The following is a 72,089-nucleotide window of genomic DNA, read 5'->3' as shown; positions in this document are numbered from 1 at the left end:
CAATTTTAGGATTGATAAAAAGTTTGTAATAATATGGAATGTGTTCATAGTATGATAATCAAAAAGCAAGATGCAAAATTGCTATAATTTAATCTCAACTATACTTTTAAAAGTAATGCCTAGAAAAAATAATGCAAAGAAATATACTAAATTGTCAATGTATGTGTTAACCTTTATAACACACATTGGGAAGGTAAACTTATGGATTATTACTTTTCTTTTTTTCTATTCATATTTTTCTGGCTTCCTAGCTGCTCTATAATATTAATTTTAATGGGAAGAAGTATTTGATTATTTTTACAATGTACTCCTAGATGCTTCTGTCACGCTTGGAGACTGTCACTGAATGAATAAACAAATGCACCTGTTGTAGGACCCTCAAATGTGGCTACGAAGTGTGAAGCCTATCTTTGGTCTCATGCATCATTCCTCCCCAAGGATATTTATACGTTAACTATTAATGTATTTCATCACTAGATCAAAACTTTAGGCTAAAGATGAAAAAATCAAGGTGAAATTTTAGGTGGCCAATTTTGGGGAAAGGAGATTTAGAAAGAGGGGCCTTACAACCCCAACACCCTCATTTTTCTTTAGCAAAAGATTGTAGGGTCAGTGGCAGAGGTCCATGTCTTAAACCTATGGCAGAATCCCAAATATGCCTAAACGGTCATAATATCAAATGTTTCTATCACTTGTGCTGGTCAGCAATGTCTTCCAACCCTGGTTTTGCCTCTCAGTTCCTGTGAACACATCCCTTTTTATATTCTAGGCACGTGGCTCTGGTCAATTGGTTGTCCAGGGATCAATTTCTTCCAGCAAAAAGGAGATCGCTTTCTCTCCCAGCAAGGCATGAATTGCCCTCACTCTCAGACTTTGTTCCTCACCTCCTCAAATCAACTCTACCAGGATGGCACAGGCCAGGTGACTGACACGCCAACTAGATGAGTCCTCCCAGGCATGTCCTAGAGCCAGTTTCCCAGGATACAAGAGCTAGTGGTCAGGGCCATGCCATGCCTATGCTTTGGAAAGCCACTGGAAATGACTGGTGGATGAGTCATGTGGCTATGTCACTGTTTGCTTACAGGGACCAAAGCTACATCTGTCCCAAGCTTGTAGATTCATACAGAGGGGGAAAAAAACCCTCAGGAAAAAAACAGAGGCTCAGATTACTCCAAATTACTTGCAAAAGGTAGAGTGATAGATTGCCTGCAGGTGGAGGTGGGATAGCCTTTGAAATTCCATTGAAAGGCTGCAGGCACCTGTCCCTTGTCTTGGGTCGTTGGCAAAGAGATGTTTAGCTGTGAAAAGACTGAAGAAGAGATTTTGTCTTTCCATATGAGCAGAGAGCAGATGAGAGGCAGTTCTTGGACAGCCTTTGGAGTTGTTGGTGGGTGTGGCAGACAGAATATACGACTCGGTTTCAGAAAACCTGCATTCAAGTTCTGTGTCTGTCACCTAATGACTGTATGATCTCGGGGGAGTCTCTTAACTTCCCTGAGCATCAGTTTTATCATCTGTAAAATGGTGACAGTAGTTACAGGGTATTGAGATGAATAGTTGAGACAGCTTATGTGGACTTTGTATATATAACTGAATCACTATGCTGTACACCAGAAAATAACACAACATTGTGAACATTGTGAATCAACAATATTTCAATTTAAAAAAATCAGCTGGGGACCTTTTGAAAATTCCAGGGCCCAGACTGCACCCCAGACCAACTAAGTCGAAAAAATAAAATAAAAGCTAGTGCATTTTTCAGAAATTCTTTTCGCCTTCTTGCCAATCAATGCCAGCTGCTGGGGGTCTGGTTGGCACTGAGGTCAAGGAAGGGAGCACAAGTTCTTAGGGTCACAGGAGGAGAGAACCTGACAGGAAGAGCCGACTGAGGAAAGCCCTTGGCTCTGCATCGTCCAGCCCAGCCAGAGAACCAGGCGGAGGCAGCATGAGGGAGGCTCCAGCCTCATCACGTGTGGGCGCTCCCTGAAGTCACCCGGCACTGCTGACCCAAGACCATGTCACTCTAACAGCCATAACCTTACAATGACAATGCCCACTTACTGCCTGCTTCTCATGTAGCCAGTCACTGGCCAAATATGCTCCCTCACGAGGTCGTTGTGCAGATGCAATAAGACAACAACACTTCGTAGAGCGCACGGCATATAGTAAGTGCTCAACTAATGGTAGTTTCTGGCACTTTACATATATGGTCTCCTTTCATCTTTTCATCAATTATACGAAATGGATACTATGGTCTCTACCAATGAGGATACCGAGGCTAAGGGGAAAAAGGAACTCGGCCACAGCCAAAAAGCTGACAATCAGAGAAAATCAGAACTTCAACTAGATATATCTGAGTTCAAAGCCTGTGCTTTTAAACATTAGGATATACTGGCTCACTGGTCAGCTAGTGGAAGTCGTGACCCACTGAATAGTCTCAGCGTAGTGCTTCCAGAGTTCCCCCTTTCCCATGGGGCTGAGCCCTGACACCGAGCACAGAGGAGGGAGGCAGATGTGGGACTGCCCCAAAGGAGGCCTGCTTCCGTCCTCCTTCTGCGTTGCCCAGTGACTCTGAGACTGAAGACTGTGGCTCAGAAGGTGGGAACTGGACTACGTTTTTATAGGAGAGAATTTACAGGTTACCTGATAGCAAGGTCAGTGGACGAGTTTGTTTGTTTTAGTTTGATTTGGTTTGATTTTGCTTTGAGATGCTTTGCTCAAATGAAATTTTATAGCAAAGCCCAAAGTGTGAAGTCAATAAAAGTGGAACCACTTTGTTGAAGATGAGTGCGAGACCCAGAGCCTCACCTCCTCCAAGGAGCCCTGACATACGCACCTCTTAATTCAAGAAGGGTGGCCATGCAGCTGGGGACCAAAGGACCATGCCATCGGCAGGTGGACAGAGACACCACAGGGTAGTGGAAAGTGCATGGGGCTTTGAAGTTGGATAGCCCAGGGCTAATTTTACATCTCTGTTTGTTATGAAATGTGTGATTTGGGCACGGAAAATAACCTTTCTGAGCATGTTTCCCCCTATATAAAATGGAGTTCTGATCCCAATCTGAAAATGTTGTTGGGGGAAAAATGCAATAGCAGGTGAAAAAGTCCTCAGGCAGTAAAAGACACAGAGGAGAAGGGAAACAGCTCTTAGCCATTAGATCACCAATCTGGGGTTTTGTTTTGATTTGTTTTGTTTTCGTGGTTTGTTTTGTTTTGTTTTTGTGGAAGGAGGAAGAAATTCTTAAGGATTAAAATAAAGAAAGAAAATAGATCTTAAAAAATATCTATAGTCATAAAGGCTAAAACATACACATCCTTGCCTTCATTCAACATTTACCACGTGCTCAGAACTGTGTGGTACTGGATGGTACTAAGCAATATGCCTAGTGTCTGCCCTGGAGGAGCTTATAGTCTGGTGTGTGTACAACTACACACACACACACACACACACACACACACACACACACGCAGACACATCCAGGAAAATCTTCCAAACTCTTCCCAATGGGACAAATTATGCAGCAGTTTGGAGTCCTCGGCCTTGGGAATCCCTGTCCTGGTCCTTGTCACAGCAGGAAAAACAGCAAAGTTGTCTCATACGGGTCAGGCTTGCTGAAGTCTTAATAACTCAGGCTTGTATCTTTCCTGCCTCTGGTTTGACCCTGGGATTCATTACCAACCTATGCTTTGATTTTGCCCAGGTCTTAGCATAACAGGGTGACTTGAAAAGCCTTCCTTCTTTCCCACAAGGGCTCCTTCCACCCCAACCTACACCCCGGAAAGAAATATGAAGATCAATATGCAACAGTTTTAAAATGACACTTTCCTCAGAGCTCAGAGCTTCCTTAATGTGTTGAAATTTGTAATGAAGACAGGCCCAGAGGGAAACAAGTATTCCCATAGCTTCTGGATGCACTCGGCCAGGATTATTATCTCTTAGGTTTAATCACGGCAGTGAAGAAGGACCAGCCCAATCCAGGGAGCCCACAGTCTAACCACCTTGCCCCATCTGGCTGGAGGCAGGATGTGAGAAGCAGGAGGACCCGGGAAAACACCATGACCAAGAGTCAAAAGGTGAGTCATTGGTAAGGGAGAGGCAAGTGTGGGATCTTGGAAAAGTTACTTAATATCCCGAATTTAAGATGAGAAGCCAAATACAGGTGCATTAAATTATACCACAATATTTATCAAGCACCTATAAAGGGTGTATTAGTCCCTATTGCTACATAACAAATTACTCTAAAATTTATAACAAACATTTATATTCTCACATGGTTTCTGAGGATCAGGAATCTAGGAGCTGCTAAGCTGGGTGGGTCTGGCTCAGAGTCTCTCATGAAGTTGCAGTCAGGTTGTCTGCCAGAGCCTCAATCACCTGAAAACCTGATGGGGCCAAAGGACTCACTTCTCTGCTCATTGATGTGACCATTGTCTGGAGGTCTTAGTTTCTTACCATGAGACTGCCCACGGCATGGCTGCTGGCTTCCCTCAGAGTACGTCATCTGAAAGAGGAAGGAATAAAGTACCCAAGATGAAAGCCTCAATATCTTAAGGAATCTAATTTTAGAAGTGACATATCGTTAATCTACCATAGGCTGTCAGTCCCACACACCAACCCTGGTACATTGAGGAAGCAGACTCTACAAGGATTTGAATAGAGGAAGTGGAGGCCATTGGGAGGCCATCTTGGAGGCTGGCTACCACAAGGTGATACAGACTTCAACCCCTTTGTCCTGACACCTTAAACCAGACCACTACCTTCCCAACTTAGATGTTGTACAATTCAAAGACTTCTTTATGTATCTGAACAAACAAACTTTTCTATTATCTTTCGTCCAACAAGACAAGAAAGGTAAAATTTTAGGTGAAATATAGTGACAGTGCAATTATCCCTTTCATTTATTTAAAAAAAATTTTAAACAAGGTTATTGTGGTATAATTTCTGTACTGTAAACTACACATATTTCAGTTGTACAGTTTGGTGAATTTTGATAGATCCCATTTATGCACTGAGTGCTCACTTTGTGTTAGGCAATGTACAGACTTTACACAGATTACCACTGGGCTCCAAGCTACTTGATAGTAGGGGGTTTTGTGTTCCCAGGGACAAAGGAAAGGACTGGACTTTTCAGGTCCTTTCCAGACTAGAATAATTTTTCTTTTTCCCAAAGAACTCCTTTCAGTATTTATTTTACTGTAGGTCTGCGAGTGACTAATTCTTTTTTTTCTGTCTGAAAAGCCTTTATTTGGCCTTGACATTTGAAGGATATTTTAACTTGAAAAAAATTTTTAGAACTTTAACAAAGCTATTCCATTGTCTTCTGGCTACCATTATTTCTTAAGAAAAGTAAGTTTATTCCTTCTTTTTCTCTGCTTATTTTTAAGATTTTCTCTTTGTCCTGTCTTTGTTTTGTTTTTCAGAGTTTAATAACTAAAGCTAAATGTGGTTTTCTTCTGATTCTTTTCCTCTTGAAGTTTGCAGGAATTATTAAACCTGGAAAATTCCTGCCTATTATCTCTTCAGTGTTATTTCAGCTCATTCTCTCTCCTCTCCTTCTGGAACTCCATTTACACAATTTTTGACCTATTTACTGCCTCTGTATGTCTTTTCTATTGTCCGGTTTTTCTCTAGGTTTTGGTCATTTGATCCTCGTAATGTTTTATTGAATTCTGTATGAAAAATTGTCAAGACTCTGAATAATGTAATTTTCCTCCTGAAAAAGCTCACCCTTTCCTTTGCTAAGCAGATAGATTAGGGGTTCTCAACTTCCACTAATCAAATACTAAGCTGATTTGAAGAAGATTTGTAATTATGGCAAGGATCTATCCCTTCTGGTTTGTCTCCTCTTTCTGGAATTACCAGGAAGAGCCTGAGTGTTTACTGAAGATTTTTCTACCTGCTTGGTCCTGAATTCTAATCCTTTTTCTTTGTCATTATAATGCTAACAAAATTTCATTCTGTGTTTTAGAGCCACATTTATTAGTCTCCTGTCATAGGCCACTTCAGAATTTGGCATATATTGAGGGATGGGGAATCTGATGGAGTGTTGGGATCAGGTCTTCAGCCCTCTCTTTTCATTTTCCTTCTATCTTCGAGTATCTACTTTTTATCTTTCCCGCCCCATAAGACTATCAAAATCTCTATGATCTTTCTGCTTCGTAGTAGCTGCCTCCTGCCTGAGCCCTTTGCTTCAAATTCAAAATTGAAAAATGCCCTGAGATTAAAAAGTCACTTAAAACACCACCTCACCTTCTTGTGTCAGTCCCTCTTCCTTGAGACTTAGTCCTCTCAAGTCCTGGTCGCCTTGGCAGCTGTCACTGCCTTCTAACTTTTCTAGCCATTTTGCTGGCAACAACTGTATTATACTGGGAACTAGAAGTCTGTAGCATTACTTGAAATATGAAGAATGTTTTTGTTTCATTGGACCACGATTTTTTATTTTATTTGTGTGAAGGGTAAGAATGGGAAATGCACCTGCAGAGTCTGATCTGTAGATAATGAGGCTTGGGAGCACAGAGACAGCATAGCTGGAGCTGTGCGCTACACAGAGTTTCTTGGAAGAAGTGCGTGGGAAGGAGTGGAGGTGGAAGCAGAAGAAAATGGAGAGCTGGCAGTTGTTTCCTACTTGTCCCTGCTTGAGAAATAACCCAACATTTTAGGCTCTTGCTGCTTGCTCTAGAAAAATCAGAAAAGGCCACTCTGCTGACAACAGTGAGCTTATGGGTGACATCTAACAGAAGTGATAAAAGGTTGTTCTGAAATAAAAATAAATAGATAAATAAAACTAAGGACTCCACAGGGGAATGAAATAGGCTCCTTCTATTTGCCAGGACAAGTCCTTTTCCCCATCTTCCAGCCCTCCCACTGGGTTCTTCTTGGCTTCTCTGCATTTTCCCTGCACCACATAAAATCTTTCTATAGGAAATAACTTATACTGTGATAGGCAAGCTGTCACCACAATGTTCTACTCCTCTTTAGCAGGAATAAAGCCCCTTGGAACCTGAGAAAAAGCTAAACCCCCAAAGACTAGACCGCATGCTGTCTGTTCTCTGGCTTCTGAAGCTTTGTTCACGCCATTGCCTCTACAGTAATACTCCTTCCAGTCCTACCTTCACGATTGTGCCAACTAGTACTCCTCATTTTGCAATCAACAGAAAACTCGGAAATCGAAAACAAAGATCTAGCAGCTCCTGTAAATGAAAAGTCTAGTTGTAAAGAAGGCTTCAGGTGCCTCCTGATCCAAGGGTCCATGAGTCATCGGGGATCCAGCACCAGTTCCCTGCAGTTTGGTTTATTCTGCCCTCCTCAGTGCATTGACTTGATTTTCAGGTTAACTTCCTTTAAAAAAAAAAAAAGTTGCAGTAGTTCTGTGATTCATATCCTCATATCATACAATCTTGAGAAAGAGAGTTCTATGTCCCAATATTTCCAGCAAAAGGTCCTGAGATGTTACTCTGACTATATCACTTTAGGTCGTAGAGATAACCCTCACCAAGGATAGAGAAGACTCTGATTGGCTCGGCCTGGGTCACGGATTCCATATCTGGAGTTGAAGGAAGAGCTAGTTTCCTCAGAACTACATGGATCCCCAGTGGAAATTGAGAACTACCACAAAAAGAGAAGAGAAGAATGTGCTCTCGGGAGGAACGAATAGGAATTCATTATATTATGAAATCCTGGCATCCAAGAAATGAACCAAAATAAAGAAATACAAAACGGATAACCAAGGTAAAAGACCCAGTGACAAATATTTTAAACCCTTTAATTTAGATCTAACTAAACAACTTTAGAATTTGGGTTTTGATTTTGTCAAAAAGAAGAAAAAAATATTTAATCCTTAACAATATAAAAATAAAAATATGCTAACCCAAATCAGGAAATGGAGGAAGGAAAATGTGAGAAACAGGACATGTAAATTTTATCACATTTCAGAGGAAGGAATTAATCAGTCCTGTCTAAAATGGAGACATGCACTTTTGGAAAGCATAATTACTCCCGAAATTTCATACTTCATCTTCATGAACTTAAAGGCACCTTTTTTGAAATAATATACCTTATATTAAAGAAATATTAATTTGAATTCAGAGATTCCTTTCATTTCTTTTTCTTCAAGTTGGGTTCAAGGCAAATTGAATGGGTTTTGGTTTTTGAATTGTGCATAAGATCACATTTCCATAAAAATTATTTCCAACTATACAACTATCTCTTCTTTTTTATTCCCTAGCTAATACATTAATATGGTTTGGATATAAAGTTTTACAGTGAAAAGTCATGCTTTCACCCATATCGTCCACCTTCCCAAGTCCCAGCCCTCAATCTGTCTATTAGTCTAGAAGCCTGGAATTATGTCCACCAAATGTGTACAATGGTTATTTTGAGAGGTGGGACCTGAGATATTTTTAAACTTTCTTACTATTTTTCTATATTTCTTTTTTTTTTAAGCAGTGATCAGACATAATGTTTAAGTAATTATATTAAGAATGAAAATAATTCCTCTCCTTCAGCAGCCAATTAAATCTCATTCTTTGGTGAAGACTTTGCTTCTTGTTAGGACCAGACATTAACTTTCTCTTCTCCATCATCCGTATCCCTTACTCTGCACCACTCACACACCACACACATACTCCTTGAAATCAATGCTATTTGTGGACACGTAATGCATTCCTGCTGCAGAAGCTCCCTGGGAGTCCAACCTGTGGTTCCACAGCTAGCATTACAGGGACCAACCAGACTCAAGAAAAGGTGATACCTGTCATGAGTTCTGAATTTCAAATTATGCTCGATGCCCCAGAGACCTGTTTTTTGTTTTTTGTTTTTTGTTTTTTTGGCAAAATTTTTGGCAAAATTCTACTTCCTGTTTCTAAGAGAGCCTAGTCAAAGAGAGGACTTCAAACTTCCGGTGGTGCTTCCTTTAGCAGCTTACAAGTTCATGCAATAGAAATGTTGTTGCTTTGGAGCTGGGTTCAAGTCCAGATTCTGCCACTTAGGTAACTTGTTTAATCATTCTGAGCCTCCATTTCCTCATCCCAAGGGAAAGATGGTAATAATTATATATATGTACGTCATAGAATTAAATGAGATCCTACAAGGAGAGTTCACGGTACTCTTTCTGACAGAGTAAATACTACATAAATACTGGCCATCACTGTTACCTGTGAGCCATATCCCCAGAGGGCAGCTTTACCAAGTGGAGACACAGTTCTTACATCCTGCAGGGCAGCTTCTCCTGGAAGTGGCTACACATGTCCAAGGATCCAGACTCTGCTGCTTCTGTCTCTGCACCCCTCCTACCTCTATAGTCCTACAAAAACCACCAGAAACTACCCCATGCTCACTTTAGTTCACCAACCCATCCAAAGGCAGAATCACAAACATTTAAATAAATTTTGGACTACATTCAAACTTACTTTCATAAATTACTGGAACTTTCTATTTGGAACAACCTCAGAGATGATCTAGTCCAACCTATTGACTTACAGATAAAGAAACCAAAGCAAGAGAGTTTAAGAAACTTGCCTAAAGGCCCATGGCTCATTAAAGATGGAGCCATGACTGGAACCCAGGTCCCCACTTCCCACCTTTCCCTATTTATTGATCCCACTGCCATGTTATATTTGGCTGTCTCCCCCAGAAAGTATGAGCTCCAACTCAGAACACCTGCTTGTTTGTGAGGAAGCTGAAGTTTAAAGAAGTTAAGTCACTTCCCCAAGGTTACTCAGCTTGTAAATGAAGGTATGAGATTTGGAACTCAGATTGTTCCAGTTCCAAAGCCTTTACTTTTTACTCTGTTAGCCTGTTTTCCAGTCCCAGTGACTTAAAGATATCTCCTTCCAGAAGAAAGAATGGACATCAATGGTGGATGCGGGACAGTGGAGTAGAACGAGAAGTCAAGTGGGCTTTCACAGCCACCTGCTGTGTGAACTTGGACCAGTCATTTGACCTTGCCTTTCAGTCTGTCTTGTGCAGCAAGACTGTGACAGCACCTGGTGCAGCGCCTTGGCTATGATCCATACTGTCGCTGAAAATTGTTGAATATGTGAACTCTTTTCCCCCGGCACCATGCAGCCATGTTCTTTACTTTTTGTTTTCCCTCTCACAGGGAACCTCAGTGGAGAGTTCATTATGCATCCGGAATCCTGCATCTCCCCATTCAGGTGGGGCGTGTCCTCAGGTCAAACTTAAGAGATCGCCTCTGTTTTCACAGCTTCAGCAGGGATCACAGACTCTATCGAGTGTGAATACACTGTTTGTTTTCCTTCTTCTCTTTCTGTTTGCTTTTGGAAAAGTCCATTAGTGCTGAATGACATAATTAAATAGTCAAGGAGAGAACAGTTGGTGTGTTAATAACTCTTGGGTAAATATCATTTGTTATTGTCACCACTGAGGCTTTCAGAGAGATGGCACCATTCCTGGCCCTAGACTGCTGTCTTGTCAGCTTGCCTTCTTTCAGCAACCTGGAAAGACGGGTTTGGAGAGGGAAGGAGTCTGAAAGGGACTAGTGAGCAAGAGGAGGGAGAGGTATGGGAAAGAAACAGGCACTCTGAAAGAGATACAGAGGGTAAGAGACAGGAGGGTAGGCACACATACACACACACACGGTGAAGCCAAGGAGAGACATCAGATAGCTGATGATTCATGGGATCTTTGACCAGATTTGATCCTCTCTTGGGTTCCTTCCTTAGTACCAGGGACCTCTGCATTCGGTATGTTAGCAGCTCTGACTTGGTCCCTCTGGTTCCACAGCTGCTCTTCCTCTACCATCCAGGATATGCAGTTTTTTTTCCTACCAGATCCTGGCTGAGACCCAAAGAGGAGATGATGTTGGCTGGACTCGAAGAATCAGCATAAGAAGGTTACATGGCATCACCATGGAGGCCAGGAGAAAAAGGAGCTTCCTTGAGGATGTCTCCATGTTGGGGATGGAAGACTCCTGTGATTGTCAGGAACCCATGGCCAGGAAAGCTTACACTGGGATGAAAGGATTCGTGAACCAGAAAACTGGAATATTGGCTTCCTCTTTTAGTTAAGAGCCTGGGTGACCTTGGGTCTGTGGATCAAGCTCTCTGAGCTCTTAAAATGGCAGTTTGCTCCAAATGATCTTCCAGCTCTCTGGGGCTGTGATTTTAAGGCAGATCAACACCAAATCCTCTTTGAATCTTAGTCCCCTAGCTAGGGATGATCAGGTATGACTTTAACACAAGATGAAATGGCTTGAAGGCACCCCTGTTGGTTAGGTATCATGTGTTCCCAGACGAGACACCCTAAATACTTCCCCTGGATTTGTTGCAAATTTAAAAATAATTCCTTTACTTTGTTTAGTGCTTAATTCTTTTCATAGCACTTTCCAAGGGAGACAATAGAGCATTGTGATTAAGACCCCAAGTCTGGTCTCAGCCAGGCAGGCAGAGGCTCAAATCTCAGCTCTGTCACACACCAGCAGAGTGAGCTCAGGTAAGGTTCTTTACCTCTGTGAGCCTCAGTTTCCTCATCTGCAAGATGGAAATAACTGTAGAACCTAGCTCATCGGTGAGGATTTAAATGAATAAATAAAAGCAAAGTGTTTGGCACAGTGCCTGCCTGCATTAACCCTCCACAGATTATAGAATGATCAAATATTAAAATCTGACCACTCCATTCCCACAAGACCACTGGCAAGTAGGTATGTATCTCTATTTAAGAGGGGAAGAAACTAAGGAATGGAGAAGTTAAGTGATCTGCCCGCAGCCTCCAGTCAGTTAAAGTTGAAGCCCGGAGCAGAAAGAAAACAGCCTGTCCATCCCCCATATCATCACAAAGTCCCTGAACTGAGAGGCTAATCTTGGAGGGGGAGAAGGTGAAGGGAGAAGAGAAAAGGGCTGAGGAATTAATCTTGGGGAACACATGTAGGTAGAAGGACGGAAAGAGTAAGAACTGAAGAATGAGTACACAGGAAAGCAGGAGAAGAAAACTGTCACAGAAAACAAAGAAATGGATCTTTTCCAAAGTAGAATGGAAGGTCACCAGTGTCAAAAATCACAAAGTCAAAAGAAAGGCCTTGGAATTTGAAAATTAAAAAAAAAAACAAAACAAATCTTTCATTTATTTACCAAATCTTTTTGGAGTCAGTTATATATGTTAGCACATCCTACCTCTAGGAATATGTTGGTGAACATGGCGGGCAAGGTCCCTACTCTCCTGGGGCTTACATTCTAGCAGGGAAAATAAATACTATAAAAGTAACCTAATAAACTAAAATTACAATTTCAGGTAGTGCAAGTTCTGAAAAGAAGATCAAGTGAGGGTAATGTAACAGAAAGTGATGGGGAAGGCGGGTGAGCAGCGAAGCTCCCATGATTAGCAAAGGTGACTCTATGAACCTGCAAGACTAGAAGCCGCCAACCCCATAAAGACCAAAAGTGTACCTGAGGCAAAGGGAACAGAGGCAGGGAGGAGTCTGACTATGATCTTTGAGAGGGCATTTTCAGTGACTTGATATGAACAGAGGGCTAGATCATGATAGTTGACAGAAAAGAACTGAACTATAAAGAAATAAAGAGACTATGGGTAAACTACTCACTAAGGAACTGGTCTCGAAAAGAAGGAAGGGAATGGTATTGGTGGCATTTATGGCAGACAGTGGGCAATGCCAGTCACTCCTATTTGGGGATCTTTGACTTCCCTTCCCATTTCAGTGATTTCCCCTCAATGCCAATATTCTCAACCAGAAAGCCACATCCTTGGAACTTTTATATCAATGACTGTAGGGCATTTTGGGGGGTTGGAGATAAGAATACTCAAATCCTCACACTTCAAGGCTCTACTGACAGCATGGAACTTGTTTGTGCTCATAGATACTGTCACCCATTCAGGCAAACACAGAGATATTTGCTTGGAGTCCTTATTGTTTGTTGTTGTTGTTCTCAGGGTCACCTTTGGTTTCTAAGGCTCATTGGATCTCCTTTCACTGTTGGCTAGTTTTGCTCACTACCCTTTCCACTCTTACCCCGTCCTGCAGGTCAAATTCTAGAACAGTGCTGTCCAACAGAACTTTATTTGATTATGAAAGTGTTCTATATTTGCACTGTCCAGTACAGGAACCATTAGCCATAGGTGGCTATGCAACATTTAGAATGTGGGTAATACAATCAAGGAAGCACATTTTTCATTTATATAATTTTAACTAATTTAAACGTACATAACCACATGTGGTTAGTGCATATAGTTTTCGCCAGATTTTAACTCTTTGGTCTAGAGTTAAAATTCAGGAGGGTTCATTGTTCCCAAAGACGAGGCACTCTGCAAGTTCCTTGTGATGACTAAGAAATGCATCAATGCATATCAATAAGCCCAGGGTAATTCCCAGAGGGAATTTCTTCTCAATGAAAAAAAAAAAAAACTGGACCATATACAAAGTTGGCCAAGCTTGATGTGCATGAATATTATCAGCATACTAATTTGGCCCAAACATGAAAATACTGCTTCTTCTAAGTCAGAGAGATAATCTCTAAAGAGCATCATTTCCCTAAGTGTGTTGTAAGAGGTGCTGATTTCATGAAGCCTTCTTTGATGAAAAAGGTCCATTGTCAAACAGGCTTGGGAAATCGGGAACATTTCTTCCCTCTCGTATAGATTCACACAATGCACATCATCGTCATAAAAGCTCTGGGCAATCCTGTGATAAATAACTCTGTAACACATTGTTTGTCTCAGTATTATTTCTTCAATGTATTTAACCATGAAATTGGTGTGTGTGTGTGTGTGTGTGTGTGTGTGTGTGTGTGTAAAATATTAGCTTTCTGACATCCTAGAGAAATAGTAAGCTTAAGAGTGTGGACTTGGGGAGAGAGATCTGGGTGAACAAAGCCAGTTCTACCACTTCTCACTAGCTGTGTGACCTTGAGAAAGTCATGTAACCTTCCTGGTCTCCATGTCCTTCATTCGAAAATTGGAGCCAATATCTGTACACAGCAAATTTGCACAAGGATTAAATGTAATACTGTATGCAAAGAATATATTGCAGTTCCTGGGATTAAGCGGATCTTTCCAAAATGGTTAGCTATTATTATTTTCATAATTATTTATGAAGTTAAGTGACTGAAGGACTGAGACTTTCTGGGCACCAGGAGAAAGAAATATGCTATGAACTAGCTTGAAATGTTTTACATGTTGTATTGGAAACCGGAATGCACACATGAGCTCCTCTGCCTCCCTTTGCTTCTCTTTCACTAAGAATGTACACTTGGCACTGAATGCCTCTCTGCAATTCATTCTCAACAGCCAGAGAGGCTCTTTTAAACTAGAAGCTGGGCTCTGTCACTCCTCTGTGGCTCCCCATCTCACTCAGAAGAAAAACTAGACCCTTCATAATGGCCTCCAAGTTCTATGCGATCTGACCTGCCAGGGCCACTCTTACTTCATTTCCTACTATTGCTGTGTCTGCTCTGGCAAACAGACTTCCTGGCTCTTCCCTGGACGTGTCAGAACCTCAGGAACTTTGCGCTTACGGCCCCTCCAGTCGGGTATCATTCCCCCAGTCATCTGCATGGCTCCTTCCCTTACATCCTTCTTAATGCTGCCTAACCTTGCAATCCACCCCTGCATACTCTGGTACACTCTACTCCTCTTCCTTGCTCTGTATTTCTTTACTACACATCTGATATGCTACCTTTTATTTGTTTGTATTTTGCTTCTTGTCTGTTTCCATCCAACAGAACATAAACTTCACAAGAGCAGAATTTTTGTCTCTTTAAATCTCTGCCGTGACTCAGCACCTACAACAGTGTCTGGCACATAACAGATGCTCAATCGATGCTTACTGAGTAAATACATGTGGGAACCGCGTATGTTTGGTTGCTATAGGCTAAGCGCATTTCCACTGAGCCCAGTCTGGGGTGGCTTGTTGAAGCATGAAACACAGTTACCGGCTGCTCTCCGTGGTTTTTATTAGCGTTTTCTGGGACCCATCAAACAAACAAACAAAAAACCCCGTATTTTGAAAAATATAATTCTTTCATAAAACAAGTATACTTGGTTTGAATTTAACATAGTTTCAAGGGCAAGATTTCTGATTTTTAAAAAACAGCGGCAGGAGGGTTGTTCCCCACAAACTGTCAACCCAGAAGCCAGATGGGAAGACAAGCAAGAATTATGCAGATAGTTACAGAAAGATTTATCCCAGTTAAGCTCGGCTGGTGAAGGCTCATACATTTCCATGGTTCATGAGGCACAGGATCAATGAGTTTTTATTAAATGCTCTACCTCTTATTCCAGAAATGGAATCCCAAGAAGCAGGGCTGAGGTTTACTCAGCTCTGATATTGTGATTTCTGTGCTCTTTTGTTCACACAGTAAGTATCCATCCAATGGGCTCCTGTGGACTATCTGATACACCTGATACAGTCAGATAAGCTCCTCACGAATATGGTTCCACGTTGTGCACGTAGTACACACGGCACAGTTTTTTTTTTAACTGTAGAAGAATAATACAATTGCCTTTCCCTCTTACGATTTTAACTTGTCCTATATTTTATACATTTGAAAAACAACACACTTGCAAAACTAAAATCTAACATGCATGACTAACCTTATCAAAAGATCCCTCAATGTTTTTCAAAAAGAAAAAAAAAATACAAACCAACCCCCAAATACTAAACCTTAGAACTGGTTTACACTTAAACAGCAATTCACCTCATATCAACACATTCATAATCTTCATTGGTTAAACCAGGTTAAAGGTTCGTTACTGGCTCCTTACCCCAGGGCAGTCTCACAGTTCCTAAGAAGGTGGCAGAATTCTCACACAGCATACGCGGACTTGCAGACCCAAGCAGCCCGTTTCGGTTTCATTTCAGCACAGGTAGGAAGGTAAAGTAGAGAGTCTCTCAGTACAGTATTCATCTAATAGATAATTTGTCCTTGAAGTTCTGGCCATTGTGCTGTGAGTCCAGGGAAGAAACAATTCACGCCCCAATTATGGACGTGGCCTCCCAACCCGAGGAGTCTTCCAGAAGACATTAATTCACTAACTCAGCGTGTATTTACTGAGGGCCTGTCTCAAGCTGGGTACTGGGAAAACAATGTTGATAAGATATAGTCCCTTGTCTCAGAGTTTACAGTCTAGCAGGGTAAGAATTTGAAGAAGGACAAGCATGTTCAAAGGCAAACTCATCGCCTAGGTCTGCCCTGCTCGGAAAGCAAGTTCCAGAAGCTGTAGGTATGTCCCTGGGAGTCAGAGCTTAGTGCAAGTTTCATCAAGTCAAATATCTAGAAGCTTGGGATGCTCTGAGTCTGGTAAAGTCTTAGCAGTACATTTCCTGACTCAGGTTCCCATGAGAAAAAAAATAAATTAAAAAAAAACAAATAAGAGCCCATGCTTTAGAAGGGTTTCAGAAGACTATGTGTAGTGACCATAGGAGCATCCATCTCAGACGAGCTTCTCAAATGAGAAGCTGTGAGTCTCCCAAAGCAGGGGGCTTCACCTGATGCTGCCTTATCCTTGGGATTTTGCTCTCCCTCACAGCACTGCGGTGGGAAGGATTCTGTTCACACCCCAAGTTGGCATGACTCGATTCCTGTGAGTTCTCCAAGTCACGAACAGCACATAGAAAATGCATCAAACTCAAGCCAAGGCAATAGAGAGATATGCTGAGAACTTAATACACCAACCTATTTAAGCAGGAACCGGGTGCCAAGAAACCAGTCACATCCAACAAATAACACAATCTGCTAATTATCTGCAGAGTGTTCCAGTCGGTACGCCCCAGACTCACTACCTAGCAGGGACTGCTCTTCAATGGAAAGGTGCAGAAGGATCCAAGGCCAATGTGGAGGAACGTGAGAAACCTAGAGGTCTGAGGAAGGGCGAGCTCAGAGAAGGATCCAGGCAGCTTAGATGATGAACAGGCAAAGCCAGGGAGTGAATTAGCAGATGTCCCTAATAACTTCACACATTCAGACACACACAGACACACACACATTCACATGCTTACACTAATTCAAATCTCTAGAGTTTTAATTCATTGTGCGTGGTATAGTCAAATGCCGGGTAAAACTTCATCGTCCTTTATCCTTGCTTGGGGAGCAAGGTGTGTCTTTCATGCAGGAATGTCTCAGATCTGTGCTGTCCGGCGTCACTGATGTCAATTCCCTCAGTGACTGTTACTTGACAACACTGAGTAACACCTTTGCAGAGGTGACCAAGCCAGGCAGAAAGGAAAACAACTTGGTTGTACCTTCAGAAGGTCATTCATCTCACTAAGCTGTGCACCAAGACCACCAGCCAAAATGGCTCTCATTATAATTAGAATTTTAAAAATTCTTAATTCTTCATCCTTCCAACTTTCTGAATCCATCACAAACACTTTGACTAAGAATGGCTTCGCCTCAACTGAGTAAGACACGGTGGCTGGCACTCCATTAGCCGGTGACAAGAGCACTCCCTCCCGTTGACACATGCCTTCATCCCCATATTAAGACAGTGCAGGAGGAAGGAGAAAGCCAAGGACGTGGGGAGCCAAAAAGACAAGTTGCAAAAGGGATCTGGATGTTCAAATTCATTTTCAAAGCATCTACAGGCTCGTGTTCCTCCCCGATTTCCTGGCGCACTGCTGAGTCTCCAGGTACCCAGAATAATGCCATCCTTGAAGACGCCCCCACCTCCTCACTGACTGTAGCCCCTGAACTGAGTTTTCTGTTTTCTATCTTCCTTTTTTTTTTTTTTTTTTAAACATTTCCTCTGGATGCAAAGCTAGGCAAGAAATGATTCACTCTGGAATGAGTTAAGATGAGACAAGAAAGAGATTATCCAAAAGAGGAAAGACTGTAAGAATTAACATCTGCAAAGACTTTCCCTGGAACTTTCACTTTCTCTTTCTCTCTCACACACACACACTCTCTCTCTCTCTCTCTTCCTCTCTCTCTCTCTCCCCTCTCAGTGTTTCCTCCTGCAATACCATTTTCACTGTTTTGTAATCCCAGTGAAATGTGTTCTAGTGTGAGCTCCTGTTTAATGCACCCGACTCTGGCTCTCATCTGGGGTTCTGAAAAGAAGACTCTCTAGATTTTTCAATCCATTGTCCAACATTTTAAAAGTTAGAAACAGGTTGACTTTAAAGTCTTGCTTTTTTCCCCCACTCTAGGGACTAAAAGATCTTTATTTCTTATTGTTTTGAGAATAAATCACCATCTTCATCTTGACTGGCTAAATCAGTGGTTCTCAGTTAAGGGCAATTTTGTTCCTCGGGGAACATCTGGCAATGTCTGGAGACATTTTTGGTTGTCACAACTTCTGGGACCGGAGTGCTATTGGCATCTTGTGGGTAGAGGTCATAGACACCATTGAACATCCCACAACACACAGGACAGCCAAATAATACACAACAAAGAACCATGCAGCCCAAAACGTCAGTTGTGCCCATTGAGAAACCATGGACTATGGGAGTACAAGAACAAACTACCCCCTTTCTCCCACTTATTGTAAGCAATTGGGATGAAAATAACCGAGGCTGGACCTTCTCTTAAATAAAAGAGAGCAGAGGTGGCAACTGAAGTTTTTCACCAATCATCCAAGGGGGAGAAGGGAAGACAGCCTTGGCACCAAGTAAATCTTTCCTGAATGAGTGTAGAAAGTCCCCTCCACCATTATTCTTCTTGCTGATTTAAACATGAAAGTCCTGTGGTTATGCAGTGATTACAGTCCACCCTGGATTCTGGAAGTCCTCATTCTCCACTCACTGGCTCTTGAAGGTCAGGTTAAACTTGCCAGCATCCTTCCGGCTCATCCCATCAATCTGAGACCCTGGAGTTCTTCCCAGCGACCACGCCCACTTCTCCTGACGAGACCACGTGGATGCTTACAATCCAGCGGAGGACACATCATCTTTTCCTAAACCACTCTGCATATAAAAACATTTAATGCCCTCTGATTTTTTTTTTTCCTTTCTCTTAGCAAGAAGCACAAGACTACAAACTGTTCTTCTTGCCGCCGAAAAGAACTTCACAATAGAGGCAAAAACAAATCACAACCACTTACAGCGTCATATTTCACAGAAAACTGTGTACATTTGTTCCCCATATAGGACATACTTCAAAGTAACAAAATAATTTTATCAACTGTAATGTTCCTTCCTCCTGTTAGAAGTCGATGTATTTTTTTTCCCCTCATGGTACATAAATATCAGAGAAAAGTAGTCTTGGAAATATTTACGTCCGGGGAGCTCTCGAGTGGTTATCACATGGGTGTGTTCAGGTTTGTGTTCAAGGCGTCAGTGGCTTCAGTTCTCGTTTTCCCTCCATCCACGTGCATTCTTGCCAAATTTATATACCAGTCTTCGCCCGTCCACGCGTTCCAGAATTTCTCTTTTGTAGTAATATCTGTAACAGAGGACATTGCGTAAGATGGCTGGAGACGGAGGCTGGTGGGGGACTAACTGGCTGCGCGGCTTTATCATGTTTGGGGACTTGAAATGCCTCACCTCATCGCTCGGCTGAGTTTTTCGTAGGTCATGCTGCTGTTGTTTTTCTTTTTCCCCCACAGCTGAGCCACAGCCTCCGATTTCAAGAACCTGAAGATGCCCTCAGACCGGTCTTCCCACTTGATTAACCCCGGATTCTTGTCTGGGTTCAGCAGGATGTCGCGGATGAACTCCCATAAGTGCGTCCCGCGGGGATCTGAGGCAAAGGAGGCAAAGGAGTGGAGTGAGGGTCCAAGGCACAGCAAAGAAGGGCCGGAGACGTGGACAGCTGAAGCATCTTCCATCAAGGAGGAGACAGTCAGTTCTTCCCTACCCACCTGTGATGCCAAATCACAGAATCCCCAAGTATTGGGTAGTTAAGAATGAACTAGCATCATTTTTTTATTGTACAGATCAGAAAGCTGAAGCATGGAGAATTTAACTGACTTGACCCAGGTCACATAGCTCACTAGTGGCAGAGCCAAGACAAGAGACTAAGGTCTCGGATCTCCTACGCGAGGGCGGAGTAGCTTCTAAAAATGGTTGACACATTGCTGGGGATTCATTTCAGCTTGTTACTTCCCAGGTGAGCAACTTTCAACCACTTTTATTTAGAACCTCAACCAAGTAAATGGCTGCCACCAGCAACTGTGCTTCAGCCAAATGCACATGGATAGGGTTCTAGGATTTTAACTCCTAGGTTATATTGGGGTGGGGTCTTGCAGGGTTGAGGGGGCCAATTTGAAAATGAAACAGTGGCTTTAATAAGATTAGCAACCAAATTCAGTTCTACCCCCACTGGACTTGTACAACTGCCTCCCCACACCCCACTTTGAGGGGTTGTGTTAATTCACTTCTGTGGGGTGACCTGGAGTAGCAGAGAGTAAAAATGTCCAACTCCCTTCAGTTTCCAGATTACACCATCTTGATTTCTTTCCATTCTCTGCCCCCCTCCAACTCCAGGTCGCTGACATCTCACACATTTCATAAGGTTTTATTATCTGGGTGCGGGAGGAGTACAGCTCTCAAAGAACACTATTGAATCTCAAGAACAATCACTTCTTGGAACAAGAACACCACAGAAGTAAGAAGCCAACATTCAGTCAAAGAGAAAAATAATCCACCTCAACTATTTTTTCCCGTCTTTCTCCTCTGCCCACCTTTCTTCCTGGAGGAAAGGAAATCGCTAACCCCATGCCTACCAGAAGTTCTTATTCCTTGGATGTCTCACTTTTGGAACAAATGTAACAGAATGAGGAGGAAATAGCCATTGGGGCTCCACTTTGAGAAACAATGGTAGAAGGAGCTGCTTTGCCAACAAGTGGGGCCTCTTTCCCCCTCTACCCAGTCTGAGGTGAAGAAATGCAGGCAGCAGGCAGTGGCGATCTCTGCCTAAAAACGGGTGGCCTCTAGTCACTCTCCACTTGAGGGGAAGGGCTAGGAGCCGTCTGAAAGACGGCCAACTTACTGTGCTTTTTGGTGTGGGACTTTGTGGGGTGGTCTTGTTCCTTTTTCACATCAGGTGACTCTGCCAAAGAGAAAAAATGAGAACTGCTTAATTTACCTATTTCCTCCAGTTATCATCTTCATTCATTCATCCACTCAGGTAATCAGCATTTATTGAGCACTTACTACATGTCTGGCACTGTTCAAGTATGTGGTCATGACCAAAGCCAAACAGAGATGGTAACTGCTCTGGGGAAAAAACTGCAGGATAAGAAACAGGAGTAGAATTGTGGAGATGGGAATAATTTACAATTGAATATAAGATGGTCACAGAAGATCTCTCTCATAAGGGGACCAGAAGGATGTGAGGGAGACAGCTGTACAGAGAGCTTGTGGAAGAGCCTTCCAAGACTGAGAATAGTAAGTACAAAGGCCTTGGGGTTGGTGTGCACAGAATAGAAGGAAACCAATGTGGCTGTGAGCAAGGGGCAGAGGGTAGCAGCTGAGATTCCGATCACTAAGGCCTTGTAGGACTTTTTAAGGATTTTAGCTTTTATTCTGAGACAGATGGGAAGCCACTGAGAGATTTAGGTCATTGAAATGTTTTGTGGGGTTTTTTTTGTTGTTGTTTTTTTACATAAGACAAAAATGTAAACATTTATAACAAAGAAAGATGACTTTTAAGCCAGAGGAGTGCCTTTTTTGGCATGCAAAGTTACATTTTAATCAGCCTGACAAAGGGGCCATTGACTGTCTTGAGCTCAGTACAGGGCTGATGGAGGTGGACTATGGAAACACAGATTAGTTTAACAAATGACTCATTACGGTAACTCTTGTGACTGTCACCAGAGGAGATGACAGAGGCAAATCTGTGAAATAAAACTTGTTAAAAAGAAAACTGAATGATATAGCAGTGTGTGTTGTGTGTGTGTGTGTGTGTGTGTAAGTGTGTGTGAGTGAGTGGGCACTTCCAGTGTCAGGAGGGCTAAAGCAGATCTTACCAAAAAATACCATAATAGACAACCTGCTGACTTTAATACAGAGCAGTCCCTAAATATAAGCCAGTCCTGGTAAGAAACTGTTTTCTGTGTGTGTGACATCAGGGCTTTCTAACATAGGGTTTGCTGACCCGTGGGTGGCCTTCAAGGGCATTTCAGACTGAATGAAACTACAGGCAAAGGAAGAGGTCTATAGCTTTCAAGACTGTCACGTGTGGTCCATTATTCAATAAACTTTGAACACCAGTGACTCCTGATGAAAATGGTAGAGAAGACCAGTTCCTGTTTCTTGAGCACTTACTATGTGCCAGGCCCTGTGGTCAGCACTTCACACGAGTCACCTTATTTGCTTCACACAATAACCCTATGAGGTAGGTACTCGTAAGATCCAAAGTTTACAGCTGGGGAGGATCTGAGACACAGAGAGGTCAAATGCCTTGTCTAAAGCCACACAGCCTGAAACAGGATACAAACAACAACAATTTGAACCCAGAGGTTTTACTCATAACTCATAACATAACGTTTCTATGCCATTTCCAAAGATGGTGCCACATAACAGCTTTCATACACGTCTTCCCTGCCAAGAATCAGGTTCAGTTCTGCAACAGTCCCGTTAGTGGGAAAGTAACTCCAGTACTCCAGTTTGATAATTCTGTATTTCCCAGCACGCATGGACGCAGTCACCTATCTGATCGCCCAGACAGTCACAACTCAGAGATCCCAGCAGTCTGAAAGCCATGGTGGGATGGAGGAGAGAAACTTAGTAAGATCTGGTTAGAAGAGAAACCTCTTCTTCTAGCTAAGATTTCCTGCGCCTGCCCGCCCACACTCCACATCGCCAGCAGGAGGGCCTGCACATGACTTGGATTTCTCTGAAACCTGGGAGAAGACATTCACAGGAAACGCAAGGAGACTCCGCTCTTGCTCCCTGTAGGTTTCAGAGTGAGGTTGCGACATCCCATCAGGATGTGACAATATTGCGACAGGTTGGCACCTACCCCAGTTTCCAAGTGATACATCACTCTGACAGGGCCACGTTGTTCTGCAGACAAAGAGTGGCATTTACCCAGCAGGCCACAAGCAAAGCTCGTTTTCAAATGGCATCCAGAAGGGGTGCGGGACCATTATCTCAGAGCCAGGGTTGAATTCAGAAAAACCCAAGTGTCTCTCAGCTCACTGGCCTCAATTATTGTTTAGGGCTTCCAAGCTCAGTTAGAATCAATTCCTTTGGGTATTAAGGTAACTTTATGAGTAAAATGGAAACTTTGGACCCTCTCCCCAGAACAAGGCAGATATGTATACACTCGTGCAATTCTGTAAACAAATTCAAGAGTTTGTGGGTCACTTAGGAGCCCATGGGCTCCAGATTAAGAACCTCCACACTGGCTAGACCACGAAGAAATTTCCTCTTTGAGATCTCAGCCATTTATCCAAACTAGACTTCCATCCAGCTTAGGAATGAGCACCACCCCCCACCAAAATTCAGTAAATAAAAATATTTCCATCATCAATTGTATGTAAGAATGTGTAGCCAAAGGCAAAAGAAAACTCAGATTTCTTCCAGCTTCTTCTTGCCATCCCCAGTGCATGGGGAGCCAAGCTGTGGAATCCCCAATCTGCCACAGCTCTAAAGTCTTTTGATCTGAAACCTCACCTTACTATGATGGCCTCTCTCCGTGTGTCTTCCTTTTGCCTCAGAATAAAAGTCAAAACCTTTGAAGTCCACCCTTGTGGTTAAGTGATTCATTCCTATAAAATAATGGCTTGCTCTGGGGAAGTTGTCCAGCTTGGCTTTCTCTCACTCCGCCCCCAGGCACCTCAGGCCAAGGTCCAGTCCGGGCAGGGGCAGCACCAAGGCATGAGTTTATGATGAGTTCCAGAGCATGACTTCAGCTAAGCTGCTTCTCAAGAAGCAAAGATTAGAAGCATTTGCATATGATTCAGCTGTGAGCCATTTCTTTACGGGATATACAAATTTCAGTGTTATAATAGAGCATGCCACCCTTGCTCTAGGCTTGGCAAGTCAGTGGATAAACACATCAAGCCCGAGCTGGCTTGACTGGCGGGGGACTATCGGGCACATCAGGAACACTGGCAGCCATTTTCTGAACCGGGCTGATGACAAAGCAATCAAAACACAGCCCGCTTCCCCGCCTGTGTTTATCAGCCAGGGCATCAGTTTATGTGTGGCCTCGCCTCGCCTCGGCACAGCTTGTAACTTGCGTTAAAACATACAAAGATACTTCACTGCACTCAGTTTCATGGGAGCTGGGAATCCAAAGATGCAGGCAAATGACCAAGGTCTTTTTGGGGGGTGGGGGGTGTTCTGCTCCCATCCAGTAGAGACTGAACTGTTGTGAAAGGAATTCATCTTTACAAGGATGTAATTAACTGTCCGACTTGGAGGGCCGTTCCTCCAAAGAATTTACCAACCCAGACACTGAATTGATTCTGATAGGGGTCCTGGATGGCTTGTCTCATGTTCCAGCCTATGTTACAACCACAGGATAGGAATCTGGGGCAAGGACTTCAAGAATTAAGGCAAGTGAGGAAGAGCAGATTTGTAAAGCCCATTTTTTGTTTTGTTTTGTATTTGGGGAGAGGGAGGGATTTGGGTTTATTTATTTATTTATTTAATGGAGGTACTGGGAGTTGAACCCAGGACCTCATGCATGCTAAGTAGGCACTCTACCACTGAGCTACACCCTCCCTCGTAAAGCCCATTTTAAGAAGGACTATTCAAAGTAGACGAGATGGATTCAGGAGGCAGTGAGTTCCCTGTTACTGCAAATATGAAAGCAGACATTGGCCCCTAAGGATTCTGAGACTCTAGAAGGTGAGTTCAGGACACAGAAGAGAGAAGGGTGGCCTGGCTGTGAGGGCGGCAGAGCTGTGACTATGGTTTTTCGTTTCCCAGGTGCCTCAAGACCTAACAACCCCTGAGGCTCAGGAAATGGTTGGTTCAGCTTTATTCTTAGTTGGAATCCTTTGCCCTAAGCCAAAGACCCAGGGACATGAGAGGTGACACCTTAGGAAGTGTGAGAGGAATTTAGAGGGTGACTAGAGTGGTTTCCTCAGCTCTGAAAACCTCCGTCTTGACTGGGTGGCAACAACTGCCATGGAATTTTTACCCCAATTGGCTCAGCTCCCCCAGAATGGCAAATCCACCGCAGAACCTTTCCAGTGTTTGATCCATTTCCTAATTTCAGCAAATACTTAGAGTGACACAAAATGCTACGGGCCTCTTGCGGGGGAGTGGGGGGGGGGGGAGTAGAGAAATGAATTGGCCTCTGTCTTAACCTCAGTTCCAGATGCATTTATACTGGCTCCCAGCCCTGCCTCATTCAAGCGGCTTGACCAGAACAAAACCTCAAACCAAGAGCTTTCATTATTTCACTTCTCAAAAACACCCTCAAAAAAAACAAAAAGAACATAAAAAAAAGTTTAAAAAAAAAGTGAAAAGTCTGAATGCTATCTAATACAATTAATTTAAATAAAAAAAAAAAGAGGGAGGAAGGGTTGTTGTTTGATTCCATGCTTTCATTCACAAACACTCTTTTAAATCCCAGTTCTGAAGCTGCCCTAAATTCAGTTCCAGGAAAAGACAGATTCACTTGTGACAAGTCTAAGCTCCATTTCACAGACCCAAAATGATCCACAAATTCGCATCCAGATCAAGGGACAACACTCAACCCTCTGTTCACCTCCCCAGCACGCTCATTCCTACCAACGTACCTATTTGTGAGCGGACGAGGGGAAATGTGATCTAAATACAACCTGAAAGCCCCTCTCCCAGATTCCCAACAGACCAACCGTCTCACCCAGGGGAACCTTGAGTCAGGCAGAGCCCCCAGATGCATCCAATCTTAACCAAATACAACCACTGTGAACATAATTCATAAAGTGCAGGTGGTCTGACCAATGAGAGAGTCCTGCTGAGCCATCAGGGTCAGACTTAAAAGCTGACCTACGATTCCCAGGGTTCTAGAAATTTTCAGTTGCTACCTCTCCACCCAGAGACCATCATCACCGAGTCACTGACCTCTGAATCCCACTGTTAGCCATTCTTCCTCTAAAGCCAAAGACAGCTTATTGAAAAGTAAATATAGCCTTCTCCCCATAAGTATGACTAATTTCACCAGATAATTTCCCCAAACCAAGTTTTTTTTTTTTTAATTGAAAGGAGTATTTTTGTTGTCACAAGAGAGTGACTTGGTTTCACTTGTTGTCTTCGAGAGTGACAAGGAGACAAACACTTTTCCTAGAGGCATCCTTGCTGGTCATTTTCAATGTACAAATATAGGGTCAAAAGCAGACTTTTTATAAATAGTAATTCTGTTCCTTTCCTAGCCTTTCAATGAGAAAGACTCCAGCAAAGTGGAAACGTAGGTCATTGGTGATTCTCAGTGAGCAATTGCATGAGGCACACTCAGCCTCGGGTGTCAGGGCAACTTACCAACAGGAAGGTGACCCGTGGTTGTCATGGAGATCTGGGCCCGGCAAAAAGTTTTGCTGTCCAACAGATCTGTGGCGATGAAAAGATAAAGGACATTAAGAGCCCCCTCCTTACCATATACCTTTTTGGCAGTTAGAAAAACAATAAAAATGTAAAAGGGTTTTAAGTGTTGGGGAGTTAGTTACCTACTGTGCTACCATAGTTGGTGTCATATAAATAGTTTTCTTCTTTCCAGGTGTTCATGAGGGAAGGGTCTACAAAGGACAGAAAACGGGAATGTCAGCAACCATCTTCCCCAGGTAGGGCATTTGCCTTTTCTAACTCACTGTTCAGCAAGAGGTGTGGGGAAAGGGAGTGGTTCTCAGAGAGAGAAGATTCTGCTTCAGCCACATGTCACTTTATAATCATGTTACCCCATTTTTATTCCTGTATCCTGGGGAGATGGACTTTCTAGGAGTTCTACACCTGTTGCATTTTTAGGGAAGTCAAAGAAGGTACAGCAGTGGGATCCTGTCCTAGACCTAGGATGCTTTCCTGGGGATTTTCCCAGTCTACACTTAGCGGGGGGAAGGTTCAGGAGCTTCGTCTTGTCTTGCATTTTACTGTATTATCACCAGAAGATTTTTATACTAGTAGAAAAAAATGGGGAGGGACAGATAAAGTCATGCTTAATGAGTATCTTTTCCTAGTGATATCTTCCTGGGAGAATTAAGAATGCTTCTTTCAGAAAAAGTCTGCTCAGTCTTATATCACAGTGTCTTCGTTGCTGAAATCCAGAGAGAATCTCAAGTTGGGTGACAGTCCCCTCCCTCTGAGATTTCTCCAGTATGCTTAAGGGATGACATAAAATTTTCAAAACAAAATTAAGGAGACATGGAGGAGAGTGTTTCCGAATCAAATCCTCTCTCTCCCTCTCTCTCTCTCTCTGTGTCTCTCTCCAGTGTGCTGGGTAAGCATGTCTCAGTCCAATCAACTCTTCAAATTTCTGATTCAAAGAAGACTTCCCTCCACCTACCCCAAATGAAGCCCCTGACTTCTACATTTTCCCCCTCCTCTGGGCTGGTCTCCAGCAGAAGCATCTTCTTTCCTGGCTGGCCAAGAGCTGTAAGACCTGGCCAGGGCTGTCACCTCATCCCCACCAAGAATTTCCTGTGTTCCCCTCTTCACACATAGAGGCTACTCTCAGCCCTCTCCTGCTCGCATCTGAATTTCAGGGCTGGGGTGGTAAGCCACCAGCCAAGTTTCATTTTGTTTTTACAGCATAAACGGTATAAAACCTGACTCACTGGCTAAGTCGTCCTGTTTACGACAGAGGGATTTAGCTGGTATTTTAACTAATAGCTACGTGTTTGGGCACCCCAAGCCCAATCTCTTGGGGTTACACCCTCTCTCCTTGTTGGGTCATCTCGTACACCTGTTGTTGTCTCTGAAAACAAACTGAACCAAAGAGGTTTGGGGGTGTTGTTCCCTGTGCGAGCCTCCTCTCCCATCCTCCCTGGGTGGACCGTCTTCCCCACCCTTCAGCTCACCTTTTCGGAACTGGCAACACGAGAATGTCTAGATGGTCCAGGAGGAACTGTCAAGTATTTGGGATCTCTCCAGTACCACCCTGGCTCCTCCAGTGGGGCTATCTGTCTGGTCGGTGGTGGGGGTTGGGGGCGGTAGGGGTGGGGGCACCATCCTCTCAGCCAAGTCCTGTGACCGCCTCTAAGGCAGCCAGGCCCTTGAAGCACAGACTACCTGGGTAGCTCAGCCCCTGGTCTCTGGGGGGAAGGGCAGGACTAGACAAACCTAATTAACATGCTTAGCAGCTATTGTTTTTTCTTTAATAATGGGAGACCAGCCCCCTTATAAAAGAGCACATAACTCTGTGGGGCCCATTTCTGCCCTCAGTGACTCACCAGTCACCCCAGGTCAAATTCTGTTCTTGGTGACTGGCACGCAACCCTCAGGGAGGCCTGTAGCCAGCTCGGTGGTTGGCCCGTGTGGCCCGCATTCTCACCGATGTGGACATGGGGAGCGACCCTGGAGCAGTGGCAGATACACAGTTTTATCGTGGCCAGTGGACTTGGGGGGACTTGGCAGAGCTCTCCCTAGACTGAGAGCTCATAGGCCGAAGGAGCTATGACTGGTACAAGGCTCTGTGCACACACTCTCCAGGCAGTTACCGTGCCCTGCAAGTCCCCAGGGGACACAGAAAACCCCAGCAGAGAGACTGGGACAGAGGAAGCGGGGATGATTAGGCAGACGAAGGAGAACAAAAATGAATGTAGCTACCCTGGGACTGCAGACCCTCCTTGGAGCTCAGAATCGTGGCTTCTGTCTAAAAGTGCAGGAGTTGATTCCACAGCTGCCTTTGGACATCCCTACAGAAACTCCAAGTTCCCTCAAAACTATGGTAACAATAACACCAAGTCTGAATCTTTCTCCTCCTTGTGAAACACGCCGCAGCCAAGGGAGGAGGGGGAGAGTAGACTCTGACCCCTTCCTCTTCGCTCCCCTTGCTTCTCCTAACCTGGCCAAGTCCGGTCCCCTGACTCTCCTGGTAATGAGAAGGAAGCCCACTTAGACTCTCTGGGTTTTTTTCTGGCTCCTGAATCAGAGCCTGGATGCTACCCTGACCACCCATGGGGAGCAGAGGAGTGCGGGCAGAATTTGGCTCACCATCAGCAGGCTAGAAATCAGAATTAGTTGGCAGTCACCAGTCCCAAGGACAAGGAACTGGGCTCATGGCGGGGTGGCCCATCGGAGACAGAGGGGAAGCAGCATCCCTGGGTTTCCTGCCAAAACCCTGACTCCGCCCTGCTCCCACACTGCCCCTCACACTCCCTCCCACTCCTCCTCCCCAGGTCTTCGCCTACCAAGGTGGCTCCCTCCATCTGCCACTACTCACCAGTTTGTTCTGTCTTGACAATGACATTGTGTGTGGACTGGAACAGATCACTGCTGCACTGGCCTGTGAAGGACAGATTGGGAAGGTCAAAGTGGGCCCACGCGGAGCCCAAACGTGATGCTTAACCAAGGGCGAAGCTGGCTTCTTGGAAAAGCTTCTGCCAATCCCACTGCCTAATCACTTCTCTTTGCTTCTGGGAGAGGGCTTCCCTCTCTGCATCTACAAACTCAAGCCTAGAATCCCGGGTCCAGAAAATCAGTAGCTAGGATACTCATATCAGATGGAAATATTTGGCCTTCTATAGAGAAGACACCCAGTATGGTGGAAATAAAAGTTCAGAAGTCAGAAGACCAGTTTTTCCACTAACAGCTGCAAGGCACTTGAGCTATCTGGGTCTTGGTTTCCCCATCTGTAAATTTAGGGGATTAAACTGGATAAAGTCATTAGATGGCCTCTGAGGTGCTTTCCCATACTAAGACCTGCTACAAAATGAAAACAAAAATACAAGGAAAACCTTCTTGATTCTTCTTTGAGCTTAAATTGAAACAAACCCCTTTTTGATTAGATCCAATCTAAGAGATAACATTTGGATCAATGCGGTGATTCTTCCCTTATTTATGCATTGCAACTTCTCTTTAGATGTATCCTGTACAAAAGCACATATACACATGTGACTTTTTCCTCCCCAGCCAGATTGTAAATATCTCAGGTGTAGAAGTCATGCTTTAAGCTCTCTGACCTTCAGTTTTCCCAAATGAAAACTGCACCTGTCAAATAGAGGCAATATTTATTTTCTCATAAGGCCACCAAATGAAATGACTCACTTAGAGTCCTTGTATAGGTAAAGACTCAGCAAATATAAGTTAACAGAATGTCTACAAAAAGGCAAACAACGCAACAAAAGTGAAAAATCGGGTCATCAGGCATTCAGAGGCACCAGGAGCATGCAGCAGGGCCAAATGAGCCATGGACGGTCAGAGATGGACGGTCACAGATGGCCACATCATCTCCCAGGCCTCCCTGCCTTAAGCTTCAATCAGGGCAAAGCTTTAAAGGAGAAGATTTAATTGGAGGTAGGGAGGGAAATATTTTTAATTCTTCAAGGGTAAGTGTCTCTTTCTGAAGATTCCTGGGGGTTATTTATAGAGCTTTGTTTGGTTTGGTTCTAGTTAAAAAAAAAAAAAAAAGAGTAACCACCTCTGTGAGGTGGGTGGGAAGTAGGGAGTGCCCAGGAGCTGAATGAGGTCATCCCAAAAGGCCACTGCGCTGCCAGCTCCGTGGCCAGACATTGGGTCCGCCTCAGTGTCGACAGCAGCTGTCAGGATCTGAATCTGGTTCATGGCCCTGGAGCTCATGCTTCCCAAAGCGCCAGCCACATGCCCAAACACAGGTTCTCTTCAACAGACATGCCCATTCTGATGTAGACAGGCCAGCTCTCTTTTCCCACGTATCACTGCTTTCCAAAACAATTCTCAGAGAAGCTGGGTTTTTTATAGCCATTATCGGAAGAAACTCGGGCCAGGGTCAAAGACATCCTGCAAGATGAGTTGTCTCCCCTACCAGGTCTTGCAAGCCAGTTTAGGAAGAGTGCGTGTGTGAATAAACTATCGCTGAGGGACAGCCTTTGAAGGGTACCTGTCTGTGTGCTACGTGAGGCCTCAGGAGAGACATCTGGGGCTCGAGGCAGCACCAATTCCAGAAATCACTGCAGAAACATCCCAAACATGTCCAGACTGTTGGTTCTAACCCTTTGTTTTCTATTTAGGACCTTTTAAGAATCTGCTGAAATACCATAAGCTTTCTCCCCTCCCAAAAAACAAACTAGATCTAATTTTGCCTATTTTCTTACCACGCTTAGGTCCCATCTTAAGAACTTAGGTATAGAAGGTTAAAAAAAAAAAAAAAAAAACAAAGCCATGATGATCTAACAAGCAAGTGATTGGGAATTAAACAATTGAACCCTGTGTTTCCAAGAGAAAGAAGAGGTCTTCTGAGAGCAGCAAGTATTCTGTGAATAACCAGCTCGCCCTTGTCTCCTTGAAAATTAACCATAAGGAGAGAATTAAATTACGCTGGCTTTGTATGGGATTAGACACACCTTGCACCCTAGGCTTCAGGTCTGTCCTCTCACCTCCCTCCTCCCTCCTCGTCTGGGGAAACAGTAATTTGGAAGTGAAACCATCCTTGGATGTCCCTAAACAGGGGCCCTGCCGGCTGTGGAGTCTCTGCCCTTCCCAGCTGGCTCCTAGCAGGATGGAGAGAGAGAGGGAGTCACCGTTCCACTTGAGATGCTGCAAGTTGCTGTAGAGGAGCTGTCCCGCCGTCCCTGCTGCCCGGGTGAACTCCTGCAGACTCATGCTGCAGAGGTGCTCGCCGTTGATGTCAAACTCCTGGAAAGGGATGCAACTGGCGTCCAGCTGGTTGGTGTCCAGGAGGTGCTGGAGCCACTCCCACACCTGGTACTTGGTCCAGTACTGAGGATGGATTTCATGCCACTGGCCTCCAAAAAACCCACTGGAAACTGCAAAAACAGAAGGCGGCCCTGTGAGTGACCCGTGTTTGCTCCTGGGCATGGTCCCAGACCTAGGGATGCCCTGCTAACGGCTGGATATCATGGGGATCACAGCCACAATCTGCTTCCATCAGCAGGGATAGGAACATGAGATGGGCTCCAGAGAGGAGGCTCTTAGAAACGTAGCTCTTTCCCCAGTTGTGGTGGGAGTCAAAAATTCAGCCTCCATACATCTTCACATCCTTCCTCGTGTACTTACCCCTGGGCCCTGCATGAGGACACAAGACCTGAAATGCTCTGAGGTCACACACTCATTCCCCACCTCCCACAAAGTACCATGAACACTAGAGCACTGCCACAGTTTCGGCAACTTATTAGCTTACGTCCACAACCACGGTTCTTTCCACTCCCTCTCTCTCTCCTGTTTCTTTGTCTCTCTTACACACTCATATATACACATACGTACCCAAAATTCAGACCATGTTCCACCAAAAATGAAGCCTTTTCTCTATGATGCCTTTGCTTCTCCCCAAAGTGGTCCAGATTATTCATCTGCTCACTGTGTGGATGTCCCCCCACCTCATGCTGGTTATGACAGCCACTGTGATGTCACGTCCCTACTCAGTTACCTTCAGCAGTTTTCCATTATCCCCTGAAATTGGGTACAAAACTGCCAAGTCAGGGATTGAGGCTCTTCACTAACTGTAATTCAAGTGCCCTTTTGCCTTTTTCCTATGCTGTTCTTTCAGCCCAGTTTGTATTCCACCTCTCACTCCCTGTTGAGTTCCTACCCAGCTTTGCAGATTCTGACCACCCCATGAAGCCGTCGCGGACCCCCAACTTACTGCGAGGGCTGCTGTCCCCTGAATCTCCGTGAGACATGCTTTGTGTTTCTCCCAATGACTTTTGCCGTGTTCTGCCTTTCTTGACAGGTCTCTAAGTACAGTCCTATTCTCCTTTGTACATTGTATGTTCAAGGTCATGGACTCTGTCTTACCCATCCTCGTATCTCCCATAAAAACCACCTCAGATACTTTATCATCGGAGGTGCTCTCTACTTCTTTAGTGGAATTTGTTGCTGAAGAAGAAACAATGTAGGAACCTGGAAGAGCTGTGAGGTGCATTCACAAGAAGGTTAATTCAAGTACCGGGGAAGAAGTGGAGGTCATTCAAGCCCATAAATACTGCTGAGCTTACCAGGGCCGGACCGTCTAGGTACGCAAGCCTCTTGCTCACTTAAGAGAACATCACTCAGTCAGCCCACAGTCCCGGGGCGGCGGGGAAGAGAGGCCAGCCTCTGGGCAAGTGTGACTAGGCTGAGAGACCTTACAGTCCCCCTCAAGGCGGGCCAGCCGAGGGCAGGAGCTCTCTTGCGAGAAAGGTGAGAGGCAGGGAAAAAGGGAGGACCCTCTTCCAGCCCGCCAAGCTGAAGTAGGGGAAAGTCTACTGAACATGACACAGAGATATTCCCACCAATCTCCAGGACAGATCAACCAGAGGATAATGTAAGAAACTGCCCCTAAATTTTTCTTCAAGGTCATGCTTGATCAGTACTTCTCAAACTCTAACGTAATTATGAATCACCAGGGAATGTTGTTCAAATGCGGATTCTTATTCCATAGATCTGGGGTGAGGCCTGAGTTTCTGCATTCCTAACAAGCTTCCACGGGATAGTGATGATGCTGGCTGCTGGATACAGTCTGAGTGACAAGGAGCAACAGAGCGGCAAGAGTTTTGATTCTCATAATGCCCATGGCCCCGCCCGCAACACCCCCTAGAGGAGAGGCTGAAGGGGGGCTGTTTCCAATCCGGTCCTATCTTGCTCACCCCCTTTGAATCCATCCACTGCTTCCAGACCTCGGCAGCTCTAAGAGCAGGAGGTCAAGGTCATGTGGACACGAAGGTGACTACCCCAGGTGGTACCTGCCACGTACATCATGTGCCTTACTCCTCCTACCTCATGGCCACACAAAAGCAGCCCTAAATGCTCAGCTCCTGCCCTGAAGGGGAAGCCAAAAGTGGAGGGGAAGAGGGCAAGGACTGGAAGAATCTAGTCCCAAAATTTAATTACATAGAAATATTCCCAAATATACCAACACAGAGAGTATAGACCAGATATCTCTATTTCTTCCTGATTTTTCTGACCTCTCATCTATGCAGCTGTTTAAGGATGGGATATAGCTTTCGCAGCTCACCAAATCTTTGTTCTTTCATTTCTAAAATAACTATGTTGTTACGACTGTAGCTCTGGGTTAGCAAACAAGAGGCAACAACTCTCAATAACCCAACACCAAGCCTGGAGTAATTTCTTCTCTCAACGTCACATGATCCAGATTAGAGGCTAGTTCCCGAGAGTGCATCCTGCCAGGACTTGGGAAAACCAGAGAATTTTGTCTGAAGTTGACCAGGGGAAACTCCCCATAAACCAGGTGACTCATCAGATTCCTGAAATTCAGGAGAAGCACCGAAAATCCTGAGTTCAGTGCCTCCCCTACCCCATCAGTCATGACCAGGAGCTGGAACTTCTTTGGGGCTCTGGAAGTTAGAGAGGAAAAGTAGTATTTTTTCTAATTATTTGAGGGGGGTGGTTGGCAATTAGGTTGGTTTGTTTGTTTGTTTGTTTGTTTAATGGAGGTACTGGGGACTGAACCCAGGACCTCGTGCATGCTAAGCACACACTCTACCACTGAGCTACACCCTCCCCATAAAAGTAATATTTTAATTCTATTCCCTGCTGAACACACATGCTCTAGAGCAAACAGGAGGAATGCTGCCTTAATCAAGGGGGCCTGGGGGCCTGGGAATGCAAAAGACTTCCCAGTCTGGAGAACTTTCCAGCCCTGTTTGGAATCATTCTCTGAGGTCCCCACAGGGGATCAGAGGCCTCCCACGGGGAAGGCCACTGCCCAGAAAAGGCAGCAGTTTGGTGGGACAGATGATCTAGGAAGAGAAGTCACCTGTTCACGCTTTCCACCATGTTTGGCTGGGGCTCCAAACCGAAAGGCAGAGCTGCACGTGGATCAGCTGCTTGTTGGCAAACACAACCCTTCCACTCTGCCCCCAGCTGCTGCTTCTCAGACCATGCTCACCCACTGCCCATCTCCGTCTTTCAAGGGAAGACGAGGGTCTCTTAGGAGATCAGCAGTGGACGTGGGGTGGGGGAAGGCCCGAGCTCCCTGCGATGCAGAGCACTGCCGTCTGCCTAAACCGAACGCCTCCACAGTGGGGTGTGGGGACCCTGATTCAGTGACAACTTTATTCCATTCAGCTTCTACAGTGAGCCACGGGCCTGATGACTAAGCCACCTGCAAGCCCCACCACCGGGCGCTCCCTCTTCTAATCGGTTCTCGATTAAAGGCGCCCAAGGCAGGCACATGGTCTCCTCACAAATCTCCTCTCCCTTTACAAAGGGAGGTCACCAGAAGGTGAAATAGGAAGATTAAGCTGCTGTAACTCTCTCCTCCTTGACTTCCATGATTCTGCACAAAATACACGTGCATGCGCCCACGCCCACACCCACGCTCACAGCTCTCTCTCCTATCCTGGTATCCCAGCCAACGCCATTAAAGACGGTTTCCCTTTCGAGTATCTTCTACCACCCTCTCTGCCAGGCTGCCAACCCAGAACTTTGAACATTGAGCGGAAACAACAGAATCTCAAGTGGGCTTCTGTCTGGAGCCCCAGGGCCCTGTGGGAACCTCCAGCATGAAGTTTTCTCCAGTTCCCCTGGTCCCCACACCCCTGCTGACTAAAATCTATCTTGTTCATTAAGTTGGGGAATGAAGCCTAATTAAAGCAAAGGAAGCGTCCGCGTGGGGAGGGACACCGACCCCGCGCGGCCCCCTTACCATTGCACGTGGTGTAGCTGTCTGTCCAGGCCGGCTGCTGGTGGAGGAGGTTGTTGCTGGGGTTGAGATTCATTACACCACTTCCTTCCAGAATCATGATCTGTAAGGGGATCAAAGAGCCTGTCCAGTCAGTGCCTCTTGGACAAATGTCATTTGAGAGTACAGATCATAGCTTGAATTCAGGACAGAAGAAGGAATTTGTCTATTTATCCATTGCTTGCCAAGCATGTTGCCAAGCCCTATCAGTAAAAGCGAAACTCACTGGAAATTAAAAATTTCCAGGTTCAATTTTCATATGCATGAGGCAAGTTTTTACAGCCACCCATTCATAAATGAATAATCTCTGATCAGGCATGAAAATGAAAATGTAATTCCTGCTCACTGGGTGAGTTTGGCCAGTAGCCAATTTTTTTTTTCTTTAACAAAAGTGGAAATACCAAAGAGATTTTTGTTTCAAGTGGAACTGCAATTGATGAAAACCCAAACCAGTAGCAGAACAGAGCCGGCACCTGAGCAGGAACTCTGACCTGAAATCGGACAGTTACAAGTCCTAACACACCTGGCCAGCTCCGCACCTGGGCACCCAGTAAATTTCCTCAGCACAAGCATCTGCCCCGGGCTGGGCTGGGCTGGGCTCGGAGGACCTCAGCCATACCTGACCCAGAGCTCCTCAAGTATTTGGCTCCGTGATAATATCAGGAATCAACTGATTTCTCAGCTAAGACACTGCCTCTTCCCTTCCCTCCTGGTAAGAATTCAGACTAGTGTTTCCTCTCCTTTTACAGACCTGAAGAATACCACAGGGCTTCGAAGCTGACTTGCAGATGACTTCCTCCGTCTGAGGGCTCAGTGTCTCAATAAAGGACCCAGGAGAAGAGCCTTTCTTCCCTGGGCCTGTTTGGATTTTTTTTAAACAATGTGAAAATTTTACATGTCAGAAATAGTCACCTCAGTCCTCCAGCATCTCCAATGTTCCTACCCTCGAGCTACTTTTTTTTTTTTAACGAAAGTGAAAATGCCAAAGAAATTTTGTTTGAAGTGGAATTGCACTTCCACCTTTCATACTCAAAGCCCCAGAAGTGTGTTCAGTCATTCAAGGGATGACCAGCCCTGTTTTCAGAAGGCAACTGAGCATTACCCCCAGGGCCTCTAAAGGTAACCTGCTCTTTCTGAATGTTTGGGAGGGGAGAAGAGGCTGGCTTTATAGTGGCAGATCATGGAAACGTTTCTGCCTGTTTTAGGGAGATCTTGCATCCTCAGGTGTCACCAATGTCCCCAGTATGGAAACTGCCCAACCAAAGTAGCTCCATCCCTCAAAACCCTTCCCTCTAATTTAGCTACTGCTCTTCTGGTTCTATGTAGGGCTTGGGGGGAGGGGAGAAGAGGGGTCTAGGAAGGGCATAAAAATTCATTCATGTAGTCATTTACCCAACATATATTCATCAGCCCTTCAATGGGCTGGGTACAGTTCTAGGGACTGGGGACAAAGCAGTGATGAAGAGTTGAACTAGGCTACGCAGGAACATTTATGATGATTTTTAACAGCATCATGATGGTTGTTTGGCAAATAATGAGGCCTGAATCCAGCCTAAGTAGAAGGGAGGTGGAGGAAAAATGCGGTGAGAATGATGAACATGGTAACAGACCACAGGGTGGGGAGAGGGCAGAGCGGCGTTCTATGTGGTGGGGCCGTATAGTTTCGAGGCCAGAATGAGCTGGGGTCAGTTCCAAGGTCTACCACTTCCTTACCAGCTAAGGTTAGTACTAAGTCAAACAAGTCATTAGCCTCTCTGAACCTTGGTTTCCTCATCTGCAAAGTACAGCTCCTCATACCTACCTTGGGTATTGGTTGGAGATGAAATGAGTTTCTACACTTGGAGCACTCGACACCAAGTGGGGCGTGACTGCGTGGCAGGTGTTACGGGGGGAGAGCCACTACCTCTCGGATATCCCGAGCCAGAAGCAAGCTTGGGCCTCAGTTTCCTTATGTAAACGCTTATAGAAGGTAAATAGTTTGCTTCTTGAGTTCATTTTAGGAGAACAACTTGATTCTCATTCTCAGAGAAGGAAAAGCAACCTTCTTCTCTTTCACAAGAACTGAGCCCGTTCCTCTCAAGCTTTCCAGAGCAATTGCCCTAAGCCAAAAAATAAGATGGGGGGGCTTCAAGGCAAAAGAAAACCTCCATGTCCCCAGAGGGGTGGCTGGGAGAGGGAAGGGGCCTGGCTCCGGCTCCTGTTTGCTCAAGGCCGGGCTTGTTCCTTGCCAGCATTTGCTCAACCACAAGCAGTAGAAAGGTTACTGTTTAACCCTGAAAGGGCTGAAGCTCAGAGCCCAGCCCATCTGCACGGAAAGATCTGCCCTCTGGGCTCGGGGTAGGGGGCTGGGGGGCGGGGTTGGGCAGGAGAGGCTTCCCTGAAATTCTCTCACAAGGGTTTGCCTGCAGGGCTATTTCACAGTGGCCATTTCAGTGGAAGCCAGGCCTGCCGGGGCCAGCTCCGACCCCGCTCCGACCCAGCTCCTCGTGAGCTCAGGGCTTTGCCTTGCCACTTCCCAGAAGAACAGAGGGCAGAGCAGCGTGAGGGCTGAGCACCCCGGCTTTGCAGTCGGGGAGGGGTGGGCTCAGACCAGTACCCCCTGCTTGTGACCTCAAGCAAGTTCCAAGTCCGTCTAGCCAAAATCTTTCTGATCCTCACTTTCCCCACCTGGAAAATGAGCCCAACCCAAACCCACAGGGCTGTGGGAATCAAATAAAGCTGTGCATGCAGAGAGCTTAGTGGCTACTAAAAAAGAATTTAATAAATGTCGTAGGACCACGGGAGCCCGTTTTCCTCTTTATACCAAATGCCCACCAGCCCCTTTCCTCCAGGCAGACATTTCTTAGCACAAGGCGTCCAGGACCACTCTCAGCCCACAGGGAAGCCCTGAGGACAATGAGGTCACAACTTCTCCATTGCCACCAGGCCCCCCAGGAGGCTGGGCACACTCCCTGCCCGCACCCCTTTTCTGAGGGAAAGCAGCGAGGGGCCCTTTTTTACAGGGCCCAGTAAATGGTTACCACCCAATAAAAGAGTTTATGTGGCTTATTCCTCAGTGAGTCAGAGTTCACTCTAGCTCACCCAGGCTGGTGAGGAAAGAAGGTCTGTATCTTTAACCCAGCGTGGCGCTGCAGGGACGGTGGCCTGGGGTGGGCACAGGAGGCCCGGGGCTAGCAGAGCGGAAAGCCTCTCACCAAGTGCTACCCACCTCGGAGGCCCAACTCTTCAGTGGTAAAATGAGGACATTTGCCCCCAGCAGCCTCACGAGACTATTGAGGAGATCAAACGAGATAATGAATAATAAATGTGCCTGGAGAATTGCAAAAAAAAAAAAAATGCATTATTATAACCAACTCACCCACACTCCCATAGACTAATCTAGACTTTCTAATGTACATGGCAACCACTTTATGGGGTATAAAAAGCAATCCTTTCAATTAAAAAGTAGGGGCATTATTTAATGCTCCTCTTTAAGCTCCCTACTTGACCTTCAGCACAGCTTTTATTGTTTCCTTAAAAAAAAAAAAAAGATCAAGAATGTGAGAGGTCGAGCCTTTGGAATCTTTGAGGCCTGGGTTAGAATCCAGGCTCCCCATCTTCGCGCCATGTGACCTTGAGTATGTTAACCTGAGTCTTCGCTGCTTTCAAAGGGGGAGTCTGAGGAATGTGGATGTCCTCCAAGCTGAAGGGCTGTTTGGAAGGATGAATAAATCAGGGATTTACCGGTTGCTAGTCCAGTGCCGACATACATGCCCTCAATTATAATCGGTTTCTTTTCCTTTCTTTAAAGGTCAGTTCTCAAGGTGTTTCTCTGACACATTTTACTTCTTCCAGGGTTGGAAGAAGTAAATTCAGAGCCTGAGTAAGAATGATTCCCTGCTTCAAGCCAAAAGCAAGCTGGGAACAGGACCCACCCCTCCTCACCTCCAGCTCCAAGAGGGGAACTCAAGGGGTGAAAAGCAGAGTTTCTTAGCCTTGGCATGACTGACATCTTGGGCGGGGATGGTTCTATGTGATGGGGCCATCTCGTGCATCACAGGACATTTAGAGCTGCATCCCTGGCCTCCAGCCACTAGATTCTAGCAGCACCCAGCCCCTACCCCTAGCAAAACATCCCCTGGGCCAAATCACCCTCAGGTGAGGACCCGGTCAAGTTAGAGCCTGTGGAGGCCACAGCTCAGGCTTTGATCTTGCTGGTGTGGCGACCTGGGACTGTCCCCGAGTCTTTCTGAGCTGCTGTACCCTCTCCTGGGAAACAGGCATGGCATTAGTACCAACACCTAGGCTTGCTGGAGGAGCGAATGAAACAAGGGACTGTGAGGCCCCAGCACACTGCTTGGTTATACCAGGTAATAGCCTCCAAGAATTTTTTTAAATGCACTGGGTATCGGGCCCACCTTCATCTGATTCCCCGTGGTATGTATTCTGGGAACATAGCATAAATTGCTACCTGGGCTATTAAAAACTGTGCACACATGCAAAAAAGCAAATTTTAATTCAGTCCCAAAGAGAGAAATGTAGTGTGGGTGATGCAGGGATTTTTTTCCCATCTACCTTCTCTTATCTCCCCTCATGTATAGGAACAATCCGAGGGAACTCCGTGCCCCCTTGAATTATCTAGACTTCCACATTCACCCAAGACGTCACTGTTTGCACAGCAGTTTCTAAGATGAACACTTTGGAAGACAAAAGTCTGCTCTTTTGTTTCAAGAGGAGGAGCCATGCGTGCAACCCAGTGGACTGCAGTACAACAAGACCCCATGCCGGCCTGCCAGCAGCCCCCATGCCACCTGAGGCTGCCACTTCCCAGCAACCGATGGGCTGTTTGGGTTTGGCCAATCTGAAGCCCATTTTGAATGCAACAGCACTGCGCTGCACTGGGGTGGCCAGAGCCACTCTTCGCTCCCCACTTTGTTATGGGGCAGTCTGGGGTTAAACAGAGTTCCCACAGTGCCCTCAGTTCTAGGGCCTTGGACCACTTCTGGGCCACCCATGAGCTGAGACGACCCACCAACTCTGTGCCTGCTCTACCAGACCTTCATCAAGCACTGGCTTGACCACCATGCACAGGGGGCACCACTGGATTGGGGAGGGGGCCAGCCAAGCACTTGGTCTGACCCTCAAGTTTAAGAGCCTCACATTTGGGCTGCTACTCAGGGGCACAAAAATGGGAACGTGTGAGGCCCAGCCACGGAGAAGGAAGCTCACTAACATCTGGGCTGAAAGGACATATTCAAGGTGGGAGGAGCTTCAAACCCAGCCTAGCGCTGCTGTGTTTCTGGAGGGCAGCTCCTGAGAGTCAGAGCCCATGACTCAGATGGAGAGGGCTGACATCTTGATTCTGCCCCTGGGCAGGCTGTGTTGACCTTGAGGAGGTACTTGTCCTCTCGAAAGCCTTGGTTTCCCCCTGTGACAAAAAGTGGAGTTGATGTGTGGCTTCAGTGAGAATGTTTGTAAAGTTCTCATTTGTTATCACATACATGCCAAGTGCCCAAGAAGTGTTAGCTATTATCATGGAGTCTTCCCACAGGTCTCTCTCTCAGCTGTGTTGGTTGGCTTTGGGGACATTCTTGGGTCAGGGTCGACACTTCAGAGACAGGACAGTGTCGACACTTCAGAGACAGGACAGTGTCATGGTTGGGAGCTTCAGGCTCTGGAGTCAGATGACCACGGTTCAAATCTTGGCTTTGCCAATTTACTAATGAGGCAAGCTTAGACAAGTGACTCAACTTCTCTGGGCCTCAGTTTCCTCATTTCTAGAATGGAGATGATATGAAAAAGGTTATTGAAAGACAAAATGAGGTGCTACCTGTAGAATGCCTGGAAAAGTGTTTGACACAGAGTTAGCACTTGGTAAATGTTAGCTGGTTTTTATAATTATTATTATCACTTATTTATGGTGGTGTCACTATTATTTTACTGAATCTCCAAGGAGGAAATTGAGGGCCAAGTTTAGGTCAAGCAAGGCCTCTAACTTCTGCCACCTACACAATATGCAGCAATCCCAGCTAGTTGGCACAGTCCAGCCAAGGGCTGGACCCGTGCCTCCCCAGCCCCATCCTGGGCTGCTGGGTGGACGCACCATTAGGCTGAGCTATGAACAGCATCTCTCAGCCCCTGCTCACAGAAGCCATGCTCTGCCCCTCTGGGCATGGTCCCTGCTCAAGGGACTGGAAGCCACCCCTCCTGCTCCTCTTCATCCCACTGGACACCCGCTGCCCGAGGCTGCCAGGAGCAGTGGGAGGACACACCTCTGCAGGCTCTGGCTTACTGCCCCAGCCTCGTGCTCCCACACACCATGGCCAGTTTGCAGGTGCATGGGAGAGCAGCCTGTCTAAAATGGGAGCTCCTGGCAGAGTGTGGCCAGGGGATTTCTCTGTCCTACAGGTCCTTAGAACACAGAATATCAGTTACTGGAAGAATGGGGTCTGGGACTTGAGCGTACAGGGACAGAAAAGTGAGGGAAAGGAGGCACCACTGGGACTCTGGCAAAGGGCTGGAGCCATGCACCCCAGAACCCAGGAGAGTCTGCCCAGTTTCGGGACTCCTAAGAGAAGGCCAACAACTGCTCCACCAGTCTCTCTTCTTAAACATACAGAGAGGAACTGTCAGCAGGGACAAACGTGGCCCAGCTTGGGCTTGATCATCTGGAGCCAGGTGTGTCTTTTGCTCTGTGGTAGAGCTACTGAGATGTAGGACCAATGTTGTAAATGATGATGATGATGATGATGGTGATGATGATGATGACGATACTAGAGGATCCAGGGCTTACTGAACATTTAAAATGTGCTGGCTCTGTACTAATAGATTTAAATGCATTATCTCAGTCAATACAATAATTCTATAAGGCATTATGTCATTTAACAAATGGCTTATCTGGGGCCCAGAGAGGTTGGGTAACTTCTTCAAAGTCACACAGCTTCACAAGAATTGGAGCCAGAAGAGAATTCAAACTCAGATGGTCTAGCCACAAACCCTTGGAACTTTCTGCTGAGAAGGGGGTGCTTTGCCAGAGAAGAAAGTTGCCCCCAACTCATCCTCACCCCCTCCCTGATTCCATACACAGTCACAGCATTTTCCCTGTGCCATCTGGGATCTCATACCTTTATCAAGTTTCTCCAAGATTATAAAATTCTCTGGCCCAGTCACTCATCCGGGAACCCTGATTGAGACCCTTTTCTCTCTTTGCCAGAGCAATCTGAAGCCATCTCTCTTCCCAGTATATATCCAAGAGCTTTTTACAAGATGAAATAATAGGAAGCTGCCTTCATTTTGTGGTACTGACAATATACTCAGGTAGGAATATGTTAGTGTTCAAAAGCTGGGTCAGTTTTATCCATGATACTCTTAGCCATTAAAAAAGAATTTTTATACACACACACACACACACACACACACACACACACACACAATATATGTGTATATGAATATATATGCATACACCCATACATATATAAACACTCCTATGCCTCAATAAAGTTATTTTATTTTTTATTTTTGAAATAAACTGGTCCATAATTATTTGTGCTTCATTGGAATTAGACCTCAGGCCAAGAAGTAAGGTTTGCTCCCTCTGGGAGGGTGAAGATAGACTGGGAGCCAGCAGGGCCACAGAGCAGATCTTAAGCAAGGCTTTGCCTGCATTCACTGTTCCCAGCCCCAGGGGACTGAAAGTCAAAGCCACCGTCTGCCTTCTTCCCAGCTCCTTGATTTGTTCAACCACATCATCCCCAAACTGCCTCAGACTGGCTGCCTTGTGTGGGTAGTTTTACTCCTCAAGCCAGAGAAACAGTTAGACATTTTGAATAATTACTTTTGTGATGAGAGCACTATCCAGGTCATTCTCGGTCCTTAATCAAAGTTACCAGCAGGTGAATTCACAGCATTTGCCTGAAGGATGTTGCAACAGCTTACTGACTTCCTGTTTCAATATGACTGTCATTTCAAAAGAACTGCTCCCAGCAAGGGGAAAAGAAAATTCAAGTACATGTGAAATCTAACTGAATGTAACACAGACAATAATTCATATTTTCCCAATGAATCAAAATGTGAATCAAGCTTGGGGAATGTATTTGATCCTCTCGGGATTACATCACAGGTAATTTCATACCCTCGTAATGTGTTTTGAAACAGACATTTCATGTTCCCAGGGGCAACACTGGAAGCATTATTCCTGGGTTTTCAAGCATTCTCATGAGCAGTGATGCCATGTTGGGAGTCCCAGAGTTGAACCATTATAGACACACTTTACTGACTGTAAGCTATTTGGAACTATAGCTATCATGCTGATCTTTATCAGTCTGGGTGCCTGATCCAGACAAGGCACAGACACTGACAATGCACCGGCACCAAAGCTGATCAAAGGGCAAGATTCCCTTACACAGCCCCAGGAGCCTTTATCAACCTCGCTCAGATATGACAAACTAAGAATAGAGCAAGCCTGGAATCAGAAAAGGTTACGGAGTCTTTTGAGATCAAAACAGAAACTAGGGCTCTCTCCTCCCCAATATGCATGTCTACACTTGGCTTTGCATGTGTTTTGTGGGCCCCAAGCCCTCTAAAGACCATCCAATGACCCCTGAAAATCTATTGACACCAGAGATCTTTAAAAAACAAAACAAAACAAAAAAACAATCTTGCACTCATGTTGGACTGGAATGTAAAGACATTTTATAGTGGAGTTAGGGTTGGAAGACAGGTTTATTCCAACCTCTGAGAGAAGATCTAAGAGATTCTGTTCTTGCTCTCTTCCTTGACGTGGCTGTTGCCTAGTTCTCTCACGGTGATGCCAGAAGGGGCCCCACTGTCCCTCTCCAGCCGCAGCTGAAGTCGGAACCATGCTGCATCGAGGAAGGTCACCCCGGACCTCTGTTTGGCAGTGCAGTGAAGAATTCACCATACTCCCCACCACCCTGAACCTCAGTATCTGTCTCCCCTCTAACCCTGGTCTCTATCCTGCAACCAAATAACCATAAAATAAAAGACATATAGCAAAAAAAAAAAAACCCAAAAAACAAAGACAAAAAACTCCAGACCTCACTTCTTATTACAACCACAGGTCTCTGCAGGTCTTTGGAGAAGTGTGGGGACAGGGATAGAGCGTCCAGGGTGACGTCTGTGGTGCTTATTTTCCCACTGGGCTGAAGAGGCCACACAGGTGTTTCTCAAAATTTGGTCTATAGACCACCTACACCTTCATCACCCAAGGAGAAGTTAAATTTGAGGTTTCCTGGGGTCCTATCCAGACCTCTGATTCAGAATCTACGTTTTTAAGAACCTCCTCAACCTTTTAAGAACCTCCTTAAGCCCCCTCACAGCTGAGAACTTCTGGTCGTAGACTCATCTACTGGCCTTCCCACAAGATACCGAACTCCAGGAGATACCAGCCTTGAAAGAAACACCCATAAACACCAGGAAATCTTTGTAGAGTCAGAGACAACATGCCAGCATGTTCGAGAACTCAATCTCCACCTCGTCTGTGGAGATTCTATGGCTATATGATTTGCTAACTTGAACTAACGCGGTTCCTAATGGTCAGTACCACTAAACTGTTGGATGCAACAATGCTCAGCTCCTTACAAGTATGAGCCTCTGAAGACCAAACAAACAAACTCAACCTCAGAACATAGCATTTGCAGAGGATTTTTATGATGATCACTTCCATCAAGAGAACCTCATGGCTGCCTGAGTCACCCCTTCCCCCATCCCACCCCCATCAGTGCTTCAAAAGAACCACTCTGGATTTTAGACCTCATAACCAAAGAAATTTGGTGTCTTAGCCTTCAGTGGGGAGAAACAATCATCAAGGAATGTTTGTCCCACTAGTATAAATATTCATTTATCCCCTCCGATTAATATGTATTTATTGACCATCTCCTAGATGCTAGGTACTGTGCTGGGTGCTGGGGACACAACGGTGGACAAAACACAGAAGCTGTCCTGCTCGACTGGACTATTCGGTGAGGACACCACTTCCAAAAACAACAGGTGGCTCTTTCCAGAGTCTTCTGCTCTCCTTCATCTCCTGATGGGGATGCAGTGGAGTGAGAGCCGAGAGCCTGGCAACCTGCTCTGGCATTTGGAAATGACCAAGCTTGGGAAGAACTTCAACTCAGGTTAAAAACAGTACTGATCCTTTTCTCTTCAGCAACCCCACGCCCTTGCCTTCACAGGAAACCCTCACTAAGACGTGAAGTTGGCAGACATGAGCTTTACAGAGCAGCCTCAGCCAAAACCAATCTCAACTCAGGGCAGAATAAAGCAGTTGGTTGTCTGGATGGTGACTGTCTCTCCCGGAGACAATGGTGTGTTTATGCGTCAGAGGGTTAGGGGCAGGTTAACATAAAAACCCACCGTAAACAGAGCTGTTAATTCGGTTGCTGGCAGGGGCTTCTGTTATCTTCTGAATGCCTCCCAGAGGGTATAAGCCCTACCTTTTCATTTGCGTTGGCAGCAGAGTTATTTTTTTGCACCTGTTGCTCTGCTCCAATAACAATGCACTTAAGCATTGATTTGTTGGAAAATAAACAGAAAAAAGCAAAGAAAGGCATCTGCCCAAACAGCCTGAGCTGGTTTGACTGAGCGTTCATGCCAATTTGTTTTTCCTATAAAAACCAAAGAAAACCCTGCACTTTCAGTTTGGATGCTACCCTCCCACTCCCTCAGAAGAAAAAGTGGTATCGAATAGGCCAGCCAGAGCTCGCAGGGCCAAGAAGCCAGAAGACACTGTACTTTTCCATTGGCTGGCTCTGCAAGGGCGCTGAGGGGTGTCCAAGAGCCACAGAATGACATGGCCAGCCTCCAGCCAGCCCTGTTAAGATCATGAATCCGATTAATGAGGGCAGAGAAGGGGCTGCCGGGATAGGATCAAAACTCAAACCACACTCTTCCAAATGGTTGACTTCCGAAAGTCAACATGGTTCAGGGAGTAGGTGTGGTCTATGGTTACCTCCTAAAGCGGAGACTCAGCGTGCCTGAATCTCAGTCTGGCCTCTCCCAGACAGTTCTTCGGTCCAGCCCCGGGCAACGAGCATGATTTGAAAACCCCCGATCCCTGGACCATAACTTTCCAACCAGCGAAAGGAGGTTCACTCCACCTACCTCCAAGGTGAGCTGTGGATACTCACTCATGTCGTGCCAAGTGACTTGAGGTCCCAGGTCCCAGGTAGGAAGGACCTGAGACATCCCCAGCGTGATGCCTGCATTAATTCAAGCATCATCATGCTCTCATTTCTCAACAGTTTGTCAATATCACATGATGAGCTCAAGTCAAAAAGGGCCACAAAGAGCTAAGTAAATCACTCAGACGGAGATCATGACAATACCAATTAAGCAATGGCATCACCACCCAGCCTTCAACACACGCAGTCAGGAGAAGCCTCTTAATATCTCTTTTTAAGCCTGGAGAAGAAAGCCTAGGACACGTGGGCGAAGCGCGAGGTTCCCCAAGATGACCACCTCCCCCATCGTCAGCTTTCTCTCAGCCACTGGGCCTTCGCTGTCACCAGACCACTGGCTCAGTGGGGGAGTCACAGCAGTGGGGGGAGGTCTTGGAAATGCCGCTTCTCAAGGAGCGTTAAGAACAGGGTGTTCCGACAGGGGAGGGATATGGCTGGCTGAGCATTCCCAAGCATTCTTGTCATGAGCAGGGCAGGGAGTGGAGCGCCTCGGAAACAAACTGGGCAGCCAGAAAAATAAAAGATTTAACACCACCCTCAGTTGACTGAAAAATAAATAAGACCGAGGACGCAGGAATGCGGGAAGGGTGGAGGGAAGTTAGAGGTGGGGATGTGAGCCAGGGAGGGGTTGGGAAGGACTGGGACAATGGGTTTGACCATGTCAAGATTCAGATTTCCTCCCAGAGAAAGAACTAAGATGCTCCAGCCAAGGAAAGATAAACAGCCACCAATTTGGAATCTCACAGACTGTATAATTAGAAAACAACAACCAAAATTATGAAGGGGATGAGAGTTTATATTTGTCAACTGTTTATGATGTGTTAGGAATTATCTCACTCAATTCTTGCAATAGCCCCGACATTGGTACTAATATTATCCCCATTTTAGAAATAAGGAGGCACAGAGAAGTTAAGCAACTTACCCAAAGACACAGAGCGAGTAAACGAATTGGCTGTATTAATAATAAATGTATTGGGGTGTAGAAGGAAAGTGCAATATAATTCTTTCTTCTTTGAAAATGGATCCTTGTGTTTGTAAAGAGGAGGAGGATGTCTCTGAGGGTTGCATACTTTCATTTTTGAATTTGAGATCCTTTAAGTACAGCTCCCATCATTTTTTTCCCTAAGTGTGAGCAGGAGTCACACTAAGCATCCTTGTGCCCTAATATGAAAGTTCTCTTTAGTGTCCATCAGTGTGGATGCTGCTACAGAAGCACCAGTTCACGAGCACTCAAAGCCGTCTGTCAAAACTTCAGTCTGGCTTCCTGCTGAAAGCCCGAGATTGACTCAGGAGTCGGGCCTGGCTGCTTGAAGCCACCTCAGACTTATTAGGCATGATAAAAGAGTGGTCATAATAACAAGGGGAAAAAAAACTGTTGAAAAATTAAGGGGAAATTGTGCCTCCTTTGGAAAAGCGTCCAGTGTCTTCCGAGTCGTACACACGCAGGTGCTGATGACAGACCTGCCATGTCGCGGACATCACACAGATGAGGGGAAGACGGTGGATGTGCATTCTGAGAGCCTGAATCCCATCACTCCCAGACATAAATCCAGGAAAGTTCCACCATGCCTATGACCTTGGAACAGTTTGTAAAAATGTAGCTGTAAAACCCAGACAGAACTCCACTAGGCTCATCCCAGTATCATCTTCGCGACTTAAGCAACAAATAGTATCTGAATTTTCTCACGAATTAGAGGGTCTCCTCTTTCGAAGAAGTGGGTTTTTCTTTTCTACAATCATTAAATGACAATAGACAAGACAGCCGAGTTCCCTTTTAGCGCCTTCCTACAAAAAAGATAGACTCTGGGCACACCGGGTCTCATTTGTCCTTCCAGAACACACTTTGCTCTGCTTCTCCCAGCTCGTGGGCCTGTGTCATAAACCCTCTGGAAAGCAGCAAATGAAAATATCCATCAGCAAGACAAGCGACCCCTTCCCAGGAAGGTTTTCTGAGGAATCAAATCCCTTCCAGCTGGTTATGCAGCTGCAGCCGTTCCTCCAGGTGCTTTGGAGGAAATCTTTGCTGCTCAAACAAAATGATCAAGTTCACCGACTCAAAAACCAGTGCCTCCCTCCTCGCCAGCACTCAGCTTTCCACCCAAGGTCAGCTCCCCGCCACAGCTGCCCAGCCACCGGGCAGCAGGAGTTGTGACTCGTTTGAACAATTTCATTACATCCAGAGGCAGGCCCAGCCACATGATTTGCAGGGCTCAGTGCAAAAGGAAAGTATGAAGCCCCTGGCTCCAAATGTATTAAGAATTTCAAGACAGCGACGGCAGAGCATTAAACCAAGCACAGATTGTTTGTAAGTGCTGGGCCCTGCGTGACTGCACGGGCTGCAGCCCCTCAACACCGGCCCTGTCCCGGGGGTCAGTCCCAAGTTTGCCTTCACCTGCACCTATGTTCTGTCACCGTGGAAGGCAAGGGGACAGTCTTTCCTGTCTTTGCCCCATGAACGGGCTCTTAAGTAGTTGGGAGGATTGAACAAAATATGACACTGAGCATGCCAGTAATAGCACCTGGCTTATAGCAGGCACTCAACAAACGTTAGCAATTATTGGCAATATTATTGTTATTATTATTATTATTATGCCAAGGTCCCAAAGCTACCCATACACAAGAAATACGGGTGGGAAGAAAATATACCCCATTTTGCCACAGACCATGTATTCACGGCTGCTGTTCAGAAGTCATTTCCTTAGCCCTGCATGAGCAAGGGCTACACATTAGGGGTTCTTAGCCTTCTTTTTACACCATGGACTCATTTTGCATTTACTGAGGCTTATAGACCCTCATTTACTGAGGCTTATAGACCCCTCCTCAAAATAATGCTTTTAAAACAACAAAGTAAAATAATAAGATTAGAAAGGAAATTTATATTGCAATATAATTATCAAAATACTTTAAAAAATAAATGTGTGGTATCATAATAGTATACGTGCTCCTTTATGACTGCGTCAACCAAGAGTATCTGGTGCAGGTCCAATAACCTCTGTGATATCAAAGTAGTGGTGACTCCTGACATTTTGAGACATCTGTAATGGGTGTAGTGTGATGGGACAATATCTGTAATTTCCCTTGGTGACAATCAGTTACAGCTACTGCTACCGTGGAATTTTCCCTACATTCATATTGAAAGAAAACATTGATTTTAGTTAGATTGCCAAAAACGAAAATGTAATTTTTTTCACAGCCACGTTCACAAACTCTGATTTCTCTCCGTGGACACCCAGAGGGTCCTTGGATCCCAGGTTAGAAAAACCCTGCTATTTTACAGCCAGGACTGCTTGTTCGATTCAAGTAGCCTCAAATAGCCAACTTCAACATGGCTAGAAGCCTCCTTTGAACAATTTACAGGAGGCAGACCCCAGAGTGCTTTGGCAAAATAAGTAAGTAGGATTTTTTTTGAAAGCCCCTAGAACACCCAGAGTAATTAATGTCTTAGCTGCAGGGGCCAGCAGATACCTGGAGACACTCAAGATTGTAAGGAGTGGGCAATATGTATAAAGTTGCCGTTAGTCATGTGAACTGCCAGGGGTGGTGGCAGTTCTTTCTTCTGGAGGCCCCTACGTGCCAGGCATCAAGACAGGATAAAAACGTGCTAGGTACCTACCCCAGGTCTTCCTTGGAACCCCGATGGGTTGTGGCTGGCAGCCAGCTCAAGACAAGGCTCAACTTGGAGGTCCTCCCGTTAACATGGTTCGTCCCATCTCTCTGCTGCCCACCTTCCCCACTGAAAACCCCAGTGCCTTTCTTTCCCAAGGTCACAGTACAGAAACAACCAACAATCATTTTGAAAAACAAAATCTCACAATTATTCATCCACTCCATCTCAATAGAGACTCACTGAAAACACCCATGCTGAGGACTGAGCCTCCAATTCCATTCCACAAATTACTGAATGTTTACTCACAAGCATTTATCCAGGTGCTTTCAGATTCTTTGTCTAATTTAATCCTTACAGCAGCCTGTGTAGATGTTATTAACCCCATCTTCCAGATGAGTAAACTTATATTCTCAAGCTTACATAATTCGCCCAAAGTCACTCAGTTTCTCGGTGGCAAAGTCGAATTTGAACCCAGATGTTCTGACTCTAAATTCGATGTTCTTTGCACCACATTTCAGCTGCTTCCAGGCAACAACGACTCACAGCCTCCTGCCCCTTCAGATACAAAAGCAGACAAAGTCTACTCTTCATCAGCATTCCTCAACCCACAGCCTCTGGCCAGTGGTGTTAGTAAGACAGGTGAAAGGTAAGCTAGGCACTGTCTGATTTTCTAACTGAGACAGAGGCTGAATGTGGGCCAAATCTTAAGTCCACTGCAAAGAAAACAAGTCTTGTCACTAGTCACCATGAAGACAGGGCTGAAATAATCTTCATCTTTCAGACCCCACTTACTTCATCCACCAGAATATATCATTAACCCTACTGTAGGCATTTTTTTTTTAAGTTTCCTAAGAGGGACTCCAAAATAATCTCTATGAGACAGTCATATCCCCCAAGCTCCATTGTCCTTTATAAAAAGTAGGAGACCCTCTTCATATTCCAAAAAAGGCTCAATAGAAGTTTGCATCAGGCCAAGAAAGGGCTGGCAGGCTGACTAAACTTTCTCAGATCCAAAATTGGACCAATCAAGGCCCAGCTCCCAAGACTGTTTATCCTGTGCCCACAACGTAGAGTGAAGGGGAAATGACAGAATGTGAAATCGTTAAGGTCACCACAATTACGACATCAAAGAAAGTCTGCATCTAGACAAGGTCCTCCAAAAGTAAAAAATGTGCTGTTATGTTAATTGAGGTGATCTATTAGGTCAATAATCAAAATATTATAGTAGGCATTTTGGGTTTTGTTTTTATCATAAGGCACGTTTAGAATGCACCTAGGCTGGCCACATTTCAAATAAATAGGCAGATACCCTTAAAAACAACAAACATCCTTCTAAGAAGGGAAAGGAAGGAGGCTCTAAGGGCCTAGCTGTGGGCAAAAACTGGAAAAGAAGAGATAATGTAAATCCAGTGAGCCAGAACAAGGCGCTCAGCCCCATGAAACAAACCGAAGACAGAATGTGGTTAGGTGCTGGTGAAATCAATTTTCAAAGGAGTAGTTTACAGAGTGTCTCTTTTAAAACAAGGCCAATTAAAACCCTGGGAGCCTCTTTAAATGGGCCATCCTGCTTGACCCTATTGCAAGCTCTGGTTGCTCCAGATTCAGGCCCAGGCCCTCTGGGAAGACTGGTCTCCTGGTTGGCCGCCCAGTGGCTGGGTCAGACACAGTTCCCTTGGGTCTTTCTCTAGGAGAAGAGAGTCCACGTCCAACCAACCTACCCAATAATTCACGGGCAATCAATCAAGCAGGCTGATCAGCACCACACAAACTGAGTAAACTCCTTGGGGGCCTGAATGTTCACTTTTAAGAAGGCTGCTTTGGTGTTTTATAGACGACGGCATTAGGGTGCCTATCCATGTACACCAACTGCTCCCTGTGGTCACAGAACAGTCAGCTTCCTCCACTTCTACACTCGCACCAACTTTGGATACATGAAGCAACTGATAAAGTTGGGACATTGTCATGGGAATAGTCTCAAACACCCCAGTAAAGGCTCCAGCTGTCCAGCCTTAGTACCTCCACCAGGCATACCCAAAATTCTGAAGACCCCCAAGGAAGCCATTTAAGGGCTCCTACTGATCTTCTTTCCTGTCTTACCCTTAGGGCATCTCCCAACCCCATTCTCAGCTTTCACAGACTTGAGCTAAACCTGCTGACCTCTAAGCATAGCTGGTTTCCCCCAGTCATCAGAATCTGAAGGAGGACCAAAGTGGATCTCACAGGTGATCAGACTCTTTTGTCTAGATGAGGAAACCGAAGCCCAGAGAGGTGGAGTGTTGTTGCTCTGGGCACACAGCTTTGCTGGGACTAAAAAACCAGGTCTCCGGACTCCTAGTCGTGGGGCCTTTCTACACTCTGCCTTGTCCACACTGTGCTCCAATCATTCAAAACATGAGTCTGAATCTGTCAGGGAAGGGTCTTAGAGAAATATCTTTCCATTCCCCCCTCTGAAGTCCAATAAATGTTTTATCAAATAACTCTGAGGGATTCATGGAAATTTCTACTCCAGCACATCTCAGCTTCCTGACATCAAAGCCACTGGGCTTGAATACATGTCCCATGCTAACATGAGCTGCTGTGGGGAATATTCTACCCCACTGCACTAATGTATTTCCTGCACGTCTGGCCCTTTAAAACCCTGACCAGTTTAAATAAACGTGATAGTCACATATGTCTAATAAGAGCACAATTGCTTTTCCTTAGAACAAATCATATTATTTAAAATCATATTATGAGAAACTAGATAATAAAACATTTAATAAAGTTTATTATCTTCCCTGTCTCTTCAGTTATTCAGCAACAGATTTAAGAGAACCCTGCGTGGTACGATCACCTTCCTGCCACTCTCTGGGGAAGACAATTCCCCAGCGCAGAGCCCGCTTGTCTCACCCAGGCTGAAAGCCCTGCGCTCATCAGTTACCCAGTAACAGGGCCTGGGCGAGAACACGGTCTCAGACACCAAGGCTGCAGTGGAGCCGGTGCGTCCCGACCAGGGCCCCACCTACAACAGAAACGACAGTCCCTTCAATTCCACCAGAGATCGATCTGCACGAGAGAAATGGGCTGAAACAGAAGCAAAAGTGTCACTGAAAGTCACGTTCCAACTTTACACTTGGTTCCTTCAAACCGTGGCATTGCTTCTCAAGTGCATTAGCAAGTTCCCCCACGGCGTTCTTGGTATCCACCCCATTCCCATCTCCCAGAGGTCTTTGAAAGTCACATCTGTTCAAAAGGACCTAGGGAGGACTCCATCTGGAGGAAGGGTAAAAGACTGAACCACTTTTTAATGATTTGTATTAACCTCTATGGCTGGGACATTAAACAGGGTTCCTACACTGAGTTTTCAGAAAGCGAGATGGTCTAAAGGACATAACCCAGTACTAACCCTAATTTGGGGGAAGGTGAGGATGAGGAGGAAATAAAACATTACAAGATTCTAGAAAGCTAAGTTCTACTTCCTAGGCTGGAGGATGTAGCTGAGTGGTAGACTGCATGCTTAGCATGCACGAGGTCCTGGGTTCAATCCCCAGTACCATTTAAATAAATAAATATACCTCTCCCCATAAATTAATTAATTAATTCTACTTCCTAGAAGTGAACTTTGACCCAAAGCACTCACATTCTAGGCCTAGGACCTGATACTAGTTCCTTCCAGTTTCCAATTAGCTAATTGAATGCAGTTGAGTAAATATTTTAACCGTTCAGTTTCCATTTTGTCTCAGCCTTTCAAGTTATCAAAAAGGTATTGAAAGAGGATCTGGGTAAGCTGGAAGATTAATGGAAGCATAAATGTGGAATCATGCGTGTGAATGTAGGATTGCTCAGAGGTCTGGAAAGGCCCGAGGCATTTCCATTTGGGGGAGCTCACAATATATTAAAACATGGGAAAAAAAATATCAAGAGTGTTGTCTGAATTTAACAAATAGATATTTTTTAACCCAAAAGAATAAATATAATTGAATTTAAGATCTTTCCTATGTATGAGGCCTAGATCAAAGGCATCACCCTACCCACAACCATCCTCCAAAGGCCCTGACTAACACCCGCCATCTTGAACAGTCATGCAAGAGAACTTACAGCACAGTTGTTCCCCCAAAGTTACTATCTTTTAAAATGCTTCCACAAAATACTTTGGAAACACGGAGAAGGATTATCTCCATTATATTTATTACTCTTTCAAATCACACACTTCCAAATGACCCTCATTTCACGTTCCTATTATTTTTTTAAATCTATCTATATAAGCCACTAGTGATGGTGTAGAAATAACGTGATCCTACGTGACTTCAGATTATCAGATGAAACTGAGGAGTTATTTCATAGTCTCAGAATTCTAGGTCTCATTGGAGCCTTCTGCAAACTCCAAATGCAGCTATTAAAGCCATTCTTAAAATCTCTTAAGAGCCTTTCGCAATAGCATCTCTTACACATGAAGTTCTTCCTAATAACATGACTTCATCCCTCCGGTTGGAAGTCAACTCTTCCCTTGAAGACAAAGGAATCCCTCAGTGGAATTAGTGCACGGCCACTCATGATCCCCAACTACCCAGTGATGCAGTAAAAGGCTTTATCTGAACACATCCTCGCAGCCATGCCTACAGAATCCACTCCTGAATTACAACTTCCATTGAAAGTTCTCAATCCAGACACTCACTCACTTTCTCCCTGTTACTAAGGTCAGTGCAGACAGCCACGTCTGGGAGCTCAGACTCACAGCTTCATCTTAACAAGACATAGGCTCCCGCAGTCCTAGGAGGGTCCTAAATCTTGGCAAAGACAGATGGTGAAAATGTCACTTTCCTGACTCAGCGTTGTCATTTACCAACAAGAAGGTTAATTCCCCACCGTTTACAGTTCTATCCACATTGAGGCCAACACTTCTCCATGGCTGTCCAAACAAAACCAAAAGAATCCCTGTCTTAGAAGGCATTTGGTGCTGCTGAGTCACGTCTGCCTGTCTGGTCACAGTATCCCATCATGGAACAAGCAAAGGGTTAGTCTGTCCCCTGGTGATATGGCAAAACTCTTTGCCAAAATTGTTTTTGTTTTTTGTTTTCTGGACAGAGACGTGCAGCTCTCCCAACACCCGTTGCCTACCTGGGCTGCCTGACCACTTTTTTCAGTTTGGATATATACACCCTTGCCTGTTTCCAACCATTTTCCAGAATATATACTGAAGATGAATCTGCCTTTCCCTACACTGAGTCAGAAAAATTACCGATAGAAGACATCTCTAGAAAGTGAGAACGTTTGCTCTGAGCCCCAACAGCCATTGAGCTAATCAGTTCTTCACTGAGCTCCATCAGGGTCACCTCTCCCTAGCTTACAGAATTTCAGAATTCCATCCAGAGAAATGGCTTTATCACAGAAATAGAGGGAAATCAGGAGGCTTTTAAATTCACAGTGATTGGAAGTCCAGACTCCATGCAGGGAATGCACAGATAACACCCAAAGTAGCGCTGCTGTGCTCCAAGATAAAATCCTAAAACAAGCCAGTGAGGTAAGCACAGGTGAGGCGAGCTTCACTTCCTGCCAGCCGCCTCGGGGAGTCTGTTTTATTTTCACCTGTCTGATTCAAGGCAGGCTTCTCTTTCCACTTGGGTATTTGAATTCCAGATTCAAAAGAAGGTTTAAAAATAAAGACTTACCTCATTTACCTAAAGATTCTGGGTGGGAAATCCAATAGCTGTGGCTAATGGAGGGAAGGCAGCGAGCAGCACTCACGCCAGCTCCTACGGGGAGAGGGAACCAGGAGTGTTATCACGTCTGAGCCCTCATCAGAGTGAAGATAAATGCATATGACAATAATTTTAAATCATTTTGTAGGATGTTAAGCAATAAGCCACCAACCGGGAATTCCCTAAGTCACTTCCCCCTCTTCTGATTGGCTGCCGAGCCCTTTAAAAAAATAAAATAAAGGATTACAAACATTTGCTCATTTGCATTTGGCCAACTCACACGTTAGTGTTCAAACAAAACAGGTCTAACCAGGTTATGCCTGTCTCAGAGAACAGAGAGACAACCTGTTAATGGATGAGGAATTGATTTGGTGGTGACTGTTCTTTTCAGCTTAGAGGCTGTTTTCAGGTGACTAGCACCACGCTGGCTCCCCAAAGACACCATCAGGAAGGGAGAAATGTTCAAAACAAAGTGAGCCAACATTCAAATCTGGAGTAGATGGTGGTATAGGGAGCGGGGGCACTCTTAAATGTCCGTCTCATGTACAGATCTGTATTTAGTCCCCTTTGCTTTGGCACCCCTCTGCTTTTGCCCTGACTGTACAGGGACCAGGTTCTTAAGGGGCTCCCGGCCAGGTAGCTGGGAACATAGGTTCTCTCTCCAGGCACCATGATTACCTCCTTGACAGTGACTCTTGGCAATTTCAATGGACTTTGAAAAGCCCACCCCTCCTGGCCCCAGGTAAGAAGAGCTTTGGAAAATGTGAAGGGGTGGGGTGAGGGGTTCCTGGGAGGAAGGATCTGCTCTGAGTCGTCCAGGTAGAACAGTCAGCTCTCAGCACTGCAAAAGCGATCTAGTTGGCGGATTACCCAGAGTCTTTACCTCTCTTGACACTTCTATGGTCTTTTTTACTATAAGTCAACACTCCCTAGAGGAGCTAGAGAGGAAAAGACCAAGATGCTGAAACTGGAAATAAAACAACACAGTTTATGCAAAAAGAAGATGAACTCCTGGGAGCAGGGGGGTGGGGTGGGGAGGAGGGGTACAGCAGGGGCAGGGATCCAGGAATTCAAATACTCATGCAATCTCCACGCCCCTGGGCCAAAGACCTGCTTCACTGGCTCACAAACGCAGGTGAGTGACGGCTCCTGGCAGGGAAAAATACCATCCCCTAACCATGAACTTTCTCCCTTAGATCTTCTTGGACACTGGCCTGGCATGAGCTAAGTGTCTAAGCAGATTTCTTTAACTCACCAGGCCTCTCCTCTGTGGGAGAGGAAAAGAAAATGGAGTTTTGGCAAAGAGACAAAGACTGTGATCAAAACCGAGAAGTCCCTTTTGTGAAAAAGGAAAGTCTGTATATGGGCAAACACTGAACAGAACAAAAAGTAAGCAGTTGTCCTATTAAGGCAGAGTGGTGAGTGAACGGTAGGAGCAGTCCTTTCTTGCTCATTCTCTTAGTGGGGGCAGTGTGAACGCGGGGCCTTTGGAAAGTGTAAAGGACTTCGTGGGGTGGACTGTGGAGGGCCTTAGAACTTAGGTGGGCTTTGCAGGTTTGGAGAGTGCGATTTAGGGAGGGTCAGAAAAGCCCCTTAATCCCTGTAACTTTCACTAAACATTTCAACCATTCCCTGCCTTCAGCCTGTCTATTTCCCAAAGGGCTTGTTAAAACGCAAATGTCTGATAAATACAGTAATTGTCATTATTGCCCATTATCATATTAGCCCCAATTAGTCGTATCAGCTCCAGATCTGAGAGCAGGGCCCTGAGGGAACAGACTGGTGATGTTTTTTGCTTAAAGATTACTCAGGAGCAATCTGAAGTAGCAACCTCACCCTCTGCAGGGTTTGTGTGTGTGTGTGTGTGTGTGTGTGTGTGTGTGTGTGTGTGTGTGTGTGTGTTGGGGGGAGGGGAAACGGGGTGCTATTAGAGCCTGTGTAACTAGGCCTTCTTTACAATTTTTTGCCTGAGATTAAGCTGAGACAGCAGGGGAGTAGGTGGGAGGTAGGGGTTGTTTGAAGTGATGTGACTCTCCGGTCCAGTCCCAGCCACTTTGCATTGTAGGTTTTCTCATGACTCACTGAAGAATTCCAGTTACATCTCCATTTCTTCATCCACTCTTACCTGCTCATCAGAGGACTGCCCCATTGAGGCATTCCTGAGAAGGGTCATTTTAGGGATGGTAGTGGTGAAAAGGGATGGAAAGATGTCATTTTATATTCACAAGCCACTTCATTTGTGGAGTCTTCATGTGTATAAATAAAGTACCTAACAATGTGTCTGGTCCTTAGTGGGTTCTTATTAAATATTGGTTCTGTTCTTTACTGGGGGCATAGTCGAACCTCCCAGAAGAAAAACAAAACATCTTCCTCCCCAATCCAAAAAGAAAAAAAAAAAGCTAGATTTTTAGGTATGTCACATCCATAGAGAAATTCCTTCAGAGTATGAGGTCTTTTACCCTATGGTTAACTTCAACAAGTCAGCACTTAGCATCAAATTAGAAAGATGAATGTTTACATAGCTGGCTAGATAGCTAGATGGATCAGTGGATGTCACATCCATAGAGAAATTCCTTCAAAGTATGAGGTCTTTTACTCTGTAGTAAAAGAAACAGCACTTATACCAAATCAGACTGATGGATGGATGGATGGATGGGTGGGTGGATAGATAGATAGATAGATAGATAGATAGATAGATAGATAGATAGAGGATGGATAGAGGATGGAATGGGTGGAGGTCCTGATTTTTAACTGAGAATGCTAAAAGTTGGATTTGGTGCTGAAGCCTTTGATGGCAAGAGTCTGAAATATATCAAACATGTCTCATGGATAAAAAAATTAAAACGTGTAACCACAAAATCATCGAACACACCAGAGCCTTTATATAAACACATTGTTATTTTCTTAAAAGTTATAACTTTCTGGAAGAGGAGTCAGGCAAGAGTCTCATTATCATGTCAGACCTCCAGCCCCAGCATAGATTCCATTCATTCTATGGTCCCAGAATCTCTGAGACTAATAAGGCCCTGGGGAGTTGAATAGAGTGATGAGACAAAGTTGACTGCCTGGGTTTTAAGGATGGGAAGACTTAAGAGAAAGAAGCAAAGCAGCTTGCCCTCAGGACAAGATCAAGATAATATTGGGAACTGGAACCAACTCTGCAAACCCAATTACCCTGCATAGAAACCTTTCTGGTTTCAAGGCTCTATCACTGTCTCAGACCTGTGCAGGGACACTGGAGTCCTTGAGTCAAGTCATGACACTGGTGCCCACAGAGGAAAAGGGTGGGGGAGGTGCTGAGCAAACCAGACCCGGCTGTGTGCAGTGGCCTGGGGACTCTATGAGTTCAGCTGGATTGTCTACTAGAAGATCCACATCTCAGAACCAATGAACCCCAGGGACCTTAATTCCTAAATCAAGGCCAAGACAAAGAATCTCTCTGAGCCAAGTATCAAGCCCTAAGGGGTCGAGTCTTAATACTAACACAGGCTGTGGTTACAAGGTTAATGAGAGCTGTGTGCTTGCTGTGCAAAAAAGAGGATGCTGGCTTACTTACACAGCACCTTTTAACTAGAGGCCCTCTATTTATTTTTGAAAGCGAGTGTGTGTTTATGTATGTTTCTGTCTATCATCCCCTCTTGATGACATGGAATTACCTCCGGGGCAGAATATGACAACTATGACAAGACTATTACTCTAGAATTGACAGGAATAAAGAACTCTGTCTAGTGGGGGAGGGGAGACAAAGAACAGCATATCACCAAATAGAGTCAAATAAGGAACTAGGGTTAGTAAGTTTCAACTTGCCCCTTACCCTACTCCCTTCTAAAAGCCACGTTTCCGAAATCCTTGCATTTTGGCTTAGATTTGCTTCCCAGGGATCTTCATATCCTCTGAGGAGAAGCTTCACGGGCTCTGAAGGTGGCACCTGAGTTCCATTTGGGAGACCTGATATTGATGGCATACTAACGAAAACACATGGCACCTTCCGACCATGTCTTTTGCCATCACTTCTGTGCTACACACTGAGAATATCCTCTGTCAACATCACATGCCACTTAACTGCTAAAGTGGGGACAACCTTGGTGCTGGAGTTGGGGAGGGTGGTTCCCCATTTCTGGAAAACAATGACCCGTTGCGTGCACACACACGCGCGCACATACACACACACGCACAAGTACGTCAGACATCTGGATGCATCACCAGTCTTACCTATGCACCAAAGATAAATGTTCTGAACTCCCCTTTTATATTTTAATTATTCTCAAGACACCTCCATTCTTGCCTGATTTAACTCATCCCTTCTGCCTCACATATATCTTATTACTCTCTTTCTGGCCTCATCTCTCCTCACAAAGAGCTTTCCACAGTGCCCTGACGTAATGCCAACTCCACTGTTGGAATAAGCACTTTGGTCCTTGAATCAAACTGCCTTGAGCATCTACACAGTATTTCCACCGGGGTCTTCAGGAAGGTTCACCTCTCATCTCAGAGATGGAGGGAAGACCAGGCAGAAGTTGATGACTTCCAAGCCACCCTCTTGCAGTCAATATTTTCTTCTTTTTCTGTGTGGGGGAAGAGTGTTTAAATAATTAGAATGGTTATTTTTATATATTATTTTAGCGTTAGAACTCTTTTTCCACTATCATGACACCCCCAAATATAAAAGAGAGTAAAGAGATGCTGCTGCAGATGGTCTGGAGGTGAGACAGGTACTCAATCTTCTCTGACCCCAATGTCCCTGCTCTAAGCCAATGGAGCATGGTTCAATATCACTTTTACAACTTAGGGGTTCCTGCCCACACCTACCAAACTGGCACTTCCAAAGGTGGGTGACAGCAGCGACAATAATCAATTTGCACTTGTCACCATCTATTTATATTTTGTAGGCTCCCATATTATCCCACTAATGATAAACCAGAGGACTAGGTTCCTACTGTCCAAGAAGACGTTTTAATGGGAGTGACCTTGGGTGAAGGTCTCAGTGCCTCATCTCTTTCACCCAAGGGACCGTGGGAGACAGCAAACTCTCAGACCCAAGCAGAAAATGTGTAAAGTCACCATCTAAATGCCTAATTATTTGGGAGAACCTGTGATGTTGCAAGACTAGGGATGCTCAGAATCTATTCCCTCACCCTCAAAAAAAAGACGGCTCAGCTTTTTCAGAAGCAGCTGGTACAGTGGAAAAGACAAGAGATTTTGGAGCCAGGCAGACCAGGACAACCTCGTCACATTTACTTACACTTTAGCTCTCAGTTTCCCCATCTGTTTATTGGGGATATAAACACTCTTAGTGAGCTGTTTGGGGAGTGAACTGAAAAACTGTGCAAAGCATTAGCAGAGTGCCTGGCACTTGGTGGACTCTCAGGAAATGCTTTCTGTCTCCTCCAGGTAGGGAGCTGGAACCTCAAGAGATCCCCTTAGCAATATATAAAGTTACATACAGGTGATTGATTGGAGAATGAGGTCTCCATGTTTCAAAAGACCAAGTGGATGAAGCTGGACAAGTTATAGGAAAACAGAAGCACAATAATGACCACTTAACATTTATTAAGTTTTAACCATTTCCAGTCACTAGACTAAGAATTTAACTTGTATCACCTCATTTAATCTTCATGAAACTCCATTCGAAAGGTACTATTACTCCTCTTACTTTACAGATGATAAGTAACTTGACCAAGGCCACACAATAAAGCGAGTTGCTGGAGGTCAGACCAAGCCAGTGTCATTCCAAAACAAGATTTAACCACAACCCTCTTCAAAAAAGAGAAGTTTAATGGTTGCTGAAATTTGGATTATAATATCTCATATGGACAGGGAAATCCAAGCTCAGTTTTGGAAGGCAATTGGAAATGTGAATGTTTCTTGGAAGAGTGAGATTGTAAAGTTGAAATGGAAAAAAATAGGGTCTGGGTCTTCCAGGAGAGTCTTCAGCCCCTGCCCTTTAATACCAAATATTTATTTATTTGTTTGTTTGTTACATTTTTTTTATTGAGTTATAGTCGTTTTACAATGTTGTGTCAAATTCCAGTGTAGAGCACAATTTTTCAGTTATATATGAACATACATATATTCATTGATCGCTCATATGTGGAATCTAAAAAAAACAAAAAACAAAAAAACCCCCAACAATACCATATATTTAAAAAGGCAAATGCTCAGAATAAGAATTAAGGGGAAACCCATTGGAAAAAGCTGTGACTTGCTCTTGCCTGGGAAGTCATGAGTCTCTTTTGACACAAAGGTCACTCTGCCACCCATCAAACCTAACAAGCACCATAGTGAGAAGCCCTTAGGCATCTGGATCCAGAAATGGCAGAAGAATAGAGTGAAGGGTTGGAGTGATGATCAAGGCATTAAACATGAAGGCTGACGGCAGTAGTGGAACATAGTTGGGGATAGGGGTTGCTGTCAGTTTCTCAATCCCCATTCTTCACAAGTAACTGAGTGTCTCAAGAAAAAATGTAAAATGCAAATCAACCAGATTCTGCTCCTAACTGCCTTCCAGATAGAAATTAGGGATTCTGAACGTGCTCCTGTCTCTGGAAAGCATGCATCTAGGAACTCCCTGGAAATGATGAAATGATGTTCGAGAGTTGACAAGCACATCCACTGGGACTATGCAAAAAGCCTCATTTGCATAAATAAATTATTCATTCAGCCCATTCAAAACATATGCACTTGCATGTTGGTGGAATGCCAAGAAAGAAGGCTTTGGAATTATTTCTAAATAATTCTATATTTGGGGGAAATCCAGATGAAATCTTCCCACATATATCATGGCATGTGTGTGATTTTTCTCCCCTTTCTCTCCCCATCCCCATTCTTAGCAACCACATGTGAGTTCAGGGTCTGGAATTAGTCAATCTGTCTTCCTGGACAAGGACAGTGTATCAAATACCTATTCTGAGACCTCTTCTATGAGAGTGCCCCAGGAAAGTTTTATGAGAATCTTGATTTAAAGTTGGAGGTTAATAGCTCTGAAATTCTGAGAACCAAAAGATACTGTGTAGGTGGGTGTACAGTAAAATTGAAATAAGGAACTACTCTGTAAACTGAACCAAAAATCTGCAGAGTTGGTTCATCTGAAAACTTCTCTTGGGAGGACAGTCCCAAGTGAAAGGGACCAACCAGCCAGAGTCTACCCACTTCCTTACAGTGGAAAACATGGAGGCCCTGGAGCTCTGTTTTGCTAGAAAGAATGCGGCATGGGGAACAAGGGGCAGAGCCACTCCTGGCTAGGCTGTCGTGTAAGAAGGGCATGGTCAGCTTGCTGTGGACGTTCTCAATCAATGCTGAAGTCCGATGTTGAGGAACTGTTTCCATCAACACCAAAAGACTTCAGAATCTGCCCAAGGTTTACGGTCCTCAAATTCAGCAATTCGTGTGTCTCGGGGAATCGCCAGAGCCACTAGAGCAGAAAACCTCAGGGAGCCCAACCTTAGCTCTCACAATTGTGTGTGGTTGTGCTGGAGGACAGGTACCCTTGGCAAATTTCTGATTTCTGCTAATCCATTTTCTCTCCAGCTTGGCAGGTCACCTTAACTTGGACGCTGAATGCCCATCCGGGAAAAATAGGCTCAATTAGGGGATGGGTCAATGCTCTGTGAACTTGAGCCTTGGCTGGGGGTAACATTCTCTGAGCCACCAGGTAAGACGAGCCTAGGAAGCCACAGCCCTCTGCCAACATGGCCATAATCTTCCAGGCATCCAGACCCACCATGGGTCACTGCACAGCCTATATAGCCTGATCCCCAGTGGACTGTTCATCACTCGAACTGCAGCCTCTCTCCCTTCCTCAGACCTGTTGGCAGCGAGCACCAGGCAGCAGGGCAGAGTTGCTGGGAGAGAGAGACACATGAGAGCAAGAAGGGAGGAGACACAGAGAGACCGCTTTCTGCATGTTTCATCCTGAAGCTCCTGGAGAAACTATGAAATGCCCCCCTAAACTCACCTTAATATTTCTTACCGTTTGAGTCACAACTGGGCCAGAGTTGTATACATACACTCCCACTCCGCACGTTTGCAGCCTTCTCAAAAAGCAACTAGATCATTCTCTCAGTCAGAAATCTTTGCCAGTTTTCTCCTCCTTGGAGCTATGTTCCTCAGAGGGTGCACCTACCAAGGGTGGTATGCAAGATGATTTTAAGTGCAAATAGGAATTTTTACTTTAAACAGTTATATGTTTTTGATTTGAAAACAAACTTAGTAAAGTTAAAAAGAGAATCAATGTAAGTCAATGTGGAAATTATTAAGCACGTAATTAAACAAATGGGTACACAGATATGGCAAAAATAGTGCTAATAAAATATGAGTGATTGAAATTTGGAAAATAATGACTTAAAGATGGTCCAAACTCCCTGAGAGCACACCAGTACCAGTCCCCAGCACTTGGTCTTCACCAGTGTCCTAAAAGTCCCCTGGTATCCAACTGTACCTCACGGGGAGTGGGTGGGGGGGCGCCCATCCCAGACAAGGTAGACCCGCATCGCTCCTGCACATGCTTCCTGCCTCCCCACCACGCGGACTGCCCTTTCCTCATCTTTGCCTAGTGGAACCCAACCCATTTTCTCCATTCAGTCTCCCCAGTTGCTTGATTAGAATCTAAGTCTCCCAGAACAGTTTATTGGTACTTAGAAACATTCAATAGTCAACATTCAAAAATGTTTACTGAACTTCTACCATGGGCCAGGCACTGTGCAGGACAATGGGGATTCAGCCATAAGAGAAAAAAAAAAGACAAATAGTCCTGCCATCTCAGAATGTGGGTTCTACTGAAGCGAGACGTCAGCACATTTCCTGTTCTGCCATGCGGGGCCACTTTGAGGGTCTGCTTTTCCCCAGCAAGCCTAGGTAACCCAGGTAGACGAAGTCTCCATTGCCTAGCCCCAGAAAGGCCTGACGGCTCCTCTCAAGTAGCAGGATGTTGAACTGGCCTTTCTCAGTGATGTCAGCACCAGAGCTGGGTTTCGGGTGTCTAGAAGCAGTTGCCCAACCCACACAGCTATGCCTGGTGCTTAGAGACTGTTTCCAAAAGAAAAAAAGAAGAAGAAAAGAAAGAAACTATTTTCTCTCTGTATCTCCTTAAAGCCTCTCAGTGTTCCTGCGATGGATGCACGTAAGATGGTTGAAAGGATAACCCCAACTGACATCTTTCCTGGGTCATGCAGTTGGTACGTAATGGACAGGGACCTGAGGCCAATTACAAGGTTCCCAGTAGCTCCTCTTGCCCCCGTGACCACTCTCTTCAAGCCTCAGGGAGAGACACCTCCAGGCACAGACAACTCTAATTCCCGATGGGAATCAAACCCATAGAAGATACTGAGCACTTACTGGCTCCAAGCCCTGCAGTGACTGCTGGAAACGGGGGACACCCGAGAACACAGTCAGGAACGGGAGAAACCTCAGCCATCTCTCCAGAAACAGTTCAGAGTTGTTCCTGCTGATCTCTCAATGCATCTCCCTCTTCTCTCTCTCACCCTATCTCTTCCAGAATCACTGCCCAGCCTCAGCAGGGAGGTGGCATGTAGCAACCCAACTCATCCTAGACTTTCCTGATTTTAGCACTGAACTCCCCACCTCCCAGGAAACTCCGTGATCACGGGCAAACCAGGAAGGCTGATGGATCCCGCCGTGTGTCACAAAGACTGTGCCCCAATCGGATCTTCTCTAACAGCTGTGTGTCCTTAGGCAGTTACCTTCCGTCTCTGAGTCCCTGTTTTCTCATCAGCAAATGGAGGTAATATTACCAGGGCTGTGATGGGGATTAAGGAGGTAATGTGTGTTTAGGGAGCAGGCCAGTGCAAAATAAACTGGCTGCTGTTATAAATACCTTTGGAGGCTGCCCTGAGAGCTGCAACTGAATCAAAAGACCTGTGAGCTGGTTAATGCCTGCTGAATGACTCTGCTTGGGAGGTGGTTGGGCCAAGGATCATGTGGCCACAACGAACACAATCTCATCAGGGCCTCCAAATGGCAAGAAACAAGAGACTTGCTAGCAAAGTGCTGTAAGCCAATCCCACAATCCACCCAGCTCTGCCTTATTATTTTTATTAAGTACATACTATGTGCCAGTTACTTTACTTACATGCAAGTTCTCATGTAATCCTGGTACAATTATAATGCCCCACTTTAACGATGAGGAAATTGAAGGTGAGGGGGATTTAGTAGCTGGCCTGAGGTCACGCTGCTGGGAAGAACAGACAGAAACCAAGGCTGCCTGACCTCAGAGCCTCTATCCCTCTCCTCTCCAAACCTTCTCTAGAAAACATCCTCTCCCCATGCCTTGGCAGGAGCTGACCGCTTTCCTCCCCTCCAAATAGAAGGAAGTTTTCATTTAACGGGGCACTGGGCAAACTGATCAACCTTGGAGAGAAGGGGAATTAGCGGGCCAGCCCTTGCTTGCTGGAAGACGATGGCTTACCCTGAAACCCTGCTGGGTTTCCCAGAACCCTGAGTAAATATTCACATAATCTCATTACATTGCTCCCCAGCTTCAGACTGTGCAGAAAACATAGAACCAGGTCGATGAAACTTCGTGGTTTGGACATAGTGTTTATCAGCCCATGACAGCCTTGTATACAAACTCATTCCTGTAGACTGTCCAGAGGAGAGGGCTCCTGACTTGGAAACAAAGTGAGATTTTCACCCCAACTCTACTGCTTACTAGCTATAGCACTTTGAACAACTTGAGGCTCAGTTTTCCCACCTGTAAATGGGCGTGAAGTTTCTCCCAGGATCATTACCGTCACCATCACCACCCCTGGTGGGGTCCTTACAGGTGTGCTAAGCTGTATCCTTGCATCTTTGCATCAAATCCTCTCAAAAACCCTTTGATGCCATTACTGCTTTTATCTTAGTTTTACAGTTGAGGAAACAGAGACTCAGAGACATTAGGAAATCTGGCCAAAATCATTCATCCGGTAAGAGGCAGAGCTGAAACCCAGGTGGCCTGACACAAGATTCTTGCTCCCTACTGCTCTTTACCCCGGCACATCTCTCGTGGTATGTATTATAAAGCTTTCAGTGAGATGACACCCGTGAACGTGCCGACTCAAAAGTTGCCCTGTGGTAGCATCCTGTTTCGCAGTCCTCAGCCCAGGCTCCTTCCCGTGCCTAGAAAGTCAAGAGAAGGGCACAGGGTGGGAGCACACCCTCCACACGAGAACCTCCCCCTTTCCTAACTGTACTGCCCTCCAGGGCGAGAGAGCGTGATTGGCCAGTCTGGATAAGCACCTGTGAGCCTGACAGTGACCCAGGAATGCAGAGGGACTGAGGAAAGAGCCTTTCACTGCAGAACAAAACCAGGCAGCAACCTGTGGCAACTGTAATTACAGGCTGGCACACGCAGGCCGAGGGCTGGCTGGCTTATACAGTGATGAGTCACAACCTCAAAGCCTTTGAGGTCTGGAGGCGCCACCAGGCCACTGGGACCCATCCAGAATTTCTAAAACCAAAGCCCAAACCCCCTGCCCCTCATCCCAGCTTCCACACTGCATAACCCCCTTGCTCGCCCACCTCCGTAAGCCCAAGCCTGCCTCCCAGGACTGCCCCCACTGGCCCAAAATTCTCAAAAAGCGGGAGGCAGGTGTACGGTTGGGAGTGAAACAGAATCGTCAAATATACAAAATTCGGCCACACAGTTGAAAAATGGAAGCCAGGGCTCTTCATGTTGTCCTACAAAAGGGTAAAAATAGGTCATTTTATTTCAAGATAAAAAACGAAAACCTCCCACTGTCCTATCCAGCAAGCAATGACATCATTATCCGAGCTGAGCCCTGCCAGGCCGAAAAAGGGACTCTCTTCAGCATTTTGGGTTGGGGTTAGATAGACGCAAGTTTGTGTTCCAGATCTGCCGTTTGTGGCTGTGTGACCTTGGCCAAGTGACTTGATCTCTCTGAGCCTCTATTTCCTTACTTAAACATGAACTAGCCCTAGTACTAACTTTGCAGGGTAGTTAAGGGGATTTAATTACAGAATGCATGTATAAGGCTACTTTTCTCAATTATTCGATTTATTATTCCTATCATTATGAATTCTGCCTCCTCCTTCTCCAGTCCTCAGCCTTCTGTCTTACACAATTTCCACTGACCACCAGCTTCTCAGAGTCCATTGGGCTTGACTCCCTCCATGCCCTTGTTATCGGGGTTTTAAAATAGGGCCAGTTGAATTGGTGACCAACCCCTGAGTTGGCTTGAAGTCTTTGGTTAACACAAGGGGGACCTGTGTTATCAGTAATCGGGTCTGCAACTTTCCAGTGGCCCCTTGATCAAGGGCTGGAGAGGCCCCCTTTCTCTCCCGCCCCTCTCTCCACCTTCCAAGAGTACTCAGTCTCACACCTGCACGCAACACCAGAAGGTCACGGACTCTTTCCGTGGAAATGCTCTTTGGTTACCTGGAAATTTGCATTTTGTAACACCAAGGCCTGGCTGTGACCAGGACATGTGACCAGCTGCAGCTTGACAATGACAAAGTCACATTTTTTCAAACTCACGCCTCTACCGCTCCACACCTTCCTCCTCTCTCTAACTACCATCCCTCCAAACACAACAGGAGAACTTTCTAGAATCACAAAAACAATAACAATAACATTTTGTGTCAGGCACAATGTTATGTGCTTAAGTAGATGACTCCATTGCTTCTAGATTTTATGTTTGGAAGTATGGAGACTCCATTTAACCCTGAAAGCAAACTTTCCAGATATTCTTGGGCCCAGATCCTACCATCTTCTTGGGGGACCATCTCTCAGATGGCCGCTGCCGTTATGTCGCACTCAGCTGGTCAGGCAGAGAAGCAGTAGGTAAAGCTGGTCAGGGGCCCACGTGGCCAGTGGAGGGAGGTGGAGGGTTTCACAGTGTTAAAAGTCCCAGCAGAACTGGTAACACCCACGGCAGGTTCAGATGTGGGGAGACCGGAACACCATGGGAGGCTATGTTCATACTACCTTTATGGAAAACAATTTGGTGGCATCTACCAAAATGTTCATGCTCATATCCTGTGACCCAGCAGCCCCGTGACTCAGAATTTCTCCCACAGATATACGCACAATAGACCACAGAAATACATGATGAAAAACTGAAAATAATGTTCATCCACAGGAGAATGCTTAAATAAACTATGGTCCATCTGGACTATGAACTGATATCAAGAAGAGAGAATTAGGGTTGTATATCATGACGCTAAAAAATGTCCACATACAGTGAAAATACAAGCTAAAAAGCAAGGCTTATAAAATGGTTGTATTTTTTGGTTTAAATACATGTTTTGTGTGTGACTGGGAGACTGACTATTCAACAACCATATATTAATAGTTGCTGCCGGGGGTAGGGAGGGGAGATTGGGAGGAACGTTCCCGTTCTTCTTTGTTTTAATTTTGTGAAGGTGTACATTTATCTATGTGTATCTACATGACAAAAATATCCCAACATAGCCAATCTCTCCATGTCTCTCCCTGGCATCCCTCTGCAGAATCCTCCAGCACAGCAATGCATAATAACCCCAAATAAGCATTTATCCAGAGCTTTGCCATTTACAAAACACTTTCACAAATAAAACCTCATCTAAATCTAGCACCTTCCCTGTAAGATTAGCCCCGTTTTACAGATGAGCCAACAGAGGCTCGGAGAGGGAACGTGGTTCTGCCCCATGACAGATGGCTGATGGCTGGACTGGAAGCCCAGGGTGTCCGGCTCCAGTGTCAGGCCCCTTTCCAGCCCTCCCGGCTGATGCCTGCAGGATGTCTTCCATGGCCAAAATCAGGGGATGTCGCCTCAGAGCGGCCCAAGGTGAACATCAGAATACCTGGGCATGGCTAAGAAAGCCAAGAGGGGAGAGGTGAAGGGCTTAGGGGAGAGGTGAAGGGCTTGGTGGAGAGCAGAGATTCAGAAGAGCTGAGATGGGCAGAAGGCTTGGCAGCCTGTTCAGTAATGTGTAGGCCCCCAGCAAACCAGCAAGACCCTCCTTCCCACGACCACTCCGTTGTCTGGTTATGAGTCAGTTGTCACTGCCTCGCTCTCCCCTAGATGTGAGCCGAGCCTAAACCCCCATGTGGCAGTGGAACCACGCCCACCCTGGGTCTGTCATGTGAACTTCTGCCCGGGAGGCCCTCAGGAGTCTGTCCTCAGAGCCACGGGGAGAAGAGATCTCAGCGCCTTTCTAAACGCGGTTCAAGGTGCTTCGGTGGCTCCTGTGGCCTCTGGAATAAAGTTTAGCCTCCATAACATGATTGACGAGGCACTTTGTGACCTGGCTCCTACTTATTTTGTCAGCCTCTTCTCCATTTACTTCTCACCGGACATTCCGCATCCTGGCTCCGCTAAGTCCCCCAAACCTGCAGGCCGTTCTCCCCTTCTCTCTCCCTCTGACCCTCTCTCTTCCGATCTATCCCATTTGCTGGATAGTCTGCCCAGAGCACACTTGTTCCCCCTGTTCTCCTGGCCAGCTGTTACCCATGCTTCAGATCCCCACCCAAAGGGAGCTTTGCTGACTGATCGTCCTGCCCACCTCCCCTCCCCTGTCGCCCGAGGAGATGCCTCCCTCCACCCTGGGTCTGCCTCCCTCTTCCCCTTACTGCACTGCATTATAATGGCTTATTCTCTTGTCTCTCCCCCTGGCTGGGCCAGCACGGAGGCTGGTGCCCTATAGGAATCCCAAAATATGTAGCCATTGAATGGGGAAGGACATGGTGTGGCTGTCACCCTTCTGTAGATGGCAGGTATCGGGCTTCAGCCATAGAACTTAGTCTCACGGCCCTGGCAGGTGTCACATAAATTCTGCTGCCTTCATCTGCAGGGCCAGTTCCTCTCTGCTTCTGTCTGGGAAATCTTAAGCTTTGAATGACAAGGTACGTCATCAAGGACAGTAACTACTGGGAGGTGTGTTGTGAGAAATTTCTGGCAGGTTCTAAGGACCACTCCTTAGGGGGGAAAACAGAAGGTTTACAAAGTGGTCATAGACGCAGGGGGCTGTGACCAGGCTCAAGAGGTCAGGAGTCCGTTCTCCTCCCTGCAGGCCAGACTGGCTGGCTCACAGACAAGTGGGTACCTCCCTGTACTATAGGTAGGAGGGTATTACTATTAATAGTATTAGCAGTATAGTCGTGGTTCCAATAAAGATAAGCAGCTACGGGGAGGACAGAGTCATAGCCTCCCTAGGTCACCCTTGCTGGCACTCAGGAGGACATGGAAGCTGCTCTCCACAGGTGAAGTCTGGCTGCATCTCTCGGGTCAGCATGATTGTCTGATGCGAAGAGAAGGAAATCCAAGGAGCTGGATCTCCCTCCAGAGAGGGCAAAGAAAACTTTCTAGAGTTAGCTTTGGGTGCACAAAGTCATCAGGGTCATAATCCAGCACCTGCTGTTTACAATCAACCCAGCGCTTCCCCAGTGCACACGAGGTCCTGGCCGTCCAGCTTCTCACTGGGTCCTGACAACCCCTCCAGGGCCCCACATGTGGCCCCGGGTTGGGAAGGAGCTGGGCTGGGGCAGCCTTTGACTCAGGGTCCCAGAGGTCTCAGTCCTAAGGGAGCAACTGAGTGAGGGTCAAAGAACCAAGACATTATTTGGTTGTCAGTTAACGCCCTCCTAATTCTGACATTCTGCTTCTCAGTTCAGGAAAGAAGGGAGGGATGGAGCAGCCCAGCCCACCAGTCCATGCTTTCAATAAATACCTGAACACCTACTGTGTTCCAGGCGCTGTTCCAGGCTTTAGGAATACTAGGCATAGAGTAGCGACTAAAGCAGATTTAAAACACACACAAACCCTGTCCTCACGGAGCTTACATTCTCATGCTGTGGTGTTTATTAATGGCCACAGGTGACATGATTTCAGATGCTACATGGGCCTGGAATTCAACAATATTGAATCACACTGTGAGAAGAGTGTACCATTTCAAATTGTCTTTCCACTTCACACACCTTAAAGGAGGCCTCAGTCTGCTGACAGCCCCTTTTAAGAAAAAGGGCACGGCAGCGGGATCTAGTGAGAAGTTAATCCCGCGGCTGGGTTTTCA

General features: G+C 45.6%; 1 protein-coding gene across 1 annotated transcript; it reads right to left on the bottom strand.

Annotated features, from left to right (window-relative positions):
• Positions 1–14,897: 14,897 nt before the first annotated feature.
• Positions 14,898–56,205, bottom strand: EHF (ETS homologous factor). The gene is made up of 9 exons (XM_014568121.2): positions 56,052–56,205; positions 35,584–35,683; positions 31,499–31,744; positions 29,224–29,286; positions 26,516–26,584; positions 26,331–26,399; positions 20,899–20,958; positions 19,452–19,647; positions 14,898–19,350 (listed from the first exon to the last, which is right to left on the bottom strand). Exons 2-9 carry the CDS (start codon positions 35,678–35,680, stop codon positions 19,251–19,253), a joined length of 900 nt encoding a protein of 299 aa, XP_014423607.1. The 5' UTR covers positions 35,681–35,683; positions 56,052–56,205; the 3' UTR covers positions 14,898–19,250.
• Between the last annotated feature and the right edge of the window lie 15,884 nt (positions 56,206–72,089).

This window comes from Camelus ferus, chromosome 10 (assembly GCF_009834535.1).
Source record: "Camelus ferus isolate YT-003-E chromosome 10, BCGSAC_Cfer_1.0, whole genome shotgun sequence".
Taxonomy (NCBI): domain Eukaryota; kingdom Metazoa; phylum Chordata; class Mammalia; order Artiodactyla; family Camelidae; genus Camelus; species Camelus ferus.
This window is presented reverse-complemented; position numbering and strand designations above follow the sequence as displayed.

What these genes read in the sequence shown, in the direction of transcription:
- EHF (XM_014568121.2), bottom strand. Translation starts at nt 35,680, where the DNA reads ATGATTCTGGAAGGAAGTGGTGTAATGAATCTCAACCCCAGCAACAAC. An exon ending in CAACTATGGTAGCACAGTAG is followed by an intron (nt 26,400 to 26,515) that starts GTAACTAACTCC and finishes TCATCGCCACAG; the next exon opens with ATCTGTTGGACAGCAAAACT. An exon ending in CACGGGTCACCTTCCTGTTG is followed by an intron (nt 20,959 to 26,330) that starts GTAAGTTGCCCT and finishes TCTCTTTGGCAG; the next exon opens with AGTCACCTGATGTGAAAAAG.